General features: G+C 38.4%; 4 protein-coding genes across 8 annotated transcripts in view; 1 reads left to right on the top strand and 3 right to left on the bottom strand.

The window, feature by feature from the left end:
* Window positions 1-19,415, bottom strand: part of nectin3a (nectin cell adhesion molecule 3a) — a 26,035-nt gene extending 6,620 nt beyond the window's left edge. For all 3 annotated transcript variants that reach the window (XR_014534731.1, XM_083548901.1, XM_083548902.1), the window contains exons 1-3: window positions 19,256-19,415; window positions 7,584-7,931; window positions 4,449-4,748 (exon numbers count right to left, since the gene is read on the bottom strand). Coding sequence is in view for 2 of the 3 variants with exons in the window: in XM_083548901.1 (XP_083405027.1) it covers window positions 4,449-4,748; window positions 7,584-7,931; window positions 19,256-19,397 (790 nt within the window). In the remaining variant the exon portion in view is untranslated. The remainder of the gene's footprint in view (window positions 1-4,448; window positions 4,749-7,583; window positions 7,932-19,255) is intronic.
* Window positions 19,416-34,374: 14,959 nt separating this feature from the next.
* diabloa (diablo, IAP-binding mitochondrial protein a) lies at window positions 34,375-36,693 on the bottom strand. Of its 2 annotated transcripts, none has more exons than XM_083548947.1 (6): window positions 36,428-36,693; window positions 36,023-36,152; window positions 35,768-35,890; window positions 35,516-35,626; window positions 35,193-35,289; window positions 34,375-35,105 (listed from the first exon to the last, which is right to left on the bottom strand). In XM_083548947.1, the coding sequence occupies exons 1-6, from the start codon at window positions 36,553-36,555 to the stop codon at window positions 34,900-34,902; spliced, it is 795 nt and encodes a 264-aa protein (XP_083405073.1). In that variant the 5' UTR covers window positions 36,556-36,693; the 3' UTR covers window positions 34,375-34,899. The 2 variants fall into 2 exon arrangements, with proteins under 2 accessions (XP_083405073.1, XP_083405072.1); XM_083548946.1 differs by having other exon boundaries at window positions 35,768-35,893; window positions 36,428-36,692.
* Window positions 36,694-50,418: 13,725 nt separating this feature from the next.
* On the bottom strand, window positions 50,419-52,136 carry LOC310730128 (odorant receptor 131-2). Its single transcript, XM_083548940.1, has one exon. The coding sequence runs from the start codon at window positions 52,133-52,135 to the stop codon at window positions 51,161-51,163; it is 975 nt and encodes a 324-aa protein (XP_083405066.1). The 5' UTR covers window position 52,136; the 3' UTR covers window positions 50,419-51,160.
* An 8,807-nt stretch (window positions 52,137-60,943) lies between these two features.
* On the top strand, window positions 60,944-66,712 carry or95a1 (odorant receptor, family 95, subfamily A, member 1). Of its 2 annotated transcripts, none has more exons than XR_014534732.1 (2): window positions 60,944-62,070; window positions 62,192-62,673. XR_014534732.1 is itself a non-coding variant. In XM_083548943.1 (2 exons), the coding sequence occupies exon 2, from the start codon at window positions 65,685-65,687 to the stop codon at window positions 66,633-66,635; it is 951 nt and encodes a 316-aa protein (XP_083405069.1). In that variant the 5' UTR covers window positions 60,944-62,070; window positions 65,663-65,684; the 3' UTR covers window positions 66,636-66,712. The 2 variants fall into 2 exon arrangements, 1 of the variants encoding a protein (XP_083405069.1); XM_083548943.1 differs by lacking the exon at window positions 62,192-62,673 and adding an exon at window positions 65,663-66,712.
* The last annotated feature ends 5,377 nt before the right edge of the window (window positions 66,713-72,089 follow it).

Genomic DNA, 72,089 nt, shown 5'->3' with positions numbered 1-72,089 from the left:
ACCCCACGAGGTGAGATCTTGCATGGAGCCCCAGTCCGAGAGAGATTGACAGTCATGTTTAGCTTCTTCCATTTTCTAATGATTGCTCCAACAGTGGACCTTTTTTCACCAAGCTGCTTGGCAATTTCCCCGTAGCCCTTTCCAGCCTTGTGGAGGTGTACAATTTTGTCTCTAGTGTCTTTGGACAGCTCTTTGGTCTTGGCCATGTACTAGTTGGATTCTTACTGATTGTATGGGATGGACAGGTGTCTTTATGCAGCTAACAACCTCAAACAGGTGCATCTAATTTAGGATAATAAATGTAGTGGAGGTGGACATTTTAAAGGCAGACTAACAGGTCTTTGAGGGTCAGAATTCTAGCTGATAGACAGGTGTTCAAATACTTATTTGCAGCTGTATCATACAAATAAATAGTTTAAAAATCATACATTGTGTATGAACCCTCTCCTTGAACTGCCACCTTAACGTGGTGGAGGGGTTTGAGTACTCGAATGACCCTAGGAGCTATGTTGTCCGGGGCTATATGCCCCTGGTAGGGTCTCCCAAGGCAAACAGGTCCTGGGCGACGGGTCAGACTAAGAGCGGTTCAAAACCCCTTATGAGAGATACTACATCAGGGACCGTGACGTCGCCCGGTATGGCGCAGCCGGGGCCCCACCCTGGAGCCAGGCCCGGGGTTGGGGCTCGTATGCGAGCGCCTGGTGGCCGGGCCTTCCCCCACAGGGTCCGGCCGGGCTCAGCCCGAAGGAGCGACGTGGGGCCGCCTTCCAGTGGGCTCACCACCTGCAGGAGGGACCGTAAGGGGCCGGTGCTAAGAGGATCGGGCAGCAGTCGAAGGTGGAGGCCTCGACAACCCGATCCCTGGACACGGAAGCTAGCTCTAGGGACGTGGAATGTCACCTCGCTGGCGGGGAAGGAGCCTGAGATTGTGCGTGAGGTTGAGAGGTTCCGACTAGAGATAGTCGGGATCACCTCTACGCACGGCCTGGGCTCTGGAACCACACTCCTCGAGAGAGGATGGACTCTTTACAACTCTGGAGCTGCCCATGGTGAAAGGCGTCGGGCTGGTGTGGGTTTGCTTATAGCCCCCCAGCTCAGCCGCCATGTGTTGGAGTTTACCCCGGTGAACGAGAGGGTCGTTTCCCTGCGCCTACGGGTCGGGGATAGGTCTCTCACTGTCGTGTGTGCCTACGGGCCAAACGGCAGTATAGAGTACCCGGCCTTCTTGGGGTCTCTGGGAGGGGTGCTGGACAGTGCTCCGACTGGGGACTCCGTCGTTCTACTAGGAGACTTCAATGCACACGTGGGCAGCGACAGTGACACCTGGAGGGGCGTGATTGGGAGGAACGGCCCCCCTGATCTGAACCCGAGCGGTGTTCAGTTATTGGACTTCTGTGCTAGTTACAGTTTGTCCATAACGAACACCATGTTCAAGCATAAGGGTGTCCATCAGTACACGTGGCACCAGGACACCCTAGGCCACAGGTCGATGATCGACTTTGTGGTCGTTTCATCTGACCTGCGGCCGTATGTCTTGGACACTCGGGTAAAGAGAGGGGCGGAGCTGTCAACTGATCACCACCTGGTGGTGAGTTGGATCCGATGGCGGGGGAGGAAGCTGGACAGACTCGGCAGACCCAAGCGTACTGTGAGGGTCTGCTGGGAACGTTTGGCCGAGCCTCCTGTCAGCGAGATCTTCAACTCCCACCTCCGGCGGAGCTTTGACCAGATCCCGAGGGAGGCCGGAGATATTGAGTCCGAGTGGACCATGTTCTCCACCTCCATTGTCGAAGCGGCCGCTCGGAGCTGTGGCAGTAAGGTCTCCGGTGCCTGTCGAGGCGGCAATCCCCGAACCCGGTGGTGGAAACCGGAAGTAAGGGATGCCGTCAAGCTGAAGAAGGAGTCCTACCTGGCCTGGTTGGCTTGTGGGACTCCTGAGGCAGCTGACGGGTACCGGCAGGCCAAGCGAACTGCAGCCCGGGTGGTTATCGAGGCAAAAACTCGGGCCTGGGAGGAGCTCGGTGAGGCCATGGAGAAGGACTATCGGCTGGCCTCGAAGAGATTCTGGCAAACCGTCCGGCGCCTCAGGAGGGGAAAGCAGTGCCCCACCAATGCTGTTTACAGTAGAGGTGGGGAGCTGTTGACCTCAACTGGGGATGTCGTTGGACGGTGGAAGGAATACTTCGAGGATCTCCTCAATCCCGCCGTCACATCTTCCATTGAGGAAGCAGAGGCTGAGGGCTCAGAGGCGGACTCGTCCATCACCCAAGCTGAAGTCACCGAGGTAGTAAAGAAACTCCTCGGTGGCAGGGCACCGGGGGTGGATGAGATCCGCCCTGAGTACCTCAAGTCTCTGGATGTTGTGGGGCTGTCTTGGCTGACACGCCTCTGCAGCATCGCGTGGCGGTCGGGGACAGTGCCTCTGGAATGGCAGACCGGGGTGGTGGTCCCTCTTTTTAAGAAGGGGGACCGGAGGGTGTGTTCCAACTATAGGGGGATCACACTTCTCAGCCTACCTGGGAAAGTCTATGCCAGGGTACTGGAGAGGAGAATACGGCCGATAGTAGAACCTCGGATTCAGGAGGAACAATGTGGTTTTCGTCCAGGCCGTGGAACACTGGACCAGCTCTATACCCTCTACAGGGTGCTGGAGGGTTCATGGGAGTTTGCCCAACCAGTCCACATGTGCTTTGTGGATTTGGAAAAGGCATTCGACTGTGTCCCTCGCGGCGGCCTGTGGAGGGTGCTCCGGGAGTATGGGGTCGGGGGCCCTTTACTAAGGGCTGTCCGGTCCCTGTATGACCGAAGCAGGAGCTTGGTTCGCATTGCCGGCAGTAAGTCAGACTTGTTCCCGGTGCATGTTGGACTCCGGCAGGGCTGCCCTTTGTCACCGGTTCTGTTCATAATTTTTATGGACAGAATTTCTAGGCGCAGCCAGGGGTCGGAGGGTGTCCGGTTTGGTGACGACACGATTTCGTCTTTGCTCTTTGCAGATGATGTTGTCGTGTTGGCTTCATCAGACCAGGACCTTCAGCATGCACTGGGACGGTTTGCAGCCGAGTGTGAAGCGGCTGGGATGAGAATCAGCACCTCCAAATCCGAGGCCATGGTCCTCAGTCGGAAAAGGGTGGCTTGCCCACTTCAGGTTGGTGGGGAGTTCCTGCCGCAAGTGGAGGAGTTTAAGTATCTTGGGGTTTTGTTCACGAGTGAGGGAAGGGTGGAACGGGAGATTGACAGACGGATCGGTGCAGCTTCTGCAGTAATGCGGTCGATGTACCGGTCTGTCGTGGTGAAGAAGGAGCTGAGCCGCAAGGCAAAACTTTCGATTTACCGGTCAATCTACGTTCCTACTCTCACCTATGGTCATGAGCTCTGGGTCATGACCGAAAGGACAAGATCCCGGATACAGGCGGCCGAAATGTGCTTCCTCCGCAGGGTGGCTGGGCGATCCCTTAGAGATAGGGTGAGAAGCTTAGTCACTCGGGAGGAGCTCGGAGTAGATCCGCTGCTCCTCCACATCGAGAGGGGTCAGCTGAGGTGGCTCGGGCATCTGTTCCGGATGCCTCCTGGACGCCTTCCTGGGAAGGTGTTCCGGGCGCGTCCCACTGGGAGGAGACCCCGGGGAAGACCTAGGACACGCTGGAGAGACTATGTCTCCCGGCTGGCCTGGGAACGCCTTGGTGTCCCCCCGGAAGAGCTGGAAGAAGTGTCTAGGGAGAGGGAAGTCTGGGCATCTTTGCTTAGACTGCTGCCCCCGCGACCCGGCATCGGATAAGCGGGAGAAGATGGATGGATGGATGGACATTGTGATTTCCGGATTTTTTTTTTTTAGATTATGTCTCTCACAGTGGACATGCACCTACGATGACAATTTCAGACCCCTCCATGATTTCTAAGTGGGAGAACTTGCAAAATAGCAGGGTGTTCAAATACTTATTTTCCTCACTGTATATATATATATATATATATATATATATATATATATATATATATATATATATATATATATATATATACATACATATATACACACACACACACACACACACACACACACAGTGTGACTTAAAACATCAAACCACCCTGCCATTTAATAAGCAGTTAGTAAGCACCACCACATGTTTACACTAATAAAGCTCTGTTCTTAATACTTGAGCTTGCTTGAGCCCTTAGTAAAAATGGCTATATTCACTGGTTTGATTTTTTTTTCCATTGAAATGCATGGCTGTACATTATGAATAGTGCACATCCAATTCATATTCATATTTATTTATCTATTCAGTCTGTACAGTATATTCATATACCTTTCTAATAGTCATGAAAAACACACATATGTAAATACCATTGAATAGTTTATTAGGCACACTGGAATGCTATACACTATTCAAACTAATGATGGCAGGTTCCAAATGAAAGCTCATAAGATCAGCAATGAGAGGCCAACTCACATTGTATGTTGAGCACATAGGGAATGCGCAAGTCCATGGCAAGGGCAGGGTGGCGTACCACACAGGTGAGGGCATGGTTAAGGGCATGGCTGCTGGGTGCCCAGATATAGTTCACCTGAGTGGACGTAGTGCCATCAGCTTCAGCCTGCATGATCTGCTCAGAACGTCCATCAAGCTCTGCCTCCCAGAAGACATCAGCTGGGGGGCGCGCCCTTTCAGCCATGCATGTTGCCACCACACCCTCCACATTACCATCCACCAGAGGAACCGAACCCGCTAACACATATACTTTGGGCTCAACTAAAAGAGAGACACAGCAAAAAGAATATTAATTGTAAATTGATTATCAACACTGCAATCAAAAACAATTATTAAAATATGCAATAAACAGATGGAATACACCCCTTGTTTCCCAGTTTAGCAGGCTCTCACCTACCACATTACCAGTCTAATTAGGAAAAATGTAGTGCAAACAATGCATACAGTTTCTTTAAAACAGCAGACACTGCATATTTTATGTCGGTTGTTCATGTTAATTTACAGGGCATACACATCAGGAAATTTTTCTCACCCTAATAAACATCCCTCCCATTCAGTGAACCAGCCAAATTTAGATTGAATAATTTATGTTATGCCACACAGGGATCAGTACAAAATTGGTTTAAACACCATGGAGAAACTAATGAAGAATAAAGAATAACTTTAATTCCTTACATCTGCTTTGGTTGCAGGCTAGCGACGGGTTGGGGTTGCTTCTGGAGCAAATTGTTGGCCTTCTGTAAAGTATGTTCATTTACTTTATATGTACTCAATACTTGGTAGGGGATCCTTTTGCTTTAATTACTGCCTCAATTTGGCATAGCAAGAGGTGATCAGCTGTGCTGACCTTGGACTTGATAAAACACAGTGGACCAACACCAGCAGATGACATGACTCCCCAAACCACCACTCACTGTGCAAACTTTGCACTGGATCTCAAGCTACTTGGATTCTGTGCCTCTCCCTCTCTTCTTCCAGACTCTGGGACCTTGATTTCCAAATTAAATGCAAAATTTTCTTTCATCTGAAAAGACGACTTTGGCCCACTGAGCAACAGTCCATTCCTTGTTGTCCCCTGCCCTGGTAAGACACTTTTGATGTTGTCTCTGGTTCAGGAGTGGCTTGACAAGGAATGCGTCAGTTGTAGCCCAAGGATACGTCTGTGTGTGGTGGCTCTTGAAGCACTGACTCCAGCTGCAGTCCACTCTTTGTGAATCTTCCCAAATTCTTGAATAGGCTTTGTGTCACCTTTTTCTACCACCACCCTGTGAACAGCAGCTCCTTTAGCGATGACCTTTTGTGTCTTACCCTCCATGTGCAGAGTGTCAATGATCGTCTTCTAGACACCTATCAAGTCAGCAGTCTTCCCCTATGTTTGGGTAGCCTGAACCAGAATAAGACACCATTTAAAGGTTTAGGAAACCTTGCAGGTGTTTGAATTTAATTAGCTGATTAGAGTGTGACACCACAAGTCTCCAATATTAAACTTTTTCCACAATATTCTAGTTTTCTGAGATAGTGAATTTTGGGTTTTCATTAGCTGTAAGACATAATCATCAATAATAAAAAAAATAAACACTTGAAATATATCAGTCTGTGTGTGATGAATCTATGTAATATACAAGCTTCACTTTTTGTACTGAATTACTAAAATAAATCAACTTTTTAATAATTTTCTAGTTTATTGAGATGCACCTGTATAAAAACTTTACAACCTTTTGTTTTTAAATATAACCTTTCTACTGCTGTAGTAGCACACACTAGCCTGGGATTCATCTAGCCTCAATTTTGTCCTAGCCTAAACATACAGAAGCCATGCAGGTGTGATCACTGCCACTTCTGCCACTTTAAAGAGCAAATTTGAGTGGAATGAAAAGAAATTGCACATTTTGACAGGAAAGGGAATAGGGTTGTGTAGCACATTTCCAAAGGAACAGGATACACATTTCCTGTCTGGAAGTGGAAAGAGTGAACAATACAGAAGGGGTCCCTTCCCCTTCTCTTTCAGGTTTACATTTACACAACATCAAAATGCTGGTTAAGTTTAAGGATAAAAATGACACACTTTGTCAATACAGACATGCACATGGTTTTAATTTAATAGTTTGCATTTCTACGATTCATTTTTTTTTTAACAGATAAACTAAAAATAAAACAACAACATTTTCTTCCGTTTTTTTTTTTTTTTTTTTTTTTTTGAGAAAGAAGTAGTAGATTGTGTCCCTCAGCTTAGTTTTTAATCTCATTCTGGGAGTTGGAAGGTTGCTCTTAAATGTGGTATTTTACTAGTTCTTTAACAGTAAGGAGAAAAATAACAATGTGTGTTGTTTTCCCTTATTTATAATTTTTTAACTAGTTTTCGTTCTTGTTATTGCACAACCTGTTAATATCTTAGAACCCCAATAACTGTCCAACAATTTGACCAGGCATGTGTATACTGGGAAAAACAATAAAAGTAATGATTAAGAGTGGGCATGAGGAAAGAGGTGGGAGTTTAATGGTCAAGGCAATTTAATGGTCAAGGCCCTTAACCTCATAACTACTCAGTTCTATGAATGAGATTTAAGTCGCTCTGGATGAGGGCATCTGCTAAATGTTGTAAATGTAAATTCAAAGCATTTATTGTTCTAGTTTGTAGCTCAGTGTTTAAGGGATTGGACTTTGAATCTAAAGGGTAATAGGTTCAAATCCCAGCACCACCAAGCTGCAACTGCTGGGCCCTTGAGCAAGGTCCTTAATCCTCAACTGCTTAGTTGTAAGTTGCTCTGGATAAGTGCGTCTGCTAAATATAAATGTAAATGTCTATCAGTGAAATAAAGGATCACAAATTTAAAAAAAAATTTTGTGTATGGAATTAATATTCATAAAGATTTAGAGATTTATTATTAGTTGTACATAAAGAAAAATTTCTCTCAATATTAAATCAAATTCCATTTCAACCAACTATGGCTATCCTCATATAATGTCTATAACCTCTCTGACTTTGACTTATTAAGGATCTAGTGTATATCTGTTTGCAAATTCCTATAAAGTTGCTTTGTGACAATGTTTACAATTAAAATTATACAAATAAAATTTAATTGAAACTCAACATACCCATGATGTCAACAACTGCAGAGGCCTGTGAGTTACCCAGTGGAAAGGTGACCACTTTGCAAATATAGGAACCAATATCTGCAAAGCGTACTCCCTCCAATACAATAGAGGCATCCTCTACTGATGGATTGACAAAATGGACCCGATTTATGTATTCCTCAGATATGGAGATGCCAAACTGTGGATTAAATACTGCCACTGTGACAGAGCCCATGGGCAAGCTGCGCTCCCAGGAACTTTGCGTCAAGGTGAGGTTGGCACCCACATCTACTTTACAGCTTAGTGTGGCATTCTTTCCGAGCACAACTTGAACATGTTCTGGAACCACAACCTCATTGCTGTAAACACCTGCAGTGAGACACAAAATGAACAATGAATAAAAATCTAAAATAACTCAAAATTCCTTCATTCCCACTAACACAATACATGTACTCTGCTATTAAAAAATACACACAGTCCCCTCTAAAAGCATTAGAATGCCAAGGAAAATTATGTTGTCTTTGCTATACACTTTGGTTGTCCATGAGGAGATAGAGAACTTAGATAAGATAAGATAAGATAAGATAAGATAAGATAAGATGCATTGGATAAATGCTGTATATTGTCTACATATACACATTATATATATATATATATATATATATATATATATATATATATATATATATATATATATATATATATATATATATATATATATATATATAGCTTAGCTGGAAGGGAATGATAATAGTCCTCTATAGCCTGTAATGATCTGTAGACGCTGCTATGTTTCCCGAGCTGCCCTTCCACTTTTTTTCTTACAGCTCCATTGTTATGAACTAGAGTGAAACATGTCTAATTTAGTATTACTCAGTGTGGTCTGAGAGCTTCTGACTGGGCAGCGCAGCACCAGACCTCTTATAATGCTGGTGCTTCTTGCAACATACTTTTGTATACATTGAGTAATTCCAAAAGTAGTGCTGTGGTCAAATAATAAAAAACAGAGGCATTGGCCCTGTAGGCTCTGTAGCCCCACTGTAACCCTGCTACAGTGGGTTTACTTAATTGTGTCCAGTAACTTTCCATCCCTGGGGGGGCAAAAGATATATCGGTGGACCTTTACTATGACCTGTTCCAAGTTGCCTTGTTAAAGTCTCCATCTACATACAGACAAAAGCATCCAGCTATTTGTTCTGATGGCTATTGAGCATATTATGGTGTGCAGAGACAACATTAACAAGAAAGGTTGAAGGGACAATTAAGAATTCTCCCTTATTCCATTCAACTTTCTCACACTTAACCATGTCCCTGTCGAGTAAGACTGCATCAGTCAGGTTCAAATAATCATTGCCAAATGAAACATATTAAATCAATGCTATAATAATCCAATGTATGCCCTTAATTATATGTTTGTATATCCAAACAGTGACCATTATGACCAGGCAGTGTATAAAAAAATACTGTAGTATATATGAATAATATTAGGTCTGGGCAGTTCTATTAGAAGCTGCATGATAGCATGGTAGCAGCCTTACAGAGTATGACCAGACACACCTTGTGGAATCAATGTCACAAAGAAGTACACATTATTGTACATAATGAATATTGTGGTATGGGATTACAGGAGACTAAACAACATCCTGGCATGCTGGTAAATTATTTGCCATATTCACAATCAAAGACATGGCTCAATTTAGCCTTGCTGACATGACATGCACCAAGTTTGGACAAATAAGGTATAGGATATGTGAAGGATCGTAATAACATTTTTGCTTTCCTCAGCTGTAATTAAGCCCCATGTGAGAAGCATTCGCTCTGCATGGTAGCAGACAGTGAAGCCTGCATCACACAATCCTAATGAGTACCACACATTCACCCTCCTGCTTCACTATGGGACATGCTGACTGTCCTCATTGATCTCAGTCTGAGCACCTTGCCCTATAAAAAGTGCTGAAATTAAATTAATCATTTGCAGCTGTTAGATAGCTTTTGCCTTTTCTTTTAATCTTTGTCTGCTCTTCATTTATTGGAGGGTACTGCAGTAAAAAACAAAGTCTGGTAAGTATTTGAATAAAAGGTTAAGACAAAATAGAAGTGAATGTCAGACATAGCTTAGATCAGAGACAAAATCATAAGGCAGGCAATCAAATAAGACTCAGAGTTTGCAGAATTTAGAAGACATTTTCTTTTCTTTTAAAAAAGAATATTTGTTTTGAAACATTATATGCATAAAAGAAAAAACAAGTAGCTGATGCTAAGCGCTTGGCACTTAGTTACATGTGGTAAACCTTGGCTATTATATTTGAAATATATGTCTACTGAGGCACTCTCTCACTTTCTCTTTCATGCTCCCCAACCCACTCTGTAATTGCTAGAAGAAAAACACACAGAAGGGCGTGTGCCAGGCCAAATGCATTTCTTTTCATGCTCCGCTCAGGACAGAAACAGAAAAACACATATTCCTGAAGAGCAAATATTGGGAGAAGATATTTTATTCTCAGGACCAGCAAACCTCCACTATATAACTGTATTTATTCTCTAGAACAAATCTGTAGTATAGAAAGGACATAATTTCTATTGGATAGAAACTTGAATGATAATAACATAATACAATCCCAGGACTGCCAGAGAGCTCTACTTTTGGATTGTTTTGATCTCAGTTGAGAGCAATTTTGGATTAGTGTCTACCAATTATAGAAATATAAATACAGTATGCATGTTTAAAAATAGCGTGTGGTGTGTGTGTATATATATATATATAAAGAATGATGCTCTTGTCAAAGCTTAACAATTCCCTTTACTAACATAATTCACCAGTGTCAAATTATTTAAATATACTGTTCTATAATATTGAAGGTAAAGTGTATAATAAAGATGCCATGCTTTTATTTCATTGTCAGTTTTCATTTGTGAGGAATCTGGACCTCCATTGCATGCTCTCATATAATACAGAAACTGGATATGGTTGATGGAAGCCCAGCTCTGTGTATTATACAGTTGCTCTCTTTTAAAGCTAGCGCATGCTGTCACGGGTTCTCAGGGCCCTAAAGAGTTGGAGCAGCTGTCACCTGTCTTCTATCTGACGCATATCATAATGAGAGTAACCGCTAATCATCACGGTCATACACATTTTATAAACATTATGTAAATGTCTGTTTTTCACTGAGGACAAAGATTAATGGTGAATGGGTGACAAACCATGATGGAGACTCTCATCTAAAAACAAAAAAAAAAATTAAATGCTATGCCAATCTGCCTGGCATGCTTGGACAGTTTGTACAGCCAAAGATGCCAAATGTTGCTTCCTGCCATTTTTGCAGCATGATGTACCTGGATACAATCCCCAAAGCCTGCTCTCTGAGGTGTTTTCTGTCTGCTGGATAAAGTAAGTGAGACTAGTACACAGTTGGTATCTTCTTTCCACAGTGCAGGACAGATGGCTTCTGCCTTGGATAGTTGAATGAACACCAGAAAGGCAAACTGCCGCTCATATATAATTTGCTTTAACCACATAGAGCAACAGATCCAAAATAGAATGCCCTTTCAATTTATGAACAGCCTTGAAAAATAAACAGGCAAAGCAACATGCAATTACAATTACTAACAGTTTTTTTCTCAAAATATTAGAAGTGTAGGTGTATGTGACAAACATAATCTGTGTCAAAAACTAGAAAATAGCCTGTAAACCTGTAAAGAAGAAATGGGATATTCTGTTTTGTGTGCCTAACAAAATCTAGGAAGGGCCATATAAAGCAAAAGACCTGTTCAAAGAATTTCTACAATGACAGGAAAAAAAAAGCATTATGACTAAAACAAGACACTATAACAATAAAACTACATAGACTGTATGATTTGTCTAAATAACTATATCTAAAACTTATTAAAAATCAGTTTAGAGACTATACACCCTGTAATTCCTGTCAAATTAGGCTTTTGGGGTAGAAAGATTTATATCATAAAAAAAAGAAAAATTTAAATTATCATTCTCTTACGACTGCTTTTATTTATGATCATATTTTGCTGTCAAAACAAGAATCATCCCACTGTATGTTCTGCATGCATGAAAGTTTTTGCTTGGCTAGATGTGGAGTTAGTCCGTTAAATTTAAGAATGGTTTAAGTAATGTATTCAATTACCAATCATTTTAACAGTCAATCAGGCATGCATGCATTAATCCAGTTAGCCAAACGTGTGGCAATACTACAGTGCATAAAATAATGGATTTATCAAGATTCCGCAACAGTTTTGGTTAATATTTATTACAAACATCAGAATGAAGGAAAATGTGATCACACTGAGTTTGACCATGGAATGATTATTTGTGTCTGATCCGCTCGATAGCTGCAATAACACTAGAATTGATGCATGCAACATTTTTTCAGATATGTGCTGAGAAAATGGTCAACAACTGGATATGATAATGTTAAAATAAATACAACTTGTTTGTGTATGCAGCAGCATTGCAAACCAGGCAGCTTTATTGTTCATTTTTTGTTATTTTAAACTGTTATGTATATAAAATAGCAAGCTGTGACAACACTATAATCAGTTTTTTTTCATCTTGATGTATCAGTCACTCTTCCTCATGCGATACAAATTTGTAGGTCAGAGTTCACCAAATTTAAAGTTTGGGGCACAACATCATGCATAAATTTGTCTTACTGAGCTTGTGTTTCTGGTGTCCACTGTTTGCATTTGTTTAATTGGAGTCAATGGTGTGATTTCAGAAACTGCTCCTTTAGCGTTAGTACATTTTCTGTATTTATTTATTACACCCTCTATCTACCTTCTCTTTATCACAGTCTCTCTGATTTATTACTAACATACTCAGAATCAGAATCAAAAAGAGCTTTATTGCCGAATATGTTTGCACTTACAAGGAATTTGTTTTGGTGACAGAAGCTTCCAGTTGCAAATTTAGTAAGTTAAATAGATATAGTAAAATATAATAGATAAAAAAAGAAAAAATTGTTATTGCACATTTTATAAAGAAAAATAAATAGAGTTGTAGGAGAGGGAACGGTTCAGGGGGATTAGGGACAGTGAGGGGGTGACCAGTTTTGTCAGAACCATGTTTCTTTATTGGATACTTTCACTTTCACATGCCCACACACACACACACACACACACACACACACACACACACACACACACACACACACACACACACACACACACACACACACACATATATCTCTCTGTGTCTCTCTCTAACTCGAAGTGCCTTTAACTTCTTCTAGAAGCCTTCTTACCACTTTTCTCCCCTGGCCTCGCACTCTATTTACAAAACGGTTTTCTACAATCATCTCCACTGTATTGAGCGTATTAAGCTCGATGTTGTTATGACTGCACCGGGCGGCCAGCTACTGAACCTTGCTTCTGTATGCAGACTCCTCACCGTCATCGATGAGGCTTATGACTATAGTGTCATCTGCAAACTTCAGGAGCTTGACAGAGGGGTCTGTAGAGGTGCAGGCTTTGGTGTACAGGGAGAAGAGCAGAGGGAAAAGAACACACCCCTGGGGGGCACCAGTGCTGATAGTACTGCTGATTCACATGAATTTTCCCAGTCTCTCTAGCTGTTGCCTATCTGTCAGAAAGCTGGTGATCCACTGACAGATAGCACTAGGAACGGAGAGCTGTGTTGGAATGATAGTGTTGAAGGCCGATCTGAAGTCCACAAACAGAATCCTTACATAATTCCTGATTTGTCCAAATGTTGCACGATAAAGTGAAGTCCCATGTCCCATGTCGGTAAGCAAACTACACATGGTCCAGAAAGGGTCCAGTGATGTCCTTCAGATAAGCCAATAGCAGTCTCCCAAATGACATCATGACCACAGGTGTTAGGGCATGGGTCTGTAGTCATTAAGATTTTTGGTTTCTTTGGAATGGGGAGGATGGTGGAACATTTGAAGCAGGCAGGCACTTCACACAGTTCCAGCGATCTGTTAAAGATCTGTGAGAAGATGTACACCAGCTGGTCTGTACAGGTATTTACACAGGCTGGTGAAACTCCGTCTGGTCCTTTCCTTCTATTTTGTTTCCTGAAGACCTGATGCACATCATCTTCACTGATCTGAAGTACAGGAGGGGGAGAGGGGGGCTGCTGGAGGTGTTGATGGTTGAGTGGTGAGATGGTCAGAACGGGTGTGAGGTGTGAGACCAGGGCATTCAAATCTACAGTAAAACTCATTCAGGTCATTAATCAGTTGTTGATTCCCTACAGAGCTGGGGGATGGTGTCTTGTAGCTTGTGATGTCTCTCATCCCTTTTCACCCTAAAGCAGGGTCATTGGTTGAAATCAGATTCTCCAGCTTTTTAATTAGCTCCTCTTAGCCACCCTAATCTCCGTTGGCAGTGTCCCTGGCCTGACTGTACAATATTCTGTCCCCATTCTTGTAGCATTCTCTGTATGCATGCATCCTTTTTGTTATTTAAAGAAATTGTAAATTTTAAAACCAACATATACATGAAATATATTAAACCGATTTAAACGGAGTACCAAGGAAACAAAACATAAACATTGAGCATACATACAATGATCAGACTTTTATCTGAATAATTGTAATGGTTTAATGAATAATACTGCTAGTCCATCTCATAAAAATGATTCCTGAGTTACAATAACACTATGTTGCTAAAGTAAATAACTCAGTCCAATCACATCTGTTTCATTCCACATGACGACCCTTTTACTTACAGTGAGTGACTTGCAGCAGGTTGTGTTGCTGTAGCAAGTGATGCTGCAGCAGTCTTCATTTTAGCACATACTGCATAGGGAAGATCAATGCCATTGCAGATAATGTGGCCATCATATTCTGGACTTGTGTTAAGTACTGTGAGTAATGCTTTCATTCTAATTTATGATAGTCATTTAAACATGAATACTAACCCTTAACAAATGATAAGTAAGTAAATAACTAATCTGTTTATTTTAAGAATTTAGTTTTATTTTTTATATTTTGATGCTTGAATTTCCATGACTGGACATAAAATGTAGTTTGAAACTTTTCATACTTTGTGCTTTAAGCCTAGAAAATACCAAGTAAACTGAACTTTACACAAAAAAGTTAAAATATAAATGATAATTAACTTTTCAAACTTTTCTCTTGGCTATCCCATCTAATGCCTAATCTAAAAGCCTGTTATTTCCTTGTGTGTGTGTGTGTGTGTGTGTGTGTGTGTGTGTGTGTGTGTGTGTGTTTACATTTATTATAAAATTTTCTAATGATATGTTCCACTTAACTGTTCTACTTATTTCAGCATACTTGAACAAATGTCTTTATTCCTTCCATCCTTTATTCTTTCACTCCCTCAACATGTGGAATTGTCAGAATGTTTTCTTTTTAAGAGAGATTCTAGAAGCAAATGCTGAAGAATTCATATCACTAGCGTTGTCGAAAACCAGGAAGTGGTTGCACATGTGAGTATTACAACGAACTACAAGTCACATTTCATCGCACTGCAAATCGTATTTTTGCTATGGAGTGAGCCGTCACAGTGCGCTGCGTCTCTAGTTTATTTTTTGTACCCCTGGCATTGTTGTGTATGTTTTCAAGTTTAATAATAATAATAATAATAATAATAATAATAATAATAATAATAATATTAAAAAACAGTAATACTGAAGTGCTAGGTGAATACTAAATAAAATTGTGGTCCGCCACATAATATGTTACAGAGGGAACTTAGATTTTAACTCAGATGTTCCGCACGTAAAAAGAATTGCATTCGGTACACATGTGTACCGAACTGAAAGCCCTGTACGAATACATGTACCGCTAGTATTGGGTGATAATAATAGTCTAACGATAATACATTTTAGATTTATTTATAATTCCAACTTCAGATTTGATTATATTAAGCAGATTTTTTAAAATAAGTCTAATAAATAACTAATACTTGCAACTAGCTAGTGACCAGGAGTTAAAACCAACATGTAACTTTTTCCACTTTAATGAAATTATGTTCACGCCAGGCATTGCTTGTTTCTGGCCATGCGCCTTCTTTTCCCCTCAGCACCACTGCAGCAGTACTGCACTTGGCTCACACACACTGGCTGCAGTGTACAATGCTAAAAGTTCACAGGTTATATTATTGACAGTTGGTGATAGCTAGAAATATCTAGGTTTTCTATAAGCTGGATGTTGGCCAAAGTAGACCAATAAAAATTCAATGAATCATTCAAGCAGTGAATTGCTGAGGTAAGGAAATGCTGCAGTTTTCTCAACATGACACTCTAAAGCATTTTTCTTTTCTCACAACTCCTTTAGTGTCAATGTTCCCGTTCAAATGGCAGATTAGTGTGTTATTTCACATACACAAAACAATGCCTGCATTTTTAGCCTGTCTATATTTACTCACTAAGGCTTAAACCTTTATATTTTAGGCGGGAGTGAGTGGAACATTAGGCTGACACAAGAACAGCGTTCCAAACATTTTTCCATAAAGCAACTTGAAATGCAACAACAGCTGTTTTTGTTAGTTGCCTTGTTAAAAATTGAGAATTTGACATGTCATTTTAGCCCCTTAGATTAAATTAGGGCATAAATATGTCTAGTTAAAGAATGTTTCAGTGATAGCACACACAAATCCCCTTCCCTTTCATAACTACTATGTTAGGCTAAATATTTTATTATTAGTATTATTTTTTTTTATTGCCTTGTATTGCCAGTGTTGCTTGTACAGTTATACATATTATATGTAAGTTTTTGCCATATAAACTTTGTGAAGACATCTAATTAGATATCACATTTTGAATTTAAATCTCATTCTAGTATCTCAAGGAGCACAAGAGGCTGAGAGAGCAAGGGGCTAACAATCACTGAAAACCTCATGGAAATAATGGACAGTGACATTAAAGATAGTAATGTGTCACACCATACTTTGACTTGATGAAGAGGTCATTTGAACAGTCATCTCAGATCACTTCTGGCTGAGGGAGCATCTGCAGCTTTCGAAGATTATAAAGAACTAGACAACAAGATTGACTTCTAGTCAGTAAATACCATGTGTCATTAGCTGATGTGTTTATATAATACACACAGGACATTGAATTCAAAAATTCTGCTCAAAAGCTCTACATCAAACCTTTGAACAGGTAAAAAACTTTTTCCATGGCATGGCTGTTGCCAGAAGCGCTGGATTGAGTATTTCAGAAACTGCTGAATAGGCAAAATCAAAAAGCACTGAGTGACCTCTGTGGGTTTAAATCCAAAATTGATAAGAGGAAAAGTAATACAATTATTTGAGTTGACAGTAAAGATACACGTAGTAACTCAAATAATTACCCTTTTTAACCAAGGAGAGCAGAAAGTCATCTCTGCATATACAAAAAAACCTTGAGGTGGATGTACTACATCACTGGGGCTTCTTTTTTGACAGAATTGGAACCCATTTCGATCTTCTGACATTATAGCACAGACATCTTAAGCTTTTTCTGCTCCACAATTCTACTGAATGGTTATCTGACTTACTCTAGCCATTCTGTCATCTTAAGGCAGTCTGGGCATTCTCCGTTGACTTCTCTCATCAACACATAGCTTCCGTCCACAGAACTGCCACTCAGTGGATGTTATTTCTTTATTGAACCATTCAACCAAGTAGAGAAAGAACTCTAGAGATGGCAATACATGAAAATAAAAACAAATCAGCATTTATAAAAACTAATAATGATGAAATTCCTATTGATGTACTTAATTTTACAAAACAATTATGGAATATGATTTATATGCAGATTTTTTTTACTGAGAACAAATCTATGAGATAAGTAACAGTTATGTCTATTTTGAAGACTGACTGCAATAGTTAGCTTGTATATGAGCTGTCTGAATTATGTGTATACATATTTATAGGTTAATACAGCTTTATAGTAATTTGAGTTGGTTTGGCTTGGTTTGAGTTGAGTTCATGCCTCGATTACGCAGAACCACTGTCCGGAGTCTTTCAGTATTTCTCTTAAAGCAGATGGACGGTCTTGCCTCAATAAGGCTCAACCGAAAGTACTGCTGCTAGAGCGAAGCCACACAAAAATAGTATATGAATGGCAGCAGGCTGTGCTGGCTTGGATGTGAAGAGACAACACTCACTGCTACATAATTAGGAGAAATTATTCCTGCCAATATCTCCACAGTGAAATGATTAAATAAATAATATAAATGGAGCCGGTCCAAAAAGTGCAGGTAGGGTGAACAGGGTGAAGAAGAGTGGCAGGAGTGATTTGTGATAGTAGGGTATCTGCGAGAGTGAAAGGGAAAGTTAATAGGACTGTGGTGAGACCTGCGATGTTGTACGGTTTGGAGACAGTGGCATTGAGTAAAAAACAGGAGGTGGAGCTGGAGGTAGCAGAGCTGAAGATGTTAAGGTTTTCGTTGGGAGTGACGAGGATGGACAAGATTAGAAATAAGTTTATTAGAGGGACAGCGCATGTAGGACGTTTTGGAGACAAGGTGAGGGAGGCGAGATTGAGATGGTTTGGACATGTTTAGAGGAGGGACATGGGGTATATCAGTAGAAGAATGCTGAGGATGGCGCCACCAGGAAGGAGGAAAAGAGGAAGACCAAAGAAGAGGTTTATGGATGTGGTGAAGGAAGACATGCAGGTGGTTGGTGTGAAAGAGGCAGATGTAGAGGACAGGGGGGTGTGGAGACGGATGATCTGCTGTGGCGACCCCTAATGGGAGAAGCCGAAAGAAGAAGAAGTTCCACAGCACCATACTCTGGGTTTGGTAGCAGTAACTGAGATAGTATGAATAGTGGATAAAAGTCCAGGTCAGCTGTTGACAGTTGCATTACCAATGTTTATCTTGGGCAGGAGTGTTCAGTTCTTAATCATGCACATGTACCATCCTACACTTTATAACTGACTTGTCACTCATTGTCCCAGTGATGATACGCAGGAGTCTGACCCGTTCTTATGTATTCACAGTAAAATTATGGAAAGACTAATACTCTCGACACTAATTTCATCCCAACAAAATAATGTGTATTTTAAGTAATACTCTTGAGTTGTGTATATAGCAAATGAATCTAACTTCAATTATATCATTAGCTTACATTCTGTTAATCGTGATTATATGAAAATTAGTTACATTAACCACCAGCTGATGACTGTTGTTAAAAGCAGTTCTTTTCCTATAATTTAATAAAATACATTGGTGAAATTAAAACTTCTAAATAAATCCACTTTTTTTTTTTTTACAGTAAAAAAGTTAAAAGACAAACTGAAACTGTTGCCATAACTTGCAACACTGTTGTCTTTATGTTGACCTGTGCAGAGCTCAGTAGACCTTTACCTGGATATTTAGTAGACATATACATTAGTTGCTTTTTTTACAATCTACAAAAAAAAAAAACCCTTAACTGAACACAGTGCTATCTTTCATGTTAAATCATTTTTAGGTTATGTCAAGCCAAACAATACTGAGAACTGCCTAATGATGCTTTTGCAGCTGTACAATTTGTCCATAAGCAAAATCATCAGTAACGAATAGTTCTGTTCATCATTACAGTAGATCATTAATACATCACAGTAGTACATATTTACATCTATAACACACGTGATACAGTGGGCTGCAGTTTGCTGCTGGAGCAGCAGATGTGTTGTGCTAAAAGCTGCAGTTACAGACCGCACTGTTACACAGCAAACTTCCAACTTCCTTCAGTAATCGTAATAAAAAATTACCTACCAGTGAGGAGGAATAAAAAAAGAGGAAGATGAACGGACAGTTCCAAAGATACTGAGAGATTCAAGTCGAAAAATCTTTGTCCCCTTGCCATGATTTCAGACTCCGCTAAGCTTCTCTTTTGAACACTGCCTTGGGTAACCATAGCGCTGGAGAGAGAGGGGCGGAGTCATGTCTGCTCAAGTAGGCGGAGCCTCCTGACCTGTGAACACGTGGAAATAAGCTCCTCACCATCATGGTGTCAACAAGCTCTGAAATTTAGGTACATTTTGGATAAGCACGGTTTCTCATTTATGTTTTTTAATTGACATCATATTTCGTTTCATGGATAAGTGTGTTATTATAAATGGACCCCAGCACAATGAGAGAGGGGGTGTGTTAAGATAAATATATACATTTGGCTGCTGTGAAACTGTACTGTATAGTAATAACACTGTGTAGTGTAAGTATAGTACTATCAGAGATTAGAGAATTTCCTATCCCTTCCACTTAATATTCAACTAACAGTGGTGGACGAAGTACATTAAGCATGTACTTAAATAAAAGTAAAGATACAGTAAGTAAAATGTGACTCTAGTAAAAGTAAAAGTGCTCCCTATAAACTCACTTGAGTAAAAGTGCAAAAGTATTTGGTTTCAGATGTACTGAAGTATACAAATACTATGATTTATTATGGCTGTAATGTTCCTATTATAATTTTTAGCACAAGACTCTTTGCTTAATCAACTCGGTTTATGTAAAAAGACTAATGTTACTCTTAACACATTAATCCGTATGTTTGTGATAAGTAGATACCACCAACCAGCAATAGTGGTTCTAGCTGGCCCCCTGGGTGAGGTGGGGGACTCCCTCATTATTAGTTTCAGCGTGGAAAAGCTCCTCTCTGCTTCAGCTATCATCACTTCACTTCACTTATCGTCATTTCTGAGAGCTCCATTTCATGTATAAATATAACCCTTAAAGTATTTGATGCACAATTAAATACACATCGTTATGCACAATTTATGATCTCAGTTTATGATCTCAGTTAAAGACCAAATCTATAAGTGCCAGTTTGACTACAATCCAATCAGACTAGTTAGGTTGTAATTGTTGCAAGCTACACACGTTATAATGAACTATGTGTAAAAGCACAGCAGTCAACACATCATAATCGCAGTGATATACACTTATTAGTTTCATTAAATGCAGCATCTTATACTATCCTCATAACGAGATGATGGATAGAGATGCCTACACACCTTTATCTTTTGAACTTTTCCCACCTACTTCTGTTTTCATTTTTCAACCTGATTTGGGCTCCTGAGGGTTTAGGCCCTTTTTTTTATACAATATTTTAATTTGTATTCAGTTCTTCTTACCTGCATGACGTCACCCAAACCCCGCCTCTCCTTTCTGAGTGTATGAGTGAAGAAACTTCTCCTGGTGGTGGATGCGCACTCCGAGTCCAGACCAGGTTCATTAACCGTTACATGATATAATAATAGACGCGACCGTGCAAATGAGCGGTAAAAACAACAACAACAAAAACAAACAATGTTGGTTTTCTTTGCGTGTTCGCTCCTGACGCCCCACAGGAAGATGCTGGTCATTTCGTCTATATCCGCCAGGCGGCACTCGACCCTGATTGGTTACTTGCTGCGTGTTTGAAGTTTATTTCCGCTCATAAATAAAAAAGAACGACTGATTTCGCAAAATGTATTTGAGTAAAAAGATAAAAAAAGATATTTGACTTCGAAAATGTCTTCAACATTGCAAACTAATCAACATGTATGTATTTATTTAACTTAATTAGGTTACTGTTTCGTGATATAATTATGTATGTAATTATGGGACTTGTTCTGTAATTGAGCCCAAGTGACCAGTATGTGATAAAAACGTTGAAAGTTTTGTGCTGAGTGCAGAATAATGCAGTAGTTTTAATGTATTACACGAGAACCTCAAAGGGAAGAAAAATCTTACATATAGAATACAAAATCTTAAACAAAAAAAAAACAATAGGTAATGCTTTAATGCTGATATACTGTGTGCTGCTGTTTGAGAAGTGCTGTAGTGTGTGATTACTGTATGTCAGGAGGGGGATTCTTCTGGTGCTGAAGCTCTGACCAGACAGCTGTAGCAGTGTTGCAAATAACACTTAATTTATTAAGAGCTGAAAAGAAAAAGTAAAAAAAAAAATAAAAATAAAAAAAAAAAAAAAAAAAAAAAAAAAAAAAAAAAAAAAAAAAAAAATAATAATAATAATAATAATAATAATAATAATAATAAATAGGCACGACAGCACCATCTGCTGGCTATTTCTTTGCTTCGAGGTGTTCTAAACATTTTATTACACTGGTCTACAGATTTTGGGATTTTGGGACCTCCGAGATGAAAATTTACTAATTCTTACATATTTTGATTACATGACTTAGAAAACAGTTGATAAAGGTGTTGGTTGGTTAAAGTTTTCAAGATATTTCATGATAAAGATTTGAAATCATTTATACACAGGTGAGTATATTTACCTACAAGCGAGGTGTGTCTGATAAACTTGATGCCTTGTAATTTCTCAACAAAGTATGGGAGAAGCATATGAAAGTTTATACATTTATCTTCACTTTGAAACTAAATATTTTACCTAACTTTAATTTACTTGTCTTTAATTGCAGAGTAAATGTTTTTTGCTAAGTCAGATCTACGCATCATACAGTTACATTTGGTGGCTTGTGAATGTGTCATTGTCTAACATTTACAGCATTTGTGGCTAGTCATTATAGTTACATTACATGTGCAACTTAACTGCATCATCGTCTAACTTCTTACAATTGCATTTAGACTATTTCCCTTTGAACTGTGAGGCAGTGAGTGATGAGTGTAGAGAGAGATTTCAACAGGATATTGCAGGCATGAACAAAGATACCAAAGGAAATGCAGTCTGTCCATGCCTGCCAATTACTGCTGGAATCTTTCCATGGATGATCTTACTACAGTTCACAAGAGACGAGCTAAAAAATGCAGTTTAGATACCGAATAAAGATGGACCCATGTTGTTTAATCTGATGTTTGAGCTCATATTCTGTAATTATCTGATATTCACATTATATTTCATAAGTTTATGTGTATATTTCTGAGGTTGCATGTTAATAGACTGCGAAGCTACACAGCAATGGGTCTACTGACTTTCATCATGGTATTCTGGTCACACACACTATTCTGGCAGGACTATTTCACTAATGGTACACCAGTCCATCACAGTGCACCTGGCACACACACTTACACTGTGCACTGTAGAGGCAGGCAACACATAAACACCTGAAAATTACATGCATACAGGCTTTTTAACTTCCCCCCTGGCTTTCCAAAATATTTAGCAACATGGCTGCGAGGATTTATACATTTTGCTATATAAATATTACAGACTTCAGGCACTGATGTTGGATGAGGAGGTCTGAGGGGAAGTCAGAGTACAAATTCATCCCAAAGGTGTGCATACAGCATTTTGGGGTCTAGTTATAAGTAGATTTACTTCTTAAATCTGGTATTATTAATTATGAAAATAAGAGTAAAATAAGTGACAACAGAAATACTATATTTATTGCATGTGAAAAAACAGTTTCCATCTAAAATAGTAATCACTTAAGTTGGTTAAGGTTATGGTTTATTTTTCATAAAATAATATTATTTTTACATTAAATTAAAAAGCACTAACCAGATTTACAAACATTAAACAGGTTTAAAAAAAAAACACTTCTAATATAGAGTTGTATTTTTTGCAAAAGACAAAAAGACACCTAGAGAAAAACAAATCTGTGGCAAGAGGGCAAGAGAGAAAACGAGAGAAAGAGATAAAGAGAGAAAAACCACTGCATTGATTTTAGTCACTATTAAGGAGATACATAGTAACTCAAACAATTACTCTATACGACCATGGTGAGCAGAAAAGCATCTCAACACATAAGAGCAGTAAGGTAGATGTACTACAGCTTTGGAAGATCTCACCTGGTTCTACTGAGCAATCTAGACAGAAAAGGCCAGAGAACCATCTAAACTAGAGAAATAAAGATTGGGGATTGTAGATGACCAACGAACTAGCTCCATATATGATATTTTTTGCAAATATTGCAAATATTTAAGTTGATTCAAGCTCTCTATAAGGGCTCTTAAAGTTGTTGATTTACAATACACAGAATGCTCAATTTCTGTATTAAACTACAGAGGTGCATTTTAATCAAAACTATTGATTTCTGCCTATAGCAAATTAATCTAACTTACATTATATTATTATATTAGGTTATTATATTATATTATATTAATCATGTAATTACATGGAAATGTGTTACATTAAGAGCTAATGACTGTTGTTGAATCAGTGCTTTTCCTATAATATCATAAATACAATATGTTAAAATATAATACGTGAAACATAAAATGTTCTATGTAAATTCTCATTTTGTTACAGTCCAAAATTCCTATTAACACAGACAGACTGAAACCATTGCCAAAACATTCAACACTGTTGTCTTTAGGTTGACTTGTGCAGAGCTTAGTAGACCTTTATCTGGATATTTAACAAACACATACATTAGTTACTGTATCTTTAATTATTTAGCAGCCTGCCACAAACTGATACTCCTTTCATTCGCTTTACCGAAAGTGTCGCCTTTCATGTTCAATCATTTTTAGCCGAACAATACTGCAAGCTGTCTCTGATGCTTTTGTTGCTAAACAATGTTAATCATTAGTAATTAATATTGTTGTTTATAATTACAATAGAATCTATAACACACATAAATCCTTGTCCGCTTGCTATGATTTTGGACTCTGCTAAGCTTGTCTTCTGAACAAAACCTGAAAACCACTGCACATGAAAACAGCACTTTCATTAAAGTGGATGAAAAGGTGACCAATCTGTATCAGTGAGTTGGGTGCTGCTAAATAATTTTACTTATCTACACTGCCTCTTGTAACCATAGCAGAGGAGCGAGATCTCAGTATGGGCGGGATTATTTCTGCTCAAGCGATTGGAGCTCACCCTCGTGGTATCAAAAACCCCTGAAATTCAAGTCCTTTTTGTATAACTGTGAGTGTTCATACAGTGGGGCAAAAAAGTATTTAGTCAGCCACCAATTGTGCAAGTTCTCCCACTTAAAATGAGAGAGGCCTGTAATTTTCATCATAGATACATTTCAACTATGAGAGACAAAATGAGAAAAAAAAATCCAGAAAATCACATTGTCTGATTTTTAAAGAATTTATTTGCAAATTATGGTGGAAAATAAGTATTTGGTCACCTACAATAAAGCAAGATTTCTGGCGCTTACTGACCTGTAACTTCTTCTTTAAGGGGCTCCTCTGTCCTCCACTTGTTACCTGTATTAATGGCACCTGTTTGAACTCGTTATCAGTATAAAAGACACCTTTCCACAACCTCAAACAGTCAGACTCCAAACTCCACTACGACCAAGACCAAAGCTTGTCAAAGGACACCAGAAACAAAATTGTAGACCTGCACCAGGCTGGGAAGACTGAATCTGCAATAGATAAGCAGCTTGGTGTGAAGAAATCAACTGTGGGAGCAATTATTAGAAAATGGAAGACATACAAGACCACTGATAATCTCCCTCGAGCTGGGGCTCCACGCAAGATCTCACCACATAGGTTCAATATGATCACAAGAACGGTGAGCAAAAATCGCAGAACCACACGGGGGGACCTAGTGAATGACCTGCTGAGAGCTGGGACCAAAGTAACAAAGGCTACCATCAGTAACACACTACGCCGCCAGGGATTCCAATCCTGCAGTGCCAGACATGTCCCCCTGCTTAAGCCAGTACATGTCCGGGCACATCTGAAGTTTGCTAGAGAGTATTTGGATGATCCAGAAGAGGATTGGGAGAATGTCATATGGTCAGATGAAACCAAAATAGAACTTGGAGGGGAATGGATGCTGAGTTGCATCCAAAGAACACCATACCCACTGTGAAGCATGGGTGTGGAAGCATAATGCTTTGGATCTGTTTTTCTGCAAAGGGACTAGGCCGACTGATCCATTTAAAGGAACAAATGAATGGGTCTTGTATCGTGAGATTTTGAGTGAAAATCCCCTATTAGCAAGGGCATTGAAGATGAAACATGGCTGGGTCTTTCAGTATGACAATGATCCCAAACACACCGCCCGGGCAACAAAGGAGTGGCTTTGTAAGAAGCATTTCATGGTCCTGGAGTGGCCTAGCCAGTCTCCAGATCTCAACCCCATAGAACATCTTTGGAGGGAGTTGAAAACCCGTGTTGCCCAGCGACAGCCCCAAAACATCACTGCTCTAGAGGAGATCTGCATGGAGGAATGGGCCAAACTACCAGCAACAGTGTGTAAAAACCTTGTGTGTAAAAACCATGAGACTTACAGAAAACATTTGATCTCTGTCATTGCCAACAGAGGGTATACAACAAAGTATTGAGATGAACGTTTGTTATTGACCAAATACTTATTTTCCACCATAATTTGCAAATAAATTCTTTAAAAATCAGACAATGTGATTTTCTGGATTTCTTTTCTCATTTTGTCTCTCATAGTTGAAGTGTACCTATGATGAAAATTAGATGCCTCTCTCTTCTTTTTAAGTGGGAGAACTTGCACAATTGGTTAGGACTTATGTTTTGCATCATAGGTAAATATATTTAAGAAGAACCCAGCACAAAGTGGAATGTCCAGAAAACATAAAGATTTGTCTGAGCATTTAACAATGTAGTGTATAGTATTAAATCCAGGGTATAGAAAATTATTTCTCTTAGTATTCCACTAACTGATTATGGGACTTAAAGTAATACTGTAGGATTTAAGTGAAAATACCATTAACAAGTTGCATTGCAATGAAGCTTGTAATGTTCAGTGGAGACCATGGGGAACAATAAAGCACTATACAAACTTCAATCCACTCCTTGTAGTAGATATACACCATCTTTCAAGCATCTGTCATAAAATTGTCCAGTAATACAAAAATTGGTAATGTTGGTCATCACTTATCACTATTTAATACAATCAGTCTATTTAATGCATTCCCGAAATCATTAATAGAGAGCCACACCGCAAGCCCATGTTCAAAAAATCTATAGATTCAAAAATTTTATACACATTAATATATAAAATATTAGATACCAGCAACACCAGGATACCACTGCCTATATATCATACATGTGACACAATGAAATAATAAATGGCAAATGCTTTTAATTTGAAAAGAATTAGGAGAAAGTTCTTAATATTTTATTTAATTGCCTTTATTTTGGTGTTGTTTTGTTTTTTAATTTTCAGTAGACTGTTTTGTGATGTTTAGGGTTGATTTTTCTTTTCCCCCATATTTTGATTGCCACCGATGTTGAGATTAATATGTTAACTTTTGATGTCAGTGTGCATTGAAGTTTGCTCAGAATTCTATTCTTTTTAATGTTTAAAATATTAAGTAATAATTGATTGCTGTTGTATCAGTGGTAGAAATGTATTAAACATTGATCACACATTCACAAGAGATTAAATTTCCTTTCAGGTTTTTATGTAACAACTAATGACAACAACCAAAGCAAAACTAAAATTAATATGTGAAGGTTCAAGAGCCCAACTGAAGCAATCACTGATTGCTATTATGGTGATTCAAAATTCAACAGCTAAAATCTCAATATGACAGATTAAGACACACCAGTTAGTAATAAGTGTAATAAGTAATAAGGTAGCAGTAGTAAGTGTATTATAAATTGTAGAAATGCTGAAGTTAATAAACAGGAGAATAGGAATGACAAGCCAAGCTAGCTAATAATTGTAGATAAAGGTTAGCTAGTTACATTTATCTCAAGAATTGTGGTAAACTTACTAATGTAAAACTACTACAAATTTATACACAAATTACAGAAATACAGATACACCAGTTAGAAATAAGTAAAGCTGGTAATGGTATGTTTGGAGTTATTTAATCATCCTCTTCTGATTTCTCAAGAGATTTAATGTTTTATTTTTAGTTGATTTTTAACTCTTGGTGTTTGTATGCAGCGAATTTAACTAACAAAAGTCTGTCAAATTGTTGTATGTTTAAAAAAAAAGAAAAAAAAATTTCTACCATGGATTATTTGTTGTTGCGGAAGGGCTGGCCTGAGTATTCCTCAAACTGCTTAGGAGTTAAAAAAAATAGCTGTAAACAAACACATTCTGTTTGTTTATTTTTAATTAAAACAGTAAAATCTCCTATAAAATAATGCTTTCTGAGTAATTCTGTTGTTTTGGAGAAAGTATAAACAGTATACTGTGAATTGCAAAACTACAACTGACATACAGCCACAGTCTTAGACGAAATCAACTAAATGAACACAAATGATTAAACAACAGTTTTACAGTTTCACTTTATTTTTGTCATATATTTACAAAACATCCTTTGAGACTTAATTAAAAATGTTGCTATTAGTTTTATGTTTATGTATTATAACAGTTTTTATTTGTAAAAGTTAAGTCATATAACTATAAGGTCCCCTGGTGGTCTAGTGGTTAAGATGCAGCGCTCCCACCGCTGCGACCCGGGTTCGATTCCCGGTCAGGGAACCATCCCCAGCCACTCTTAGTGCCGGTCCCAAGCCCGGATAAATTGGGGAGGGTTGCGTTAGGAAGGGCATCCAGCGTAAAACATGTGCCAAATCAAACGTGCGGAGGATCCGCTGTGGCGACCCCTAACGGGAGAAGCCGAAAAGAAAGTTTTAAGTCATATAACTATAAACTTTTGAATTTATTTATTTGTTATAATTGGTATTTAATCTTTTATTTTCTGTTAAATCCAATTAGTTTCATAGTGTTTTTGGTAAGTATTACAATTGAACAAAAAAGCTTTGGGGACATTAACGAATATTAAAAGACGTTTTATCCACAAAAAACAAAACCTTGTTTGGGGGCACATCAAACTTTCATGCCGCAGTGCATGTTGGATGCAAGAACAGTATAAAACTCCCAGCATGCATTGCAGAATGAATAAATAATGCAGCTGAATGTTTCTACTATGTGCTTTATTTGCTTTTATTATGGTTTGTTGTGACTTCAGTACACATAACACACTCTTCCTGACACAGTTAAACTTATTTTTTCCTTTTTTTTAATGTATTTTTAAAAGGTGTGCTAAAATTCTTCACAACAGAGTTTTAGGCAGATTGTATCTTCAAAGCATTTTTGTACATCAGGAATTTTAATGTTATTCTGTAAAGGAGTGATTCTGATTTTCGTTATTACTTTCAGTGTAATTTCAGTTTGAATAATAAAGATGTTACAAAGATGTTTGTGAAATTATAGTATTTTTGGTTAGAGAGAAGTACATAAATATGGAAACGGGATGTAGACGATTTATTTCCAGGTAGTTTATACTGTATATACTTTGAGTGTGTTTAAGGAAGCTATAACCACACGTTGTCTTTTCTATGTTGGACTGCCCACTGGTGGTGAGATAAGATGGTGTAAGCAAGTGCCACAATTGGAAAAGAAATGTGGGCTCTTTATGAGGGTTAAACGGCACAAGAGAGGTCACTCTCTGATATCAGTCTTCATATGTCAAGTCAAGTAATTTCTTGCTCTTTGTTGAGAGAATTAAACCCCAACATGGTGTTCTGCTGTTGTAGCTCAGACACCACATGTTTCAATGTGTGTAATCTCTAATTGCTGTTTTTTTTTTTTTTTCAGCTCCACAATTGTACAGAAAGATTATCTGATCTATCCTCTAGTTCATACCGTAATGCATGCTGGGTGCTCGTGTAGTACACAACTCCCAGCATACATTGCAGCATGAATAAACTATGCAGCTGAACTTTCTAAATATTTTCTTTAGTTTATTTTATTTTGGTGTTGTTTGGTTTGTTGTTACTTTTCAGAAGACTGTTTTATGATGTTCAGGGTTGATGTTTTATTTTTTCGATTTTTTGATTGTTACCAATGTTAGATTTATATGCTGATTGAGCAAATAACAACACACCCAGATATCAACAGAGTTAAGTGCTTGGAACATTTTAAAATACTTAATTGTTGTTGTATCTGTGGTGCAGTTGTATTGCCAATGCATCCTAAATCAGACTTTAAATAATTCATTTTTAAGGGAACACCTGAAAAAGACTAGAGTCAGAGAATTTTGTAAGCACAAATACAATGACAGCCTTTGTTCTTTTTAGCTTTTCTTGCAACAATTAATGACAGAAATCAAAGAAAAATAAAATTTAAAATGTCAAGGTTCAAGAGCCCAACTTAAGCAATCACTGATTACTATTATGGTGACTTAAAATTCAACAGCTAAAATCTCAAAAGAGCTTTTCTACACAAATGACAGAAATAAAGACATAACGGTTAGTAATTAGTGAAGCTGGTAATGGTATGTTTGGTGTTGTTTAATCATCCTCTTCTGATTTCTCAAGAAATTTTATTTTAAGTTGACTTTTGGTGTTCGTATGCAGTGTATTTAACATTAGTCTGTCAAATTGCATTCGGACCAATTTTGCTGCCCCAGTAACATTTTTTAATAAATGTATTCATAAAAGAACGAGACAAAACATCTTTGTAAAATGGGTTGAAAGAAATAAGCGATGCTTCTGCTTCAACAGTATTTGTTTTTGCTTTATATTATGGATACAACCTGCTCTGTATTTTAATCACTTAACCATTAAACTGAGTTTGCCATTTTAACACAGCAATACAAATAGTTTTGAGCAACTTCAACCTTCAACCTATTTGGACCCATCAAGAATCAGCGCATGAAACTCAACGATGACAACAAACAAACTTTCATGCCGCAGTGCATGTTGGGTGCAAGAACAGTATAAAACTCCCAGCATGCACTGCAGCATGAATAAATTATGCAGCTGAATGTTTCTACTATGTGCTTTATTTGCTTTTATTATGGTTTGTTGTGACTTCAGTAGATTTTTTTGGAATGTTCAGAGTTGATCTAGTTTTTGTTTTCCATTTTTTTAACTGATGTTGACACTAATCCACTGATTTGATGTCTGTGTGTTTAAGTTCAGCCATAGTTCAAAGCTTTTATTGTTGCATGTTGCATGTAGGACTATTTCATAATTAATTGCGGTAGTATCAGCAAAGCCTTTCAAGTGTATTAATAACATATTTTTAATTTAATTAAATACAAAATATAACCCATGTTTTTTTGGCTTTTCATGCTATTAAATCTATAAAAACAGCCATTAGGGAGGCACAAACCAGTGCACTCTTAGTGCCAGTCCCAGGCCTGGATACATGGGGAGTGTTGCGTTAGGGAGGACATCAGCGTAAAACATGTGCCAAATCAAATATGCGGATCACGAATCAGAATTTCATACCGGATCGGTCGAGACCCGGGTTACCAATGACCGTCACAGGTATTGTTAGCCAACAGGGTATCGGTGCAAATTGGGCTACTGTTGGCCGAAGGAGGAGAAAGAGAGGAGGAAGACGTTTATAGAGACAACAGGTAAAGGAAAAGTGAATAAGAGTGGATGTCTGGGTTGGTATTTTAAATGTTGGTACTATGCCTGGTAAAGGGAGAGAGGTAGCTGATATGATGGAGAGGATAAAGTTAGATATGTTGTGTGTTTAGGAGACCAAATGAAAAGGGAACATTGGAGGTGGAGGTATAAACTGTTCTTTCATGGTGTGGATGGAAAGAGAAATGGTGTAGGGGTGATTCTGAAGGAAGAGTACAGTAAGAGTGTAGTGGAGGTGAAAAGAGTTTCTGATAGGGTGATGAACGTTTAGATGGAAGTTGAAGGGATGATGATAAATGTCATCAGTGCTTATGCTCCACACGTGGGCTGTGAGATGGAGGAGATGGAAAAATTCTGGAGTGAATTAGATGAAGTTGTAGAAGGTGTACGTACGAATGAAAGATTGGTGATTGGGGCAGATTCAAATGGCCATGTTGGTGAAGGGAACAGAGGTGATGAGGAGGTGATGGGTAGGTATGGCCTTAAGGAAAGGATTGTGGAAGGGCAGATTGTGGTAGATTTGATAAAAGGATGGAAATAGCAGTGGTGAACACTTATTTTAAGAAGAAGTAGGATCATAGGGTGACGTATAAGAGTGGAGGAAGGTGCACACATGTGGAGTATGTTCTATGTAGGAGATGCAACCTGAAGGAGATTGGAGACTGAAAGGTGTTGGCAGGGGACAGTGTAGCATCGGATGGTGGTCTGTAGGATGGTTTTGGAGGTAAAGGAAAAGAGGAGAAGAGTAAAGACTGTACGAAGAATAAGATAGTGGAAACTGAAGGAGGAAGACTGTAGTGTGAGATTCAGGGAAGAGGTTAGAGAGGGGCTCGGTGGTGGTGAAGAGGTGCTGGATGATTGGGAAACTACTGCAGGAGTGATGAATGAGGCAGCTAGTAAGGTGCTTGGTGTGACTTCTGGAAATAGAAAGGAATACAAAGTGACGTGATGGTGGAATGAGGAAGTGCAGGAGAGCATAAGGAGAAAGAGGTTGGCAAAACAGAATTGGGATCGACAGAGTGATGTGAAAAGTAGGCACAAGGAGATGCGGCAGCAGGTAAAGATGGATGTGACGAAAGCAAAGGAAAAGGCATATAAAGAGCTTTATGAGAAGTTGGACACTAAGGAAGGAGAAAAGGATTTGTACTGGGCATTGGCCAGGCAGAGGGACTGAGCTGAGAAGGATGTGCTGCAAGTTAGAGCAATAAAGGATGGAGATGGAAATGTGTTGACTAGTGAGGAGATTGTAATGAGAAGATGAAAGGAGTACTTTGAGCAGCTGATGAACAAGAAAAACGAGAGAGAGAGGAGGGAAGGTTGGATGGTGTGGAGATTGTGAAGCAGAAAGTGGATAGGATTTGTAATGAAGAAGTGAGATCAGCAATTAAGAGGATGAAGAGTGGAAAGTCATTTGGACCAGATGACATACCGGTAAAAGAATGAAGATGTTTAGGAAAGATGGCAGTGGAGTTTTTAACAAGATTATTTAACAGGATTTTGGAAGGTGAGAGGATTCCTGAGGAATGGAGAAGAAGTGTACTGGTACCGATCTATAAGAATAAGGGAAATGTGCAGAACTGCAGTAACTACAGGGGAATTAAGTTGATCAGTCACACCATGAAGTTATGGGAAAGAGTAGTGGAAGCCAGGCTGAGAGAAGAGGTGACCATCTGTGAGCAACAGTATGGTTTCATGCCGAGGAAGAGCACCACAGATGCCTTATTTGCTTTGAGGATGTTGATGGAGAAGTATAGAGAAGGACAGAAGGAGTTGCATTGTGTATTTGTGGATTTAGAGAAAGCGTACGACAGAGTGCCAAGAGAGGAGTTGTGGTACTGTATGAGGAAGTCAGGTGTGTCAGAGAAGTATGTGAGGGTGGTGCAGGACATGTATGAGGGCAGTGTGACAGCAGTGAGGTGTGCAGTAGGAACGAAAGACTGGTTCAAGGTGGAAGTTGGACTGCATCAAGGATCGGCTCTTTCCTGTTTGCAGTGGTGATGGACAGGTTGACGGACAAGGTCAGACAGGAGTCTCCATAGACTATGATGTTTGCGGATGATATTGTGATTCGTGGTAAGAGTAGGGAGCAGGTTTAAAAGAGTCTGGAGAGGTGAAGGTACACGCTGGAGAGAAGGGGAATAAAAGTCAGTAGGAGTAAGACAGAGTACATGTGTGTGAATGAGAGGGAGAGCAGTGGAGTGAGTGGAGAGAAGTGGCAGGAGTAATTTGTAAAAAAAGAGTGTCTGCAAGAATTAAAGGAAAAGTTTATAGGACTGTGGTGAGACCTGCGATGTTGTATGGTTTAGAGACAGTGGCATTGAGTAAAAGACAGGAGGCGGAGCTGGAGGTAGCAGAACTGAAGATGTTGAGGTTTTCATTGAGAGTGACGAGGATGGACAGGATTAGAAATGAGTTTGTTAAAGGGACAGGGCATGTAGGACATTTTGGAGACAAGATGAGGGAGGCGAGATTGAGATGGTTTGGACATGTGCAGAAGAGGGACATGGGGTATATTGGTAGGAGAATGCTGAGGATGGATCCACCAGGAAGGAGGAAAAGAGAAAGGCCAAGGAGGCGGTTTATGGATGTGGTGAGGGAAGACATGCAGGTAGTTGGGTTGAAAGGGCAGATGTACAGGACAGTGTAGTGTGGAAATGGATGATCCGCTGTGGCGACCCCTAATGGGAGAAGCCGAAAGAAGATCATTAAATTACAGTATGTTGATAATGCCATTACTGTATATGAAAATCAGTTAAATTAACAGCCACAACAGCTAATGACTTTGAGGTTATAGCAGTGCTTTTCCTATAATTTCATAGAATTAATTCGTGAAATGTAATTTTTTCGACATAAGTCCACATTTTGTTATAGTAAAAAAAAAAAAAAAAAACTAGTTAGAAAGAAAACAGACTGAAACTGTTGCCAAAATATGTAACACTGTTGTCTTAATGTTGACTTTATATTGACAGATCCTAATAGACCTTTACCTGGATATGTAACAGACACGAACATAAGTCACTTATAACTTTACAACCCACAAAACATATTGGACTCACTGACAGTCTGATCACCTTTTAATTCTTTACTTAAGCTCATAAAGACAATACAAGCCATGTCTCTATGAACCTTACTTTTTGCCAGTGGCACTGTCATTCAAAAACAGGTTTGGGAAATTTAGTTTGAAAAAAGGGAAAGAGTGCCATGGTATACAAAGACACCATAGACAATCCACCTCCTTTTTTGGGAGAAACTGCAGAAACCATCGAAAAGCTACAATTGTTAAAACAGGTTTTTGTAAAATTTTCTCCCATTAACTGAATTTTGATATTTGGTGTACCATATTAAAAGGTAGATGTCCAGCTATTAAATTCCTAGATCTGGTAAGCACTCACACTGGTCAAGGTTATTGTGGATCTGGTGACCATCACTAGGAACAAGGAAGGAAAACCTCATGGATGGGATGACAATTCATTACATAACCAACCTCATTTGTTCGTTCTTTATAATATAATTAAAAGTATGCTATGTATTCAAATTATTTAAACTGAGTTTGCATTTAAACACAGCAACACAAATAATATTAGCAACTTGAACCTTCTTTGCAGCAGATGGTACTATATGTCTATTCACTAAAATATGACTCAATAATACAGTTGTTGCATTTATAGAAAAATAATATTTTATTTACATAAAATAAAGCAGCAATACGTACATTTTTCAATGAATCGCAGATTAGTGTACATCATCTGGTCAATTTAATAGCTTCTATTTGAGAAATATGTAAGATGTAATTATAAGCTATGACATGCATTTCTTTTCCAAGAACAATATAGATAATATAGCACCACTTTTTACAAGATGACAGCAAAGCATGGTAGGAAGATATTAAAATGAATACCCATAATGCAATTTATGCATTAACAAAATTAGTCTGTAATTAAATGCCTTGAAATTATATTCCAATCCATTTGATATTCTAACCCAAAACAAATATAAATAATAATAAATCACTGGTTCTCAGCTGTACTATATTTTCACAGCTGAAAGGCTCTGTGCTTGCACTGATGCTAGACAATAACTTAAATCAGTTGTTTACCAAAAAAATAAAAATAATAATAATAATAATAATAATAATAATAATAATAATAAAAATCATTTCTCAATTATTATGTGCTTTCTCAGTCCTCACGGAGGTATGCCTCTGGAACATCCTCCAGATCCTGTAAGTTGATGCTTGATGCATACTCAGCCATTCTCTGAATCTCTTCGGCTTTCATTTCAGCCAGACTCTTCTGTGCTGCCAGCTGCAGTTTTCTCATTTCCTCTACCTTAGAGTGTGCTGCTTCCACACTACTCTTTAATGCATTGGATGCATGTTCTGCTCCTGAAATGAAATCATATAATAGTTGATTTAAACCATAACAATTAATGGGCAAGTCATTCAACCCCACATATATTAACAAACACATACCTGCATTGTAGGCAGCCTCTGCTGACATTTCACAGAGGCTGATAGCATTCATCCAATTTGATTCAAAGCGTTTACAGTCATCCAGCCTGTCTCCAACCTGAAAGAAAAAAAAAAACAGTGCTTGCTTTAAAAGCTTTTTCGTAAATCTGTGCATCAGTAAAAATTAAAGCATATTCTTTTTTGCTGCTGTTTGACTGTACATAACAGAATAATCCTTTACAGTGAATTCCAAAGATCAGTTTTTTGTTATCTGTGGTAAAGAAACAAGTAATTTTATACCCTAATTAATAATAACACAATTATTAATTATTAACAAGAATTACCTCCACTCGTTGGCCAATGAGCACTTGCCAAATGCTGTCTTCCTCAGCAGGAGTGAGTTTTCCAATTGATGCCAAATAGCGCTTTTGTAGAGCGATGAGGGTGTGCAAAGCCTGGGAACAGGAAGAGATCATATTATTTACTATATATATGTAGCTTGAAGTATCTCAATATCAGAAATATAAGATTCACTTATGAGACAGTTAAAAAACAACAAAGACACAATGGATGAGCCATTAAACACCAGCACACACCTTCGTATAAAGTGTGAGGGCATCTACTAGAGCCATGGTGGTTTGGGAAAGGTAGGTATTGGCGCTGTCTGTGACCAAGCAGGATGCTCGTCGAATCAAAGACTCATGTGAGAGGTTTTCTGCCTGCTGTAATAAAATCAACAAAATAATGTGTATTGCCCTCAAAAGTCTTAGGAACACAGTTCATTCCACGTCTACTACAACAGCCGATAAGAGCTGGATTTGGAATTCAGACATTGTGTAGTGACAGTATACCTGTAGGAAGGGAACAGTGGACAGTCCACTGCACACACTGAAGGACATAACGTTTGCCTGCATCATTTCTGAGAGGCGCAGAAGCCGCAGTACTGGTTTTCTGTTGATGAAAATCCCACTGGCTGTGGCTCTAGGAGTTAAAAGTTTACAATTCAACTCAATGTTCAAAAAATGGCCGATAATCCTACAAAACAACAGACTAGACAATGAAACAGTTACTACCTATAGTCAAACCCCCATAACTTCGTATGTCCTATTACAGTAGTGTGCTGGTTTACACACTACAGTACGGCTATGATGTACAGTATACACGCACTGCACAAATCCGGCACATCCTACAAATCCTCTACGTTCGTCCACAAGTATAACATTCATTAAATACATCGTTTTATATACAGTATCTACCTGACTAAATGAAAACACGCTGCAGCTTGACGGATGGCAGCCATGTTGGCTCGCGTCAGCAGGAAGTTGGTCCGGCTCTGAAAAAATCCTCTCGACACGCACAAACCGCAGTGTCCCAAAGCCTGCATTTCCGCGATTATAGCTGGTGATCCAAATCGATATAAATGCAGAATATAAATATTTTATTTAGAATATTTTATCCCAAGCAGTAATTAAAGAAAGCCTGAAACCTTTCGCTGTCTCCAGCTGAATCTGACAATGCAGGGGCTCGCGCATTTTATACGCCATGACCGATGCAGTTTATTGACCAAAGCAGTGTCCTATCAGAAATAATAAAGTTCAAGGAGAGACGTGCGGTGACGCACAGCCCCCACGAGCCCCCACAGCGCGTCAGCACAAACGCTGACCACCTCGGATTATTGTAAACACGCAGGGCCAAAGGCTGATCAACAAGTACCAAAAGAAAAAAAATCAACAGCAGGTCAGAACAAATAACAACAAAGATACGTGCAAATAATTCAAGGTAAAAAAAAAGTACAGGCAAAAGTACTCTCTTTTAGAAGTTATAAACATTTATAAAATTTATAATTAATCAGAATGATCAGTTTTACTTGAATGATAATTTTTTTAATAATGCACTATAAAATAGTTTGACCAAAACATTTTTATCACGTTATATTCAAGTGAACAGTCTCGATTTCCAAAAATAATACTTCAGTATAGTAAAATAATAATAATAATAATTCCAGTTATTCAGTTACTCAAAACCCACTTTGAGAACACGTGACTCAGGGAGTAGAATAGTTTTCTTTATTTGTAACATATACATTACAGCACAGTGAAAATTTGTTCTTTGCATATCCCAGCTTGCTCAGAAGCTGGGGTCAGAGCGCAGGGTCCGGCAACCCTGGAGCACAAAGGTTAAGGGCCTTGCTCAAGGGCCCAAGAGTGGCAGCTGCAGTATATATGTAGTCTATGATCTAGTTCTCATTACAGTGTATTACATTGTATAATGCTTCTGTATTTTTACTTTTACTATATCATATATTGTATTAGAATTTAATTGTGTCAGTTATTACTAATAGATTTGCTTAGTATTGGGTTATTATGCATAATGCATAAGCGCTAGGCATATCCGAAAATAATTGCTTAACCATTTCTTTTTTACGTGTAGTACAAAATGTTCGCTCACTTCTTATGGGCGTCAAGCTGTTGAATGGAAATTAAAGCTTCAAAACCTATTGTGGAAATGACATTTTGTCATCTCGGTGGGTGGAAGCTCAGTGGTTAAAGTGCTGGGTTACTAATTGGAAGGTATCGGTTCAAGCCCCGGTATCACCAAGCTGCCACTCTTATGCCCCTGAGCAAGGGCCTTAATCCTCTGTGCTCCAGAGGTATCATGGCTGACCCTGCACTCTGACCCCAGGTTCTGAACAATCTGGGATATGCGAACAAAAGCATTTCACTGTGTAATGTATATGTGACAAATAAAGGCTATTCTATCTGGGACATGTAACTCAATAAGTGGTAGGCCTACTTTTAACGTAAGCCTTCTCATTAGCTCAAATACTATCTTTGTCTGATAATATCTGTCATTATCAATCATTTCTAAGTGATTGAGTGGCTCAGCGGTCATTCGCATTGAAGAATAAGCAAAGTCAACAAGTCATTTTCTGTACTCTGTACTCTCTCATGCCTTTGTATTTCTGTTATAAACATTTCCTTTTGTTAACAGCAGACAGTCACTTCTGCTCTAATGCTGCTAGAATTTCTGTGGCTGGTATAAAGTACACAGTATCCTGTTTGCAGAAATAAAGAATAAAATAAAGGGTTCGAGCCCCGGTATCGCCAAGCTGCCATTCTTGGGCCCTTGAGCAAGGCCCTTAACCCTCTATGCTCCAGGGGTCCCTTACGAGGGAAATATCAAGGTCCGTGACGTTGGGCCGCCTTCCAGTGGGCTCACCACCTGCAGGAGGGACCGTAAGGGACGGTGCTGTGAGGATTGGGCAGCAGTCGAAGGCGGGGGCCTACTTAGACTGCTGCCCCCGCGACCCGAATTACGGATAAGCAGGAGAAAATGAATGAATGAATGAATGAATGAATAAAGGGTTTAAAAGTAAATAAAGTAAATAAATAAAGTTTGCGCTTGTGTTACGGTTTATATGGACACAAAATGATATATATGAAGGATAGACCAATATTAGTAAAGCAAACCCTCCTAACTGAACTCTCAGAACAGCCCCAGTGGCACAAATTCCAAGTTGTTTGATTAATTCCCTTGAGATTCTGGATCATCTTAACACGATTGCTTTACAACTTTGATGCACATTCGTCAACTGTACATTCATGCTGCACGCTGCAAAGCTTTGCATATTTCTGAGTTATGAGATGCTTTTCTTCTCACCACAGTAGTGAACATATCCTTTGTGTTAGCTTGAAACAGTTTCATCATTTTCCTCTGAGCTCTTGCATTAATGAGATGTTCCTCCTTGCAAAACTGATACTCACTAGGCTCTTTTTGTTTTTTTGTGCAACATTGTCTGTAATTTGCAGTGGTCAAACACACCTGGATCACATTTTTTCAACATCCTGAAGTTTTCCTTATTAACTGCAGGTCTTTACCTGTATCTGCTTCATTCTATTTATCAGCTACTGCCATTTGATCAGCTAATAGTATCATTGCATGTAAGTGTAGGTGTACAGGTTTTTCAAATAAACTCAGTTACTGGCCAGTAAGTGTATGGTTAACCACTTTACATTGCATCACAAGATAAGTATGTTCCCTGTACATTGTTGTTCTCATCCGGATGAGTAGTGAGATTTTATTATCTTTGAAAAAAAAACAGAACACACACACACACACACACACACACACACACACACATACGTGCACACACACACGTGCACACACACACAAACAAAACAAACATGATTGTGCAATAAAGCAGAGTTCAATTAATTATTAAAGGTAGATATTTACAGTGTGGACCAAAAGTCTACCTTTTTTTTTTAGCTAAATGTCTTCCAAAATTCTCATGCATAATTTTTATTATGTAGAATAGTCAGTGTTCTAATGCCTTTTTTGGAAAATATTCTAAAAATTTCTATTTAATATTTTTGTTGTTTGCACTACTAGTTGAACATTTCATTGTAACTGTACTTCTACAATAATAGTGACAATAAAGTCCTCACCTTTCCTAACCTGTGCAGTATATTCTCTGAGACTGTAAGAAGAACGTATTTAAATCGTTTTCGTAGACAGATTGGGACACTGGCTCATTTTACATGAAGCCTGGCAAGCACATCATAGACGACATTGCTGCCAGACTGGTGACACAAAACTGAAAAAAAAAACACTTGTACAAAACAAAAAAATAGTTAATAATTAAAATTTACACAATGTATTTAAAAAAGCTTTTTTGGACACATTGTATAATTACACTGTTCAGAATTCTTTCATTATAAAGTTTATTATATACACAATTGACAAAAGACTTCCAATAGTTGCTCTGATTCTGTCAGGGAAGACTGGTTTCACAAAAACTTGAAATTTTGGCGCATTGTATTGCAAATGCCTATGTGCATTAAAGAAATATTCAATATTATCATTCTTTTTAATTATTGATTCAACAACTGCACTGTTTGAACACCAGAGGTCCCCATTTGCATCATTTTACAGTTAAATTGTGTGCGAGCACAGTGGTCCTGTTATCACATTCATTCAGAAAAAATCTGTGCCATTACCTTTCATTAAATTGTCTGAAGTAACTAGCTCCAGACTACAACAACTAATGCACATGGTTATATGTAAACATTTGGTTAAATGGTCACACACCAAGGTTTTAACATTTATGAAATACTTTTTCAGGATTTTGGTAAACTTTGGAGTTTTACGTACGCCGTCAAAATCTCAGCAGGCCGGTTTTGTTTTAGATTCTTATCATATATCAGCAAACATTTGTGATCTTTTTGGAAAAGTCTTCTTCGTAAGACATTAGACAGAAGATAAAATCTATACAACCCTGATACAATTTCAGGTTTTTATGATTTAAAAAATCTAACTCAGTTTAATTTAAATAAATCTGATCAACTAGTTTTTAGTTACTGCACATCCCTAACAGAGTCTTTGACTGTTAACTGCAGACTTACAGGTGCTGATCCAACAACCTTCTCTGAATGTGAACAAAACCAAAGAGATGGTTGTTGAATTCAGAAGGACATAGCACAGCAACTTTCTGCTGAACTCCATGGTGTTTTCCTTATAGAGAACTTCACCTGGTTTCTCAGTATTAGCTCTACAGGCAAGAAAGCCCACCCTTTACATTATGTAAAGGCTGAGGAGAGTCCAGCTCCAACCACCCATCCTCTGATTGAAAATAAGTTGGGTCTGTCTTCTCTTCATCGTAGATATTTTTAGCATACACTGCATTTGCAAAGCCACCAACATTGAGGAGGACTAAAAACACCTCTCACACACTCTTCATCTTCTGCTGTCTTGCAAAAGGTACCTTAAGGCCCTCATGCTTACACAATGTAACAATTTCTTCCAACAAGCATCACACTTCACAATACCCAAATACTGGACTTACATGTCATTTTTTTTGTCTTTTTATTTTTTATTATTTACACACATTTGTGTATATGCACTTTATGCAGTTCTGTGTGTAGGTCTGCTTTTGTCTTACTTCTGTGTTGGTTTGTATAATTCTGCATAGTTTTATGTAGCACCTTCTGCTGAAAGAATGTTGTATTGTATTGTATTCTGTATCTTATTAACTGACACTCAGTGCTCCATAATAAGAAAGTGAAAGCAGATTTCTAGAAATGTCTCCAAATTTTTTTATAATAATAATGAAAAAAAATCAAAAATATCACTTGTGTATGAGTTTTCAGAACCATTGCAACAACTTGAGCTAAATGTGCCTCTTAATTCTCTTGATCATTGCTGAGATGTTTCTACACCTTGATTAGAGTTTACCTGTGGAATATGCTATTGATTGGACATGATTGATTGGAAGACACACACCATTCTATAGAAGGCCACAAAGCTGACAATGCATATCAGAGCAAAAAACAAGCAATGAGGTCAGAGGAACTGCCTGCAGAGTTCAGAGAAAAGATTATTGCAAGGCACAGATCTGGGGAAGTCTACAAAATATAAATATTCCCAAGAGCACAGTGGTCACCATACTTTCCAAATGGAAGTGTGGTATAACTAGGACTCTTCCAAGTGCTGGTCATGACCAAGAACCCGATTGTCACTCTGACTGACTTCTAGAGATCCTTGTGTGTAGATAGGACAAAGTTCCAGAAGGATAACCATCACTGCAGCCCTCCACCAGGAGAGATTTTTAGACTGAAATCTCTCCTCAGTGCAAAACCCATGGACGCCCGCTTGGAGCTTGCCATTAGGACTACCACACTGTGTGAAAAAATTCTCTGGAATGAAGAAACCAAGATTGAACTGTTTGGCCTAATTTCTACACATTATGTCGTGTGGAAATCATACACTGCTCATTGCCTGCCTAAAACCATTCCAAAAGTGAAGCATGATGGTGGCAGCATAGAGTGTTTTTCTGCAGCAGGAACATGGCAACACGTCAGGTTTCAGGAAAAGCTGAATGGAGCAAAGTACAGAGACATCTACAGGGACAACACAGAGTGGCTTAGGGACAATTTTGTGAATGTCCTAGAGTTGCTAATCAGAGCCCTGACTTGACCCATATTGAACATTTCTGGAGAGACATGAAACTGGTTTAGCTAAGTACTGACTAAAGAGTCTGAATATGTACATGTGATATTTAAATAAATTACAGACATTTCTAGAATTCAGTTTTCAGGGTACTAAGTGTAGTGTTGCTTGAGATCTCTGTCAATATATATATATATATATATATATATATATATATATATATATATATATATATATATATATATATACAGTGAGGAAAATAAGTATTTGAACACCCTGCTATTTTGCAAGTTCTCCCACTTAGAAATCATGGAGGGGTCTGAAATTGTCATCGTAGGTGCATGTCCACTGTGAGAGACATAATCTAAAAAACTAAAAATCAAGAAATCACAATGTATGATTTTTTAACTATTTATTTGTATGATACAGCTGCAAATAAGTATTTGAACACCTGAGAAAGTCAATGTTAATATTTGGTACAGTAGCCTTTGTTTGCAATTACAGAGGTCAAACGTTTCCTGTAGTTTTTCACCAGGTTTGCACACACTGCAGGAGGGATTTTGGCCCACTCCTCCACACAGATCTTCTCTAGATCAGTCAGGTTTCTGGCCTGTCGCTGAGAAACACGGAGTTTGAGCTCCCTCCAAAGATTCTTTATTGGGTTTAGGTCTGGAGACTGGGTAGGCCACGCTCGAACCTTGATATGCTTCTTACAGAGCCCCTCCTTGGTTATCCTGGCTGTGTGCTTCGGGTCATTGTCATGTTGGACGACCCAGCCTTGACCCATCTTCAATGATCTAACTGAGGAAAGAGGGTTGTTCCCCAAAATCTTGCAATACATGGCCCCGGTCATCCTCTCCTTAATACAGTGCAGTCGCCCTGTCCCATGTGCAGAAAAACACCCCCAAAGCATTATGCTACCACCCCCATGCTTCACAGCAGAGATGGTGTTCTTGGGATGGTACTCATCATTCTTCCTCCAAACACGTTTAGTGGAATTATGACCCAAAAGTTCTATTTTGGTCTCATCTGACCACATGACTTTCTCCCATGACTCCTCTGGATCATCCAAATGGTCATTGGCAAACTTAAGACGTGCCTGGACATGTGCTGGTTTAAGCAGGGGAACCTTCCGTGCCATGCATGATTTCAAACCATGACGTCTTAGTGTATTACCAACAGTAACCTTGGAAACGGTGGTCCCAGCTCTTTTCAGGTCATTGACCAGCTCCTCCCGTGTAGTTCTGAGCTGATTTCTCACCTTCCTTAGGATCATTGAGACCCCACGAGGTGAGATCTTGCATGGAGCCCCAGTCCGAGGGAGATTGACAGTCATGTTTAGCTTCTTCCATTTTCTAATGATTGCTCCAACAGTGGACCTTTTTTCACCAAGCTGCTTGGCAATTTCCCCGTAGCCCTTTCCAGCCTTGTGGAGGTGTACAATTTTGTTTCTAGTGTCTTTGGACAGCTCTTTGGTCTTGGCCATGTTAGTAGTTGGATTCTTACTGATTGTATGGGGTGGACAGGTGTCTTTATGCAGCTAACTACCTCAAACAAGTGCATCCAATTTAGGATAATTAATGTAGTGGAGGTGGACATTTTAAAGACAGACTAACAGGTCTTTGAGGGTCAGAATTCTAGCTGATAGACAGGTGTTCAAATACTTATTTGCAGCTGTATCATACAAATAAATAGTTTAAAAATCATAAATTGTTATTTCTGAATTTATTTTTTTAGATTATGTCTCTCACAGTGGACATGCACCTACGATGACAATTTCAGACCCCTCCATGATTTCTAAGTGGGAGAACTTGCAAAATAGCAGGGTGTTTAAATACTTATTTTCCTCACTGTAGATATATATATATATATATATATATATATATATATATATATATATATATATATATATATATATATATATATATATAATTTTGTCCCATTCTTCCTGCAAACAAGTCTTAAGGTGGACAACAGTACGGGGTCTTCGTTGTCGCATTTTGCGCTTCAAAATGCGCCACACATACCCGTTCCCTCTTCCTCAGCAGCCAGGACTTTGTAATGTGTGCAGAATGGGGTTTTGCATTGTCTTGTTGAAATATGCATGGACGTCCCTGGAACAGATGTCTTCTTAAAGGCAACATATTGTGCTCCAAATTCTCTATGTACTTTTCAGCATTATTGGTGCCATCACAGAAGTGCAAGTTACCTTTGCCAAGGGCACTGACACAACCCCATACCATGACAGACTCTGGACATATTGCTGGTAACAGTATGGATGATCCTTTTTTTCTTTGGTCCGGAGCACACGGCGTCAATTCCTCCCAGAAAATACCTGAAATACTGATTCATCTGACCACAGTACACGTTTCCACTGTGTGATGGTCTATCCCAGATGCCTCCGAGCCCATAGAAGTTGACGGCGCTTCTGGACACTGTTAACATAGGGCCTCCTTTTGGCACAGTACAGTTTTAACTGGAATTTGTGGATGTAACTACGTATTGTGTTACTTGACAAAGGTTTGCCAAAGTAGTCCTGAACCCATGTGGTGATATCGCTTATAGATGAATGACGATTCTTGATGCAGTGCCGCCTGAGGGATCGGAGATCACGGCTGTTCAGCTTAGGCTTGCACCCTTGTCCTTTACGCACTGAAATTCCTCCAGATTCCTTGAATCTTTTAATTATGTTATGCACTGTTGAAGGTGAAATATCCAAATCTCTTCCTATCTTTCTTTGAGGAACATTGTTTTTAAACATTTCAATAATTTTCTCACGTATTTGTTAGCAAACTGGCGATCCTCGGCCCATCTTTGCTCCTAAAGGACTAGACCTTTCTTGGATGCTGTTTTTGTACTAAATCATAATAACAATCACCTGTTGACATCACCTGTTTAAATCACATAATTATTTAACCAATTTACCTCATTACTAGCCCTAAATTGCTCCTGTCCCAACTTATTTTGGAATGTGTTGCAGGTCTAAATGACAGGAAAGGATGTATATTTACAAGTAACATGAAGTTGAACAAACAAAACATGAAATATTTTGTGTTCATATTGTCTGCAATGAAATTCAAGACAAAGAAGATTTAAAAAACATATATCTATATATGATAGCTAAAAATATCAATCTGTTTTGGCACAAAGCCTACAAATGCCAGTTCGACAGCTAAAGAGGAATAAAAATATAAGTCCAGACTTAAATACATTCAAAATTTTCTAAATGACTAAAAGAGGATTTGGAGTATTTTTGCAAAGAAGAGTCGAATAAACCTGCCAAATAAAGTAAATAAGTTGATAGACTTCTATTTAAAAAGGGTACTAAAAAGAGCTGCAATAAATATGAAAAAGTGCTTTAACAAAGTATCAGATTAGTGCTGTTTACACAACCAGGTTATTTAAACATTTTTCTTTTTCTTTTTCATTTTATTTCTAACCTTATGGTTTTTGCATTTCTTTAACACTTATCCTTTACTCGGTGGTCCTGGACTCTTTATTATTAAATGTTGTTTTACACTAGCATTAGTTTCTGTTCATATTTGACACCTCTTATCAAAGACAAATATATTAAAAGGAGTTAAAAAAAAACACAAACACATCTTATTTTTTTATTTGTGTATGACTATTAAAAATAAGGCAAATTTGTTTAAAAAATATAAAAATACATTTAGTATTTAGTACATTTAGAGGTTGTTTGTAAGGGTTAGCCAGTCACCGCTGATCCTAATAATCCTGTACTTTTTCTCTTTATCAAAACTCTTTATGAAAATACACAAAAGTGTGTTACCTTTGCTGCTTATTAACTACACAAACTATATATAAAATGCATGAGAAAATATAGTATAATATACTCAAGAAACCAATGACATTGATATATATCATTGTTTGATCATTCATTCATTCATTAAACCTTTTTACTGGTCATAGTGAAAGCATATCCCAGAAACACTAGACATGAGGCTAGAATGCATCATGTATAGTTCACCACTACATCACAGGCCATCCTGTGGCCATGTTATTTACAGTATATTTGCATTACATAGTGAAAATGAGTTCTTTATATTTTTTTTATTTTATATTTATTATTTCACAGGTTTTTATATGTATTTTTCCTTTTTTTGTTTTATTAGCAGCGTTTAAATAAAATAAAAATGTATTTCTATATTGCTAATCTCTTTGAAAATAGAGATTATTGAGATTATTGGTTTTCCAACCAGCTGCTTTCCTTAAAACTTTCTTTCGGCTTCTCCCATTAGGGGTCGCCACAGCGGATCATCCACATGTTTGATTTGGCAACATGTTTTTACGCTGGATGCCCTTCCTAACGCAACCCTCCCCATTTATCCGGGCTTGGGACTAAGAGTGCACTGGCTTGTGCAACTCTAATGGCTGGGGTTGGTTTCCTGACCGGGATCGAACTTGGGCCGCAGCGGTGAGAGCGCCGCATCCTAACCACTAGACCAGCTGCTTTCCTAAACAATAGGCGAAAGATTTAGTTGAATAAATCGCTTTAGGTTTCAGATTTCAACTAATTATATAATGCTCCATAAATAGAATTGCAGGATTTTAGGTGTGACACCACAATCCAAATGGTCTACACATGCACTAAACTAAATAAAATTATGCAAACACATGCTCATCAATCATTGGTTTGGGTACTGGTTTCTGGTTGGCTGGAAGCCTGGTTGCAAGAATTCTAGAGTTTTCATGAAATCAGGCACTGATACTGTATGAAGAGATAAAATCCAGCGCATGTGGCTATTAAATAACGTGGCTATTAACTCAAGTCACAGCTCTACAAAGACAAATATTGTGGTTCACACTCTTTGAGAGGAAAAAAAAGTGTTCTTTATTTTGACATTTGGAGTGAGATAATATATATATATATATATATATATATATATATATATATATATATATATATATATATATATATATATATATAAGTTATACTATAATTCTTCTTCTTCTTTCGGCTGCTCCCATTAGGGGTCGCCACAGCGGATCATCCGTCTCCATACCACCCTGTCCTCTATATCTGCCTCTTTTACACCAACTACCTGCATGTCTTCCCTCACCACATCCATGAACCTCCTCCTTGGCCTTCCTCTTTTCCTCCTACCTGGTGGCTCCATCTTCAGCATTTTTCTACCAATATAATTCATGTCCCTTCTCTGCACATGTCCAAACCATCTCAATCTCGCCTACCTCACCTTGTCACCACAACATCCTACATGTGCTGTCCCTCTAATAAACTCATTTCTAATCTTGTCCATCCTCGTCACTCCCAACGAAAACCTCAACATCTTCAGCTCTGCTACCTCCAGCTCCACCTCCTGTCTTTTACTCAATGCCACTGTCTCTAATCCATACAACATCGCAGGTCTCACCACAGTCCTATAAACTTTCCCTTTCATTCTTGCAGATACTCTTCTATCACAAATCACTCCTGTCACTCTTCTCCACCCACTCCACCCTGCCTGCACTCTTTTCTTTACTTCCCTAACACACTCTCCATTACTTTGCACTGTTGACCCCAGGTACCTGAACTCCTCCACCTTCTTCACCTCTTCACCCTGCAACCGCATCACTCCACTGCCCTCCCTCTCATTCACACACATGTACTCTGTCTTACTCCTACTGACTTTCATTCCCCTTCTCTCCAGCGCATATCTCCACCTCTCCAGGCTCTTCTCAACCTGCTCTCTACTCTCACCACAAATCACAATATCATCTGCAAACATCATAGTCCAGGGAGACTCCTGTCTGACCTCGTCCGTCAACCTGTCCATCACCACTGCAAACAGGAAAGGGCTCAGGGCCGATCCTTGATGTAGTCCAACCTTCACCCTGAACCAGTCTGTCGTACCTACTGCACACTTTACTGCCGTCACACTGTCCTCATACATGTCCTGCACCACCCTCAAATACTTCTCTGACACACCTGACTTCCTCATACAATACCACAACTCCTCTCTCGGCACCCTGTCGTACGCTTTCTCTAAATCCACAAATACACAATGCAGCTCCTTCTGTCCTTCTCTATACTTCTCCATCAACATCCTCAAAGCAAATAAGGCATCTGTGGTGCTCTTCCTCGGCATGAAACCATACTGTTGCTCACAGATGGTCACCTCTTCTCTCAGCCTGGCTTCCACTACTCTTTCCCATAACTTCATGGTGTGACTGATCAACTTAATTCCCCTGTAGTTACTGCAGGTTTGCACATCTCCCTTATGCTTAAAGATCGGTACCAGCACACTCCTTCTCCATTCCTCAGGCATCCTCTCCCCTTCCAGAATCCTGTTAAACAATCTGGTTAAAAACTCCACTGCCATCTCTCCTAAACATCTCCACGCTTCTACCGGTATGTCATCTGGTCCAACCGACTTTCCATTCTTCATCCTCTTAATCGCTGCTCTCACTTCCTCCTTACTAATCCTATCTACATCCTGCTTCACCAACTCCACATCCTCCAACCTTCTCTCTCTCTGATTTTCCTCATTCATCAGCTGCTCAAAATACTCCCTCCATCTTCTCAACACACTCTCCTCACTAGGCAACACATTTCCCTCTCCATCCTTTATTGCTCTAACTTGCAGTACATCCTTCCCAGCTCGGTCCCTCTGCTTGGCCAATCGGTATAAATCCTTTTCTCCTTCCTTAGTGTCCAACCTCTTATACAGTTCCTCATATGCCTTTTCCTTGGCTTTCGCCACATCCCTTTTAACCTGCTGCCGCATCTCCTTGTACTCCTGCCTACTTTTCTCATCACTCTGTCGATCCCACTTCTGTTTTGCCAATCTCTTTCCCCTAATGCTCTCCTGCACTTCCTCATTCCACCACCACGTCTCCTTGTCTTGCTTTCTATTTCCAGATGTCACACCAAGTACTTTTCTAGCTGCCTCCCTCATCACTCCTGCAGTAGTTGCCCAATCATCCGGCACCTCTTCACCACCATCAAGCCCCTGTCTGACCTCTTCCCTGAACCTCACACTACACTCTTCCTCCTTCAGTTTCCACCATCTTATTCTTCTTTCAAACCTTACTTTTCTCCTCTTCTTCTTCGCCTCCAAAACCATCCTACAGACCACCATCCGATGCTGTCTATCTACACTGTCCCCCGCCAACACCTTACAGTCTCCAATCTCCTTCAGGTTGCATCTCCTACACAGAAGATAATCCACCTGTGTGCACCTTCCTCCACTCTTATACGTCACCCTATGATCCTCCTTCTTCTTAAAATACGTGTTCACCACTGCCATTTCCATCCTTTTAGCAAAATCTACCACCATCTGCCCTTCCACATTTCTCTCCTTAAAACCATACCTACCCATCACCTCCTCATCACCTCTGTTCCCTTCACCTACATGCCCATTAAAGTCTGCCCCAATCACCAATCGTTCTTTCCTAGGTACACCATCTACCACTTCATCTAATTCACTCCAGAATCTTTCCTTCTCCTCCATCTCACAGCCAACTTGTGGAGCATAGGCACTGATGACATTTATCATCATCCCTTCAACTTCCACCTTCACGATCATCACCCTATCAGAAACTCTCTTCACCTCCACTACACTCTTACTGTACTCTTCCTTCAGAATCACCCCTACACCATTTCTCTTCCCATCCACACCATGATAAAACAGTTTAAACCCACCTCCAATGTTCCTGGCCTTACTCCCTTTCCACTTGGTCTCCTGAACACACAACACATCTACCTTTCTCCTCTCCATCATATCAGCTATCTCTCTCCCTTTACCCGTCATAGTACCAACATTTAAAGTACCAACCCGAACCTCTACTCTCCTACACTGCTCCTTTTCCTGCCGTCTCTGTAGACGCCTTCCTCCTCTCCTTCTCCTCCTTCGGCCAACAGTAGCCCAATTTCCACCGGTACCCTGTCGGCTAACGATACCTGTGGCGGTCGTTGTTAACCCGGGCCTCGACCGATCCGGTATGAAATTCTCATTTGTGATCCGCATATTTGATTTGGCACATGTTTTACGCTGGATGCCCTTCCTAACGCAACCCTCCCCATTTACCCGGGCTTGGGACCGGCACTAAGAGTACACTGGCTTGTGCCCCCCTAATGGCTGGGTTTCAGTTATACTATAATATACTATATTAATCCATTGCATGAAGTTGTCAGGGAGGACAGCCATGCAAAATGTTGTATTTTTGTTAAGATATTGTAGAAATTGAGGGACGAGGGACAATATAAACAGTTACATAGGGTTACATTTTAGGCCCGTAACTATTAAAAGTGAAAGAAATTTGTTTTTACATGCTTCAAGAGAAATTGTTTTGTGCTACCAGCACAAAATACAGTCTTGTCTGGTTTATTTTAAAGCTAAGCACAAAGCTAAGCACCAAACACCTTAACTAAACCTCTGGGAGTTTAATTATTGGTAATTCAGTCAGTGTATTCAATTAATATTTTTTCAGACAAGAAAGACTCATAGAACAAATTACAAAGGTTGATAGCCAATTACAATTGTAGTTTATTAGCATAAAAAAGATTTGTACCCACACAGTAATATAGGCAAACAGTACAATGTATTAGAAGGCAGAATATATCACAGTACACCATGTAGCACTCCACATGTAACAATGGGATTAGACACATAACAAAATCACATTTACTATTAATCAGTGCTAAACTGAACCCTTTTGAGCTAATTAATTTGTTTGTACATTAAATTCGTAAGATTGAGCATTCTATGGTATTCAAGCAAACAATCGAAATCAGGCAAAATAACCAAAGGACCTGTGATATAGTCTTGTCTAACTCTCACCGTGTGTTACTCTTGACTTGATTATAAAGAAATGGCTAAATGAATTCATTTCATAATGTTTTATAGCCTTAAATTGCTAAAAGCCATTCATGTATTGTATAATATAAAATGTCCTAATGTCTGTAAAACCAGACAATATCAAAGTGTGTGTGTGTGTGTGTGTGTGTGTGTGTGTGTGTGTGTGTGTGTGTGTGTGTGTGTGTATAAAGAAAATATATATTATGCTAATAACTTTTTCTTTTATTTATTATTAAATTTTTTCTTTGGATTTGAGACTCTCTCAGATGAAACATGATTTTGTCTACATCTGACAAAGTACAATAGGGTAGCATAAAACTGTTCATCTCTTAGGCCGTAAACAAATGGACTGACTGCCCTGGCAATGACAGTGAACATTATGAAGTTAAAAAATCGTACTGACAAATATACCTCGATATCCAGCTCAATGATTAGTGCTTCAATATAGGGACAAATAATTTCAGTTGTACAGAGGGTAAGCTGAAGCATATGCAATGTGATGGTGCGCAGACCTTTGACTGCTAAGTTCTTGTTAACAGAGGCTGCTCGGGCAGAGATCATAATCATAACATAGCAAAATATCTCAACAAGTAAAACTAGTGTAAAACCAAAAAAATGTAGAATACCTCTTATTAAGCGGTGCGAGCTATCTGGCATCATGATTTCATAATGACAGAAGGTAAATTGAGACATGTATTCTTTTGAGGCAGTTGTAACAAGGATCAACAAATCCACAAATGGCTTAAGGAAACATGTGATCCAAATGATTAGAATAACTGTAAGGGTCCTGTGGACAGTAGAGATAGCACTATGTCTCAGTGGCATGCAAATGGCCACGTAACGTTCGACACACATTGCAGTGATAGTTAGTGGTGTGCACGTTGTTAGTGTTTCCATGAGCATGCAAATGGGAATACAGAATGCCATGGGCATCAGTATATAGCTGTAAGAGAGAAATATTACAAAATCTGTCAGAATAAGAAAAATCAAATCTACAAATAAGGTATAGGCAAACAGTATATAGCGTGTTTCAGTTCTGAAAGATTGTTTTCTGAAAAAGGTTAGAATCATGAGGATGTTGATATAGATAAATGGCCACACAAAGATCTGGGTTAAGGCCATTGATATATTCAGCCGTAGTGAACCTGACTGGACCAGTTGCAAATGATGACTGCTGTTACACTCCTCTGGACACATATCTAGGGAAAAACATGGCCATGTAATTACAACTGGCATGAAAATTGTACAAAAATTATTAAATAGTATAGACTATAATTATAAATTATAAATTATACAATCTCTATGATTTGTAGAGATTATAGAGATTATACAAATAATTATTAATCATAAGTGATACATTTTTTAAAAATACAACAGATGATACCAGAAACATCTACTAATGCATGTGGATAAAGATGTGAATGCAGCTCATTTTTTAATGCATTACCTGTAGCTGTAATAAGGGTTTCCTGGATAAGGAACTCTGTGCAAAAACATATATATAGGTTTGACATACTCATTATAATATGCAATTACTGATCATTAATATGTAAGATTGGGTAAACAGAAGGTGGGGGGGTGGGCAACGGTGAGGCTTGAAGCAGATGTATTTGCATACGATCATATGAAGCATGCAAAAAAGGAAAATTGTTGATAGTGTGTTTGTTATGAGCACTCTAAACTGATCAGTATGTAAATCACATGATTTGCTAGGTTTTAAATGATCACTGTCATGTTTTTAACTTTAAGTTAACTATACAGCTAAAATTATCTTGCATGCTGAAACTTTTGCCAACAATGACCCAGTAATTGATGATTTGGTTTTTTAAATTTTTTTTTTAAAGCTCAAACAAAATCATTCATTCATTCATGTTTGCTAAAGAGTTTTCCAAAGAGAACACTATTCGGAGGCAGGCCAGGACAAAGTGGGCAAATCTAGGGTTAGGGTTAGGGAGGAGGGAAGTGGGGCAGGAACAGTGGTCACTGGAACCTTAGGAACATGTTTAACTCGAATGAAAAAGAGAGAGAGAGAGAGAGAGAGAGAGAGAGAGAGAGAGAGAGAGAGAGAGAGAGAGAGAGAGGAGAGGATATGGATTATTGTGTCCTTGTTTTTGTATTATTATTGTATGATACTCGCTATGGCAGCATAACTAAAAGGGAGAACCAGAAGGTAACAGACATGAGGGATCTCTGGGATAAGAGACGCCACCACACCACTGTCAACAAACCTGAGTGAACGTGTGAGAGTGAGGTGACGACAGCATACAAATATCCCAGTTCACTGAACACACTACATCCGTGATCTCTCCATATATGCTGCTTTACTTAAGAAGAATCTACTGATAAATGAGTCTGAGTTCTGAGTCCCGAACACTAAATTGTATTTATTCTCTTTAACATGTAACCAGTTTATGGTAAAAATATATATTTTTTTCAAATTACTAATGATTGATTATTACTTACTTTCTAACTTTTACTTAAAAATGTAACTGGGATTACCCATGAAGGAACTTCATAAAACAGTAACCCCATTACTCATTACTTTATATATCATCTGGCAGTTTATAGTAATTTCAATGCTTTATCTAAAGACAAAAGAGAAGTCACAGTTGTATAAGAAAGCATGCTTTAAAGGATTTGCCATTTGTATTAGTTAAATTAAAAAGCTTACAGAGTAATATATGACTATCACTCTCTCTCTCTCTCTCTCTCTCTCTCTCTCTCTCTCTCTCTCTCTCTATATATATATATATATATATATATATATATATATATATATATATAATATATATATATATATATATATATATATATATATATATATATATATATATATATATATATATATATGTGTTGCTGGCAAGAGTTGTCACAAAAGGTGAACACCTGTAAAGGTCTTGGGGCAAGTACAGTCTCAGAGAAGACTAGATTAAATTCTATTCTTTTAACCTTGTCTTGCTGATAATGGGTTTGTAGAAAAGAAATGGTAAGAAATAGGTAGTTGACAGAGCAGGAAGAAGCCTGAATACAAATGCCATATTTGTGTATATATTGTCCAGTCTTTTTTGTCCCAGTTGGATGCATTGTGTTTTGATTAAAAGGTCTTCAGTTGCTTTTATTAAAGTACTTTATCCTGAGTGCCCGCAACACATATGTCCCTAAGTCTGTCCCCAATTTCTGACATTTCTTAACGAATATTGAAATAATATTCAAATATTGAAATAATTAAATAATGAAAACACACACGCACACGCGCACACGCACCAATAGTTGCATTTATTCTCTATTTACTTCTGCTGAAAGAGCTAAACTTTTTCATGACAAATTATGTAACAAATTCGAATGACAATTTCGAATGAAAGAGGTAGCTGATATGATGGAGAGGAGAAAGGTAGATATGTTGTGTGTTCAGGAGACCAAGTGAAAAGGGAGTAAGACCAGGAACATTGGAGGTGGTTTAAACTGTTTTATCATGGTGTGGATGGAAAGAGAAATGGTGTAGGGGTTATTCTGAAGGAAGAATACAGTAAGTGTGTAGTGGAGGTAAAGAGAGTTTCTGATAGGGTGATTCGTGAAGATGGAAGTTGAAGGGATGATGATAAATGTCATCAGTGCTTATGCTCCACAAGTCGGCTGTGAGATGGAGGAGAAGGAAAAATTTTGGAGTGAGTTGGATGAAGTGGTAGAAGGTGAACCTGTGAGTGATAAGTGATTGGGGTGGATTTCAATGGGCATGTAGGTGAAGGGAACAGAGGTGATGAGGAGGTGATGGGTAGGTATGGCTTTGATGAAAGGAATGTGAAAGAACAGATGGTGGTAGATTTTGCTAAAGGGATGGAAATGGCAGTGGTGAACACTTATTTTAAGAAGAAGGAGGATCACAGGGTAATTTATAAGAGTGGAGAAAGGTGCACATAGGTGGACTATGTTCTATGTAGGAGATGCAACCTGAAGGAGATTGGAGACTGTAAGGTGTCGGCAGGGGACAGTGTAGCTCGACAGCATCGGATGGTGGTCTGTAGGATGGTTTTGGAGGTGGAGAAGAAGAGGAGGAGAGTGAAGACTGAAAGAAGAATAAGATGGTGGAAACTGAAGGCGGAAGACTCTAGTGTGAGATTCAGAGAAGAGGTTAGAGAGGGGCTCGGTGGTGGTGAGGAGGTGCTGGATGATTGGGCAACTACTGCAAAAGTGATAAAGGAGGCAGCTAGAAAGGTACTTGGTGTGACATCTGGAAATAGAAAGGAAGACAAAGAGACGTGGTGGTGGAATGAGGAAGTGCAGGAAAGCATAAGGAGAAAGAGGTTGGCAAAACAGAATTGGGATCGACAGAGAGATGAGAAAAGTAGGCAGGAGTACAAGGAGATGCGGCATCAGGTAAAGAGGGATGTGGCGAAAGCCAAAGAAAAGGCATATGAGGAGCTGTATGAGAGGTTGGACACAAAATGAGAGCGAGGAAAGATTGGATGGTCTGGAGTTGATGAAGCAGGAAGTGGATAAAATTAGTAAGGAGAAGTGAAAGCAGCGATTAAGAGGATGAAGAGTGAAAAGTCAGTTGGACCAGATGACATACCGGTAGAAGCATGGAGATTTTTAGGTGAGATGGAGTTTTTAACAAGATTGTTTAACAGGATTTTGGAAGGTGAGAGGATGCCTGAGGAATGGAGAAGGAATGTGCACCACAGATGCATTTAAGAATAAGGGGGATGTGCAGACCTGCAGTAACTACAGGGGAATCAAGTTGATCAGTCACACCATGAAGTTATGGGAAAAAGTAGTGGAAGAGAGAGAAGAGGTGACCATCTGTGAGCAACAGTATGGTTTTATGTCGAGAAAGAGCACCACAGATGCATTATTTGCTTTGAGAATGTTGATGAAGAAGTATAGAGAAGGTTAGAAGGAGTAGCATTGTGTGTTTGTGGATTCAGAGAAAGCGTACGACAGGGTGCCAAGAGAGGAGTTGTGGTACTGTATGAGGTGTGTCAGAGAAGTATGTGAAGGTGGTGCAGGACATGTACAGTATTGTTCAAAATAATAGCAGTACAATGTGACTAACCAGAATAATCCAGGTTTTTAGTATATTTTTTATTGCTACGTGGCAAACAAGTTACCAGTTGGTGCAGTAGATTCTCAGAAAACAAACAAGACCCAGCATTCATGATATGCACGCTCTTAAGGCTGTGCAATTGGGCAATTAGTTGAAAGGGGTGTGTTAAAAAAAATAGCAGTGTATGCCGTTGACTGTACAAACTCAAAACTATTTTGTACAAACATTTTTGTTTCTAGGATTTAGCAATCCTGTGAATTACTAAACTAGTTTTTAGTTGTATGACCACAGTTTTTTAAAACTGCTTCACATCTGTGTGGCATGGAGTCAACCAACTTGTGACACCTCTCAGCTGTTATTCCACTCCATGATTCTTTAACAACATTCCACAATTCATTTACATTTCTTGGTTTTGCTTCAGAAACAGCATTTTTGATATCACCCCACAAGTTCTCGATTGGATTAAGGTCCGGGGATTGGGCTGGCCACTCCATAACATTAATTTTGTTGGTTTGGAACCAAGACTTTGCTCGTTTACTAGTGTGTTTGGGGTCATTGTCTTGTTGAAACAACCATTTCAAGGGCATGTCCTCTTCAGCATAAGGCAACATGACCTCTTCAAGTATTTTGGGTTAGAGAAGTGAAGAAAAGAGTGCAGGCAGGGTGGAGTGGGTGGAGAAAAGTGGCAGGAGTGATTTGTGATAGAAGGGTATCTGCGAGAGTGAAAGGGAAAGTTTATAGGACTGTGGTGAGCCAAGGCCAGGGAGCAGACAGACAGGCTAAACCGACCATCTGCTAGCTGCACAGAGTCGTTACTCAGGATCCACCAAATTGAGACTGTGTCTGTCCCCCGAGCGAAACCAAAATATAGGAATTCTCAGAAAGTCTGTTTTAGTAACCTGATTAACATAAAATTAAATATGACTGAACGCACAGCCAGCACCTCTAAACTAAAGATAGGATTGCTGAATATTAGATCTCTCACGTCTAAAGCGCTTAATGTAAACGAAATTATTACCGACCAGGAGTTTAAAATAATGTGTTTGACAGAAACATGGATTAAACCAAATGAATATTTAGCATTAAATGAAGCGAGTCCTCCTGGGTATAGTTACATACACCAACCCCGTCTAAATGGCAGAGGAGGCGGAGTCGCAGCTATTTATAATAATAATCTAAGCGTCACACAAAAGACTAAACACAAATGTAAAACATTTGAAGTTCTTTACACCAGCATAAAATATTCAGTGTCTGAAAGCAGGTCCAGTCAGACAATTCCACTCATTATTATTTATAGACCCCCAGGGCCCTACTCTGATTTTCTCATAGAATTTGCAGATTTCATCACAAATTTAGTTACTTCTCTAGACAAAGCATTAATTGTTGGTGATTTTAACATTCATTTTGATCATCAGGAAGACTCCTGAAGAGCAGCTGTTGTGTCCATTCTAGATTCAGTTGGAATTAATCAGAATGTTATAGGACCCACTCATAGTGGTGGACACACTCTCGATTTGTTGTTAACATTTGGATTAAAAGTAAAAAACGTAGTCATAATTCCACAGTCTGAAGCTATTTCAGACCATTATCTCATCTCTTTTAAAATTTGCCTCAGTCATTGCATTACTACTTCACCACGTTATCGTGTTAAGCGTACTTTCACGTCAGCTACAGCAGCACGTTTTATTAACAATCTTCCAGAAATTACGATATTAGATAGATCTCCGTCTGACCCTGCAGAGCTCGACTGGGCCACTAAACACCTAGAATCAACATTACGTTATACCCTAGATGATGTAGCTCCCCTTAAGACCAAAATGATCAGGGAGAAAAAATTAGCACAGTGGTATAATGAACATACACGCACCTTAAAACAGACCACTCGAAAATTAGAACGTAAATGGCGTCAAACAAAATTAACAGTATTTCAAATAGCATGGAAGGGGAGCCTCCTAATTTATAGAAAATCTCTTAGTGCTGCTAGATCAGCATATTTCTCCACCCTCATAGAAAATAACAAGCATAATCCTAGATTTTTATTCAGCACGGTAGCAAAATTAACAGGGAATAAAAGCACTGCACTCACATGCACACCATCATTAGGTACTAATGATTTCATTAACTTTTTTAATAATAAAATTGAAAATATCAGGCAAAAAATCCAGACGGTTAATATAAATCCAAATTATTTTACAAGTAACCCTGTAGACAGCAGTGTAATTATAACAGACAATCAATTACAAAGTTTTACTCCTATTCACGAGAATGACTTAATTTCATTAATTTCCTCATCAAAATCATCAACCTGCATTCTCGATCCCTTGCCTACAAGTTTCTTTAAACAGATCATTCCAGAGGTAATTGAACCTGTTTTAAAAATAATAAACTCTTCCATTAGCACTGGTTTTGTACCAAAATCCTTCAAACTGGCAGTTATCCACCCCCTAATTAAGAAACCTGACCTTGACCCATGTCAGCTGTCCAACTACAGACCAATATCAAATCTCCCCTTCATAGCCAAAATTTTGGAAAAGGTTGTAGCACAGCAGTTATGCTCACACCTACTTCTGAATAATATTTTTGAAATGTATCAGTCAGGATTTCGGCCTCATCATAGCACAGAGACGGCGCTAGTTAAGGTGGTAAATGACCTGTTATTGGCCTCTGATCAGGGTTTTGTCTCCTTACTTGTTTTGCTCGACCTTAGTGCAGCTTTTGACACCATTGATCACACTATACTACTTGCTAGACTTGAGAACGTTGTTGGAATAAAGGGAACGGCTCTCTCTTGGCTCAGGTCTTATTTGACTGATCGCTATCAGTTTGTTGATGTTAATGGTGAGTTCTCCACACTCTCTGAGGTAAAGTTTGGTGTTCCTCAAGGATCTGTCTTAGGCCCTCTGCTTTTCTCTTTATATATGCTGCCTCTTGGAGAAATTATTCATAAACATGGTATTAGATTCCATTGCTATGCTGATGATACACAGCTATATATTTCAGCAAAGCCAGATGAGAGAGATCAGCTTAACAATGTTGAAAAATGTGTAAAGGACATTAGACAGTGGATGCTCGATAACTTTCTTCTGCCAAACTCAGATAAGACGGAAGTACTTTTACTAGGACCACATGCAGCTAGAAGCAAACTTTCCGATTACCTAACATCTCTGGATGGTGTTTCTGTTTCAGCGTGTACGGCTGTCAAAGACCTTGGTGTGATTATTGACTCGAGTCTTTCCTTTGAGGCTCACGTGAATAATATTACCAGGATTGCCTTCTTTCACCTTAGAAATATTGCTAAAATTAGAAATATGATGTCGTTACAGGATGCAGAAAAACTAGTTCATGCTTTTGTTACTTCTAGATTAGACTACTGTAACGCTTTACTGTCTGGGTGTGCGAGTAGGTGCATAAATAAGCTTCAGTTAGTTCAGAATGCAGCAGCAAGAGTCCTCACTAGATCTAGGAAATATGACCACATCAAGCCTTTAATCAGTAGATTTTTTCTCAGGTAAAGGCTCAGATCTGGAGGGAACATTGATATAGAGTGTTTGGTGAACTGGGATATTTGTACGCTGTCGTCCTCACTAGATCTAGGAAATATGACCACATCACCCCTGTTTTAATCAGTCTACACTGGCTCCCAATTAAATCTCGCATTGATTATAAAATACTACTACTGACGTATAAAGCACTTAACGGTCTCGCACCACAGTATCTGAGTTAACTTCTGTACCAGTATGATCCTCCACGCCTACTTAGATCAAAAGGTGCTGGCTATCTGTTGGTTCCTCAAATAATGAAGACTACAGCAGGGGGCAGATCTTTCTCTTATAAAGCCCCACAGTTATGGAACAGCCTTCCAATCAGTGTTCGGGACTCAGACACAGTCTCAGTGTTCAAGTAGAGGTTGAAAACTTATTTATTTAGTCAAGCCTTTTATCAGTAGATTTTTATTAGGTAAAGGCTCAGATCTGGAGGGAGCATGGATATAGAGTGTTTGGTGAACTGGTATATTTGTATGCTGTCGTCCCCTCACATTCACACGTTCACTCGGGTTTGTTGACGGTGGTGTGGTGGGCCGTCTCTTATCCCAGAGATCCCTCATGTCTGTGTTACCTTCTGGTTCTCCCTTTTAGTTATGCTGCCATAGCGAGTCTTGCCGGAGTCCAAACTGCACAGTGACATTAACTTTCATACACCAATTGGGACACTTAATAATCCATATCCTTTTCTTCCCGTCACCCTCATCTCTCTCTCTCTCTCTCTCTCTCTCTCTCTCTCTCTCTCTCTCTCTCTCGGTCGAGTTAAACATGCTCCTGAGGCTCCAGTGACCACTGTTCCTGCCCCTCTCCCCTCCGTCGATCTTTACACTTCTGTGCAGCTTGGGACAGTTTCTCATCAACACTTGGGTGGTTCCATGTAATTCCGGAGTAGAACGGGTGCTTTGAGGATGAATTGGACTGTAGTTAATGTCAACAGTCTGCTACACTGACTCAGGAATACAGTTCGCTTCTGATCATTATCACTGTACCCCGCAACATTGTATATCTGCTTCAACTGGACATTTGGTGCAACCTAGATGAGGATGGGTTCCCTCTTGAGTCTGGTTCCTCTCAAGGTTTCTTCCTTATGCTATCTCTGGGAGTTTTTCCTTGCCACAGTTGTTAATCAGGGACAAACATACTTACAAAGAACATATTTACGTTTAATCACCACATTATCTGTGTAAAGCTGCTTTGAGACAATGTTCATTGTTAAAAGCACTATACAAATAAAAATGAATTGAATTGGATTGAATTGAACTGTACACATACTGTAGAGCAGGTTAGCCATATCGCAACATTATTAACTAGGACTTTTTTTAAGTAGGACTTTTTTCTGAATACTAACGACAGAAAAACAAGTAGCACATTAGACACATTACCCCTATCCGATTAAAAAAGGTTAGAGAAAAAATTGCTTGATAGCCATACTCATGCCCTTAAGAGAACAGCCAATAAACTGGAGAGAATATAGAGAAAAACTAAATTAGGTATTTAGTTTTGCATATAAAGACAGTATGCTCAGCTACAGACAGGCGCTAAACACTGCTAGGGTCAAACATCTAAACAAACTCACAGAAAACAACCTTAACAATTCCAGGTTTTCTTTTTAGTACAGTGGCTAGATCAACAACAAATCAGATATATGAAAAGAGTATTCCATTACAGTTTAGTAGTGAGGACTTTATGAATTTCGTCACAGAAACAAAATCATGGAGGTCCAACCTCTGACAGCATCTCGTAAACAAGTCTAAGCTAAAGCTCCACAATTACATTTACAATGCTTTACAAGAATAGAACAGGAAGAGCTTTGTGATCTGATCACCATATTTAAACCAACAACATGTCTGTTAGATCCCATTCCAACTACATTAGTGAAAGAAGTGTTACATACAGCTGGTGAGCCTCTTCTCAATATTAATAACTCCTTGTTATCTTTAGGTCATGTCCCTAAACCTCTCAAGTTGGCAGTTATTCACCCCTTTAATAAGAAACCTAATTTGTATCCAAACAAACTATCAAATTACAGACCCATTTCAAACATTCTGTTTATGTCTACATTTTAGAAAATATTTTGTCTGCTCAGTTATGTTCCTTCTTACAAGAAAACAATATATTTTAAGAGTTTCAGTCAGGTTTTAGGCCCCATTATAGCACAGAAACTGTTATAGTTAAAATTGCAAATGACTTGATTTCTATCTTCAGACCAAGGCTGCATCTCTCTGATAGTTTAACTAAATCTTATCGCTGCATTCGAAACTATAGCTTTGAATTTACTGACTGAGACATGTTTAGAAAGGCTGCAACCAACTGCAACTTCACCAACTTGGAGGAGTACACATCGTCATGGACCAGCTACATCAGCAAGTGCATTAATGATGTCACCGTCTCTAAGAACATTATCTTATGCTCCAACCAGAACCCGTGGATAACTGGAGACTTGCATGCACTCCTGAAGACCCGAGACTCTGTATTTAGGGCAGACGACAGGGCGGCCCTAAGAACAGCGAAGGCCAAACTGTCCCAGGCCATCAGAGAGGCAAAGTGTGAGTATCCACAAACACTTTACTGACAGCAGTGACACATGGCGTATGTGGCTGGGCATTGAAGCCATCACCAACTACAGGACATCATAACCTGCCTGTGGCAGTGATGTTTCCCTTCTAGAACAGCTTCTACGCCCGTTTTGAAGTGCAGAACGACGTAACAGCTTGGAAGACCCTTCCTTCCAACAACCAGGTGCTTTGTCTCTCCACTGCTGATGTGAGGAAAGGTCAAAGCATAATCAACCCAATCAAAGCTGCAGGACCACTCAACATTCCTGGCAGAGTGCTCAGAAGATGTGCAGCCCAACTGGCAGATGTTCTCACCGACATCTTTAACATCTCTCTGAGCATCACTGCTGTCCCAAAGTGCTTTAAAACAACGACCATCGTCCCCCTGCCAAAGAAACCATCTGTGTCCTGCCTCAGTGACTACCGTCCCGTTGCACCCTCTCCTATCATCATGAAGTACTTCAAAAGGCTCGTCATGAGGCAAACATCCTAGAGATGTACCAGCACTATTTAGATCCCACTTCATGTAGAGTTTGAACATTGGACTTCTTTGAACATTTAAAGGCTTTTAATTTTGTAAAGGTTTTACACTCTTGATATCACCCAAATGAGGATGGGTTCCCCTTTTGAGTCTGGTTCCTCTCAAGGTTTCTTCCTTATACCATCTAAGGGAGTTTTTCCTTGCCACAGTCAGTTGCTTAGGGATTAATACACATAATTCACTTATATAAAATTTTATATCAAAATTTATATAAAATGTATTGTGTAAATATATTTACGTGTGTGTGTGTGTGTGTGTGTGTGTGTGTGTGTGTGTGTGTGTTTTGTATTTTCCAAAATAATCTGTATTCTGTATCAAATAAATGCTATGTGGATAAATATTACATCAGCATGTTTACAAAATCGGTTCATTAGATATGTGGGGACATCTCCCAGTAGCCTAATCTAAACCAGAACTCATTAATGGAATTGTTTTTGCTTCCATATTGCTTTAGTTTAACTACCAAGGGAAACAGATGCTGATGCATTTATTCTCATGTGACAAAGTGTATTTTCCATTTCACTTGTATTAATGAATATGTTTAATAATTTAGAACCTTCTTGTCCTTTAAAACTTATAATTAGACACATAGGATTTGAGAACTTATTTTCTGTAATTAACAAATAAGAGCTGCAATGTCTTACCTTTAAGGCCTCAGAATGTGTATTGTCAAATAATGGCCTTCTTATGTAAGTAGATTCAATTACATGAACACTATTCTGGCTTTAGTGTCTATCAGTAGGTTCAATGCACTACAGCAAACTGATTATCGAATGCAACTTAGCTTGCTATCCACATCAGTGACGCATGTCTGAAAGTAAATGAGGAAACGTGTCTTTTTTGTTTGCCATACAGAACAAACACCACTTAACCAAACCCCAAAAGATTCAGTTAATAATTAAGAAGTAGGGAACACAGGTTCATGCTACAATATAAGTCAAGTGAAGTTAAGTTTATTTCTATAGTGCTTTTCACAACAGACATTGTCTTAAAGCAGCTTTGATTTTAAACAGAATTTAACAGTTAAGGTGAACGATGTGTATTTATCCCTGATGAGCAGCCATGGCGACTGTGGCAAGGAAAAACTTACTTAGATGATAAAAGGAATGAACCTTGAGAGGAACCAGACTCAAAAGGGAACCCATTCTCATTTGGGTGATATCAAGAGTGTGATTTTATAAAACAATACAGAACACTGGAGAGTGAGAACTAACATGACCGGAGTGTGAGATTATGAGTAACGTCCTTTCTACAGTCTCAAATATAATATAGAATTAAACTATCCTTTAGGCTATGTTTAACACCTATGCTCTTTTAAGGGTTAGTTTATCTCCCAGTTTTATTTGAATTTATTCACATTTATTCAAATGTGTGCAATGCATTATGATGATGTATGAATGTATCTCAAGTCCATTTTGTTTCTGTAAAAGGCCCCAAATAGATGTATACATCAGATTACTGACTTTGTAGCCTCTATCAAAAATGAATCCCTGCACTACTCTCAACAAAATAAATTTTTTTTTTACAGTCTAATAGTGTATTTAGTATGCTTGAATTACTAAAGAACCCTAACTCCAGTGAAAATAATATAATGAATTTCTGGACAAACATTAGCGTGTTTACAAAATAAAGACATGATTAAGTAATTAGCAGTGTGAGTTGATGCCCCCTGTGGCCTAATCAGCACTAAAGCATTTTGCTTCTTTATTTTTATTTTGCCTCAGTGTAATTACCAAAGGAAGCAGATAGTGAATTAGGTCTCTTGTGACCAAGTGTCCCATAGCCACATTTATATATCAATGCTTTCCCAAATAACATGTAATAAAACATTTTCTTGTGCGAGAGAATGTGTTTCATAATTCAGAACCTGCTTGGCTACTTACAACATATAATTGGCCACATAGGATTTAAAAATATGTTTAACATGTTGACATGTTTAACTAACAAGTGCCAGTTACGTTACATTGCTGTTATTCTGGCTCCAGCATCACCAGGGTCAACTCACTACAAGAGAGCAAAGAGAGCAATCATGAAAAACAAATAAATGAGTTTTAAAGAGCAAACTGCTTTTAACCAAAATGTTTCTATTAATAATCCAATAAGAAAAAGATAACAGATATTCCAGAATTAAAGAATTTTAATGTTTAAATTGAAAAAACTACATTAAATGTTGGTCAATATTATACACCTGACCATTGTTCAATTGTAAATTGTAAGATTTTTGTAAAAATCTTAAAATTTGTATTAACAAATACAGTTAATTTTAAATCCAGAGCTACTCTTACTTAGATATGCACTGTATTAACTCATAACTACATACCACATTATTTGATGCAAGTTCCAGTGAGTGTCAATAGGTTTATGAGGCCTTTAAACCAATAAGGTGTATTATTACAAATATTAAATTATTCATTGGTGATCTCACTCTGGCTAAATATTTGTTTATTTCACAATTCAGCATTCATTCTTATTAATTACATTAATTTAACACAATGCAAAGCTACATTTTACACACAATTTTAAAGACTGACATTTAAAAAACAGACATTTATTACATACAGTAGTAAGCAATTAAGGACAGAACCATGCCATACACTTTATATGCAAATTCTGGAATTGCGTGAACACGCTGTTAATTACAAAACGGTGTTTAGTGACCAATGTTTGCAAATCCCTAGAGAATAACCCTTTTCCTCATATGACAAAGATAAAATGTATATAACTTCGCGCTCCTTCTCAAATTATCCTTTATTTGCTATCGGAGATCGTGGTGAGTATTTAAGAATGCAATTTTAATCAATCAAGAATTCATGATATATTCTGTTTTATTCTGTCCTTTGTTAAAAGTGAAATACATGCAATACTAATAAAAATGATATGAATTTATTTATTAAATTTTTTCAACAGACAAATGTCATTTACTGACATTTAGAACACTTAGGCTATTTGTCTTTTGTTAAACCAGGTCTAAAGTACCTTATTTAAATAAGTTTTTATACACAGTTTATATTAACATAATTTCAATTTAATTTTAAATTTCAGCATCTGCAAAGTTCTTGACGTTATGCAAAATTTGACTGAATTCCCAGGCAATGCCACATCCAGCGACACCACAGCTATAATCCTAAAGGTGTGTGTGGTGATCCCACTGTTTAGTGCCTTTCTCTACTTTATTCTGCTGATGCTGCATATATTTGCATCACATCGGCAATTCTTGGACAGCTCACGTTATATCCTGTTTGCCTACATGCTAGTCAATGACACACTGCAGTTACTCTCCTCTGTGTTGCTCTTTTTATTCATTATGGGAAATCTGAAGCTTGCCATCATCTACTGTGCACCACTGCTATTTTTCTCTGTTGCCACCTTTCAGAATGGCCCACTAATTCTAGCTGCCATGTCACTAGAACGCTACGTGGCTATCTTCTACCCACTGCGTCGACCCATCTCTTGGAGGCCTGAAAGAATTTGGTTGATTGCTTTGAGCACGTGGGTAATCAGCTGTATCACTCCTTCAGTGGATTTCATCCTGATGCGCCCGAATCCGGCCTGGGATATCTACACCACCCAATTGTCCTGCAAATCCGCTGTACTCAGTGGCTTGCCCATTCAAATTCTCTTCAAAGTAGTTGTGAATGTAGTCTTCTTAGCTGTTGTGGCCCTTATCATTCTTTTTACATACATTCGAATCCTACTGGAGACTCGAAAGATGCGTGACGACCGGGCATCTGTAACCAGAGCGCTGCACACTGTGGTGTTGCATGGATTACAGCTGCTTTTGAGCATGATGGTCTTCACATTTCCCATTACTGAAAACTTTATTGTTCTGAATGTGAAATCAATGCAGGAACATATTCAATTTTTCAATTACTTCTGCTTTGTGCTGCTGCCACGCTTTCTCAGCCCACTCATTTATGGCTTCAGAGATGAGAGTCTAAGAGGTTATATGAAAAAAAGCATGCCTTGTTTTAAGGCTCATATTGGGCCGCATAAATTAGTAAAAATCACAAATTGAGCATTAAATGCAGGGAACAGAATGCAAGATATGATGTATTTGTTTTTTTTTTTTCATCAGGCAGGCAGACACAGTATAAGCATGCATATATATATATATATATATATATATATATATATATATATATATATATATATATATATATATATATATATATATATATATAAAATGTTTAAACACAGATAAGTATATCTAATAATTTGTAATGGATAGGAGTATAATTTAAACCATCAAAATTAAATTCAACCATGTTAGTAAGAATAATGTCATAATTAAAATGTTAGATATGTATATATGTTATTCATCCAATGAATGTTTACTTCTGCTCTCAAGAATAAACTTTCTTAAGAAGTTTTATATGCCTACATGTCTGTAGAATGGTGTTTTTCATTAAAGCAATCTATGCAATAGCGCTGATTTTTTTTTTTAAATAACAAGCATCAACAAGCAAGTAAAAAAATCAACTGTGTATAAAGTTAACTGCTATGATCTTTGTAAAACATTACAAAATGTTTACTATACAGTTTTCAGGTGACTATCTAAAAAATAAAAAAAACATTGAGCAGGGATTTACTTTGCTGCCCACCTTAACATATAATTTGCATTCATCTGTTTGCTTTTTTTTACAACCAGATAGCAGATGCTTACTTAATGCATGTATGTACAAATGTTATAATCTTGTACTATTCACCTTTTATCTAATCTGAAAACTTTAGCGTCCAATCACACATTTCTACATATCCAGATAGATCCAGAATACAGGGTACACAGGTGCTTGGTTGTGTGTCTTCCTCCATTTCAATGTTTTTTTTTTTTTGCAATTGTAATATTTATAGTTTGGATTATATGCAACATTTATATCAATAATATGTTGATTGACATATCAAATACTAGGATTGCAGATTGTGATGTTGAAAAACCAATAGACAATACAGGTACAACAGAGAAATGATATTGACTTATCATAGCACTAATAAGACTTCCAGCTTATGTTCTGTTACTTACTAATAATTTAGCCTTAACTCTGCCCGGCACACACATGCTTGTTTGCTGTTATTAAATGAGTTCTGGAAAATAAAGGCAAATATACAAATAATAACTGGTAAGATTTTGTTGTAAAAATTAATTGCCAAACATGCCATTCTGTACACATGTAAAAGATACAAAAATGTAATAAAAATTATTTAAGATACCATTCTCAGTGTATAATCTATCAGTTGTGTTCTACATATAGAGCTATATTGGAGTGCATTGCATATGAATTCACAAATAATTCATCTAGTGGGTCAGTTTAGAAGTGCTGTATATCTGGCAACCCAGAACTAATAGGAGACTATTAATAATACTTATATTACTTAGTCCACTTAATTGTCAAATAACTTTTCACTTATTCAGTCACTATTCGGACAGTATTTATGGCACATGTATTCAAATATGTATTTCAAATATAAAATACGTTTTTGTAATTTGTATTCGATAGGGTTGATAAAAATGGCTTCATATTTTCATACAAAACATTAAAGTATTTTGTATCAAAATACTTTAATGTTTTGTATTTTTGTAGTTTTAAAATACTTTGTAAGAAGTCTAAATGCTGACATACAAATGCTCTGATTGGTGCCTACTCAGTAGTTTGCCAGACAGAACAGAAGATGTTTCCATATGGAAGAAGGTGGTGAAGGTAAGAAATGTACAGGCTGCCAGCTTTCAAATAGAAAAGTCCAATGAATGATAAATTAATATTTGATTGCCGAATATTGTATCCTAATTAAAGTAGCTGTTTAGTAGCATTGTGATTTTGCATACCCGTGCATGACACATATTATATTATTATATTTATGATTAACAATTAAGTTATTAATTAGTTAGAAAGTAGTTGCTAAAAATGCAGATGCCATCAGTTGTTTGTTATGAATGACTTGTTTGTCATTGAGTCAGTGTTGCTGATGCAAAGTAGCCCTTCGTTACCAAACACCAAGTAACTAAATAAGAATAAAATTTTGAAATTCCATTCGCAAAGTATTTAACATCAAACTGGTGGTTATTTCAAAACTTCATTTGGGAGATTACAGGGATATTTGATCTGTTAAGTCAAGTTAAGTTTATTTGTATAGCGTTTTTCACAACAGACATTGTCTCAAAGCAGCTTTACAGAATTTAACAGTTAAGGTGAATGGTGTGTATTTATCCCTGATCAGCAGCCATGGCGACTGTGGCAAGGAAAAACTCCCTTAGATGTTATGAGGAAGAAACCTTAAAAGGAACCAGACTCAAAAGGGAAACCCATCCTCATTTGGGTGACATCAAGAGTGTGATCATAAATCTTTCAACAATACAGAACACTGGAGAGTGAGAACTAACATGAGCACTGGGGTGTGAGATTATGAGTAATTTTCTTTCTACAGTCTTATAAAGTCATTTGAGATTATGGAACCAGAACTACTAAGCAACTCATAAAATAGCTCAACATTTGCGATAATCACAAATCCAACACCAGCTTCTCCATGCCAGAGCCTTTAAACACATTTAAGGAGGTCCAATGTCCAAACTCCACAAATAAAAAAATCAACTTAAAGTGGGATCCAATTGGCACTGGTACGTCTCTAGATGGTTCGGGATGTTGCGGGGTCGGCATCTACTTCTTTAAAGGTCCATGATCTTCATAAAGCGGGAAGTGACTAAGGCTGGCGCAACCTCAGGATGCCTCGGGATGGGTAGATAAAGAGAAGCAATGGAGATGATTTAGTGTAGCTGCTGTTCATAATATTAACAAGCACAAGTTAATAATGTGCATGTGATTAGATGTTCCGGAGCACAAGGTTATGATGTGTGATGTCTGTTATGTGTAGGACTCGCTAAAAAGATACGTCTTTAATCTGCCCTTAAACTGGGAGCGTGTCTGAGCCTCAAACACTGTCAGGAAGACTATTAGAAGAGTTTAGGAGCTAAATGTGAGAATGATCCACCGCCTTTAGTGGACTTTGATATTCAAGATACTACTAGGAGTTTTGAGATCTCGGGGAGCGTGACGGATTGTAGCATGTTAGAAGACTGGAAAGATACATGGGAGCTAAACCATTTAGGGCTTTGTAAGTAAGTAGCAGTAGTTTGTGGTCGATTCGAAACTTAACAAGTAGCCAGTGTAGGGATGATAAGATTGGGGTTATATGGTCATATTTTCTCGACCTTGTGAGAACTCTGGCTTCAGCGTTCTGGACTAACTGTGGCTTGTTTATTAATGATGCAGGACAACCACCTAGTAATGCATTACAAAAGTCCAGTCTGGAGGTCATGAACGCATGGACGAGCTTCTCTGCATCAGACATAGATAACATGTTTCTTAGCTTAGCAATATTTCTAATGTAGAAGAAGGCTGTTTTGTAATATGGTTGATATGATATTCAAATGACAAGTTGCTCTCTAAAATAACTCACAGGTCTTTGACTGTTGAACTAGTAGTTACAGTACATCCTTCTAAAAGCAGGTTGAAATGCTGGAGCTTTTGTGTACTGGTTTTTGGGCCAATGAGCCACATCTCTGTTATCAGTATTTAATAATAGAAAGTTATGAGTTGGCCAATCTTTTAATTCTTTGACAAACTATCCGAGGCAATTGAGCTGTATCGCCTGGTTTTAAAGAGTTGTATAGTTGGGTATCATCAGCATAACAGTGGAAGCTAATCTCATGCCTTCTAATAATATTTCACAGGGAAAGCATGTATATTGTGAAAAGCAGGAGTCCTAGAACTGAACCTTGTGGCACCCTATAATTTACTTGCATTAACCTGGATAACCTGAAAGCTAGGATTGAAACCAGCTTAATGCCTGTCCCTAAATGCCGATGTAATTTTGTAAGCGATCTAGGAGGAGATCATGATCTTTAGTGTCGAATGCAGCACTAAGATCTAGCAAAACTAACAGAGAGATGTACCCTTGGCCTGAAGCTAAAAACAGGTCATTAGTGATTTTACCTAGAGCAGTTTTTGTGCTATGATGGGGCCTAAAACCCGACTGAAACTCTTGTAAGTAGGAACATAACTGGGCGGACACAATATTTTCTTAGCCATAAATGAGAGATTTGAAATGGGTCTGTAATTTGATAGTGTGTTTGGATCCAAATTAGGTTTCTTAATGAGGAGATTAATAACTGCTAACTAGAGGGGTTTAGGGACGTGACCTAAAGATAGTGAGGCGTTAATATTATTCAGAAGAGGCTCACCAGCTGTATGTAACACTTCTTTCATTAGTATAGTTAGAATGGGATCTAACAGACATGTTGTTGATTTAGCTTTGGTAATAACATCATACAGCTCTTCCTGTACTGTACATGTAAAGCAGTGTAGTTGTGAAGGTTTAGGTGAGATTGGATCAGGAGATGTTGTCCACAATTGTGTGACTGATCTGTACAACCCGGACTCAAACACACAATCGTACTTATTTCACACATCCTTGTCTTTAGCACATTCATATTACATCACTTCATTACTACAAACTGTTTACATGTTGTTTTTGCAAACTCTTGAAGTAAATCAGCATAGGGCCCTGGGGGTTTGTACACGGTGGCCAGAGCGAGAGATAGTAGGGCATTTTCTATGTATGTCTGAACTGATCTGTTAACTGGTTGCATATGTCAGATTTATTGCATGCCCAGAGAAAAACTTTTCCTATCAGATATTTTTTATGTAATCAACTGAGTCAGTGTAATGGTGAAGGAGATGAAATAGACCAATTAATGAAATTGTTGAAGAAATGTAATGCTCCCTTTAAAAATACAAAAATACAGAAGTTTGGTTGCTGTATTTTGTTGTTTATTTTGATTCAATTACAATTGGCACAAACATGGCTCACCATAATTTGGCTAAGAAGGGTGGCACAGTCTGCCTTTCAGGTCATCATAATTGGAGTTTCTCTAGACCATCCGTGTCAAATCACGTTTTCATAAAGCTTGCTTTTATTATGCTGAAACAGAATTTTACCTATTAGTTCCAGTGAGGGAAAATGTAATTGTGCAGTATGCAAAGACATCATAAATTGTTGTGTTAAAGAACCACAAAGGAGTGAAATAGTCCACAAATCTTTGGCCATATAGAGTATAACTGATTGCAGTTACAGTGGGGTCATATATTGTCAAGCCCTCTATATTCACTTTGCTCATGATTATTCTTTTAAATAATTTTTTTATAAAAATGTCTTATGAAAAATTGACAGTGTTTCCCTAGTGCTTACTAGTCGGCTCACATATTATGATGAATGTTAACAAAAGGTGTTGACTCCTGTGCAAAGCACTCTTTACACACCCCACAGATTAACATTTGTATTTTATGTTAAAGAGGGTGTTTTAGTTAGTGTTTCTATATTTTCTTTTTTTAATCTTTCTGGGAATCATATTTTTGACAGGAGATGTCCAACTCCTTTAGACAAAAATGGTGAAACAAATACCAATGGCTATGAATAT

This window comes from Silurus aristotelis (genome assembly GCF_946808225.1).
Source record: "Silurus aristotelis genome assembly, chromosome: 8".
Classification (NCBI taxonomy): Eukaryota; Metazoa; Chordata; class Actinopteri; order Siluriformes; family Siluridae; genus Silurus; species Silurus aristotelis.
This window is presented reverse-complemented; position numbering and strand designations above follow the sequence as displayed.

Excerpts from the sequence above, each read along its gene's own strand:
- or95a1 (XM_083548943.1), top strand. The coding sequence starts at position 65,685 with ATGCAAAATTTGACTGAATTCCCAGGCAATGCCACATCCAGCGACACC.
- LOC310730128 (XM_083548940.1), bottom strand. The coding sequence starts at position 52,135 with ATGTGTCCAGAGGAGTGTAACAGCAGTCATCATTTGCAACTGGTCCAG.
- diabloa (XM_083548946.1), bottom strand. The coding sequence starts at position 36,555 with ATGCAGGCTTTGGGACACTGCGGTTTGTGCGTGTCGAGAGGATTTTTT. Across the intron at positions 35,894-36,022 it reads CCACTGTTCCCTTCCTACAG|CAGGCAGAAAACCTCTCACA; the intron begins GTATACTGTCAC and ends ATTTTATTACAG. Across the intron at positions 35,290-35,515 it reads TCATTGGCCAACGAGTGGAG|GTTGGAGACAGGCTGGATGA; the intron begins GTAATTCTTGTT and ends TTTTTCTTTCAG.